The sequence below is a fragment of the Acanthisitta chloris genome, unplaced genomic scaffold (genome assembly GCF_000695815.1).
Source record: "Acanthisitta chloris isolate BGI_N310 unplaced genomic scaffold, ASM69581v1 scaffold17359, whole genome shotgun sequence".
NCBI lineage: Eukaryota > Metazoa > Chordata > Aves > Passeriformes > Acanthisittidae > Acanthisitta > Acanthisitta chloris.
In genome coordinates this window covers 1-63,530 of record NW_008691027.1, presented here as the reverse complement: position 1 = coordinate 63,530, position 63,530 = coordinate 1, and the positions used below count along the sequence as shown (strand labels likewise).

At 38.3% G+C, this 63,530-nt stretch overlaps 1 protein-coding gene across 1 annotated transcript; it reads right to left on the bottom strand.

The window, feature by feature from the left end:
* Positions 1-33,020: 33,020 nt before the first annotated feature.
* On the bottom strand, positions 33,021-49,806 carry LOC103809255 (lipid phosphate phosphatase-related protein type 4). The gene is made up of 6 exons (XM_009082082.1): positions 49,607-49,806; positions 45,269-45,398; positions 43,399-43,594; positions 38,471-38,528; positions 37,069-37,242; positions 33,021-35,099 (listed from the first exon to the last, which is right to left on the bottom strand). The coding sequence occupies exons 1-6, from the start codon at positions 49,685-49,687 to the stop codon at positions 33,762-33,764; spliced, it is 1,977 nt and encodes a 658-aa protein (XP_009080330.1). The 5' UTR covers positions 49,688-49,806; the 3' UTR covers positions 33,021-33,761.
* Positions 49,807-63,530: the final 13,724 nt, after the last annotated feature.

Genomic DNA, 63,530 nt, shown 5'->3' with positions numbered 1-63,530 from the left:
GAAAATGGTTTCCTTTCAGCCAATGAATAGCTGTGTGCTTATCAGCCCAGCAGGATACTACCCAGTAATGTGAATAATGCCTGTACACTTAGTTTTTCACATTACTCCCTATTTTTTTAAATTTAGAAAACCAGGCAGAGTGAGTCTTCTGAAATACATCTCACAGAGATTGCTTTAGAAATTAATCTAACACAGTTGTCCCAAATTTTTTAAGAACTCTGAGATGGACATCCCTGATGAAATATTCAGGAAAGAATTAGTTGTTCTATGCAGTTCTCTACTAGTCATTACTGTGTGGTAGCTCTACAGAGACATAAAATATACAATATGTGAGATTTTCTTGTAGCACTTCAGCTTCACTACTCTTTCTCTAGAGCTTATTTCACAGCAGCTTGTGCAGAACCATTATGAATAAATATCTACTCCTGTGTTTGCATAGCCAATCCATACAAGCATGAATGAGAAGAAATGATAATTCTTCCACCGTTTAATGCACTTGTGAGTGGTACTTGTTCCTATAGTAATTATTTTATCTTTTTGTCTCTCTAGGATTTTAAAGTATCAGTACAGTAGCTTGTACATTGAGCAAGATGATATACAATGCATACTGAGGAATTCTAGGCAAATGAATATTCAGCTGTCTTTGACAGGAAAGTATATTTGAGAGGAAAAGCATTTAGTATAAGCTGAAGGGGCCACAAGTAATGCAGTTACATGTATGTGTCAGTTGCCTGTTGTCCTGTTGGCACTTAAAGCTTACATTTTCCATTACAGTTACAGGATAATTATGCAGCTCCCTGACATGATTGGCCTTGGTCAGTCTCTAAACAGAGTGTGTTTTCAGGTGAAATCAAAGGCAGTCAGTGCTCTTGGATTCTGTTAATTAAGGCTGACACTGAAGGCATGGGAGAGAAATGTGTAGAAAAAATGTATAACTGCCTTCAGCTCAAATCTGTAATAGTAATTACACGTGGAAGTCCATGAAGCAGAATGATAAATTTTTCCTATTATGACTCAAGTCTCACTCTGGACTGCTAGGGACTGTTTTGTATGGGCTAACTGCAAACGGGTGTCTGGTTATTTGGGCTGGGAATGCAAAAGTAACTGGATCTGATGCTAAATGAAACCATTCCTTTGAGTAAAGCTGGTTATACAAACTGGTGTGTCAGTTGTACTGGTCTAGTCATATAGTTGAAATCAGGAGGAGTTTTGTCTTTTTGAATTATAATAGAATATTTCAATTGGAAAGGACTTGTAGTGATGATCTAGTCCAAATCCCTGACCAGTTCAGAGCATGTTATTAAAGGCATTGTACAAATTCTTAGATGCTGTAAGGCTTGGGGCATTGACCACATCTCTAGAAAGCCTGTTGCAGTGCATGACCACCCTGTTAGTAAAGACATGTTTCCTAATGTCCAGTCTAAACCTTCTCTGGCACCGCTTCCCATGTATCCTATCACTGGATAGTAGTGAGATGAGATCAGCACCTCCCTTCAGAAGCCTGTAGAGGACAGTGAGGTTGTCCCACAGCCTCCTTTTCTTCAAACTAGACAAGCCCAAAGTTCGTTGATGCTCCTCACAGGATGCTGCTGCCCTTTCACTATCTTTGTGCCCTCCCCTGGATGTATTTGAGTACCTTCACATCCTTCTGAAATGGTGGGGCCCAGAACTCTACACAGCATTCCAGGTGAGGCTGTGCCAAAGCTAAATACAGTAGGATAATCACCAGGTGAGGCTGTGCCAAAGCTAAATAATATAAATAATCGTCTGTCTTGGCAGACTGAATTATATATAGAGAAGAAAACTTCAATAAGATATTTACATCTGCAAAGGGGAGACCTTGCCATCATAGCATCTTACAGCAATGATTAAGTTATAGAGTTATCTAGTCTAATTTCAAACCATGGTTAGCCATCAGCTCAGACCAGGTTGCTCAGGGCTTTGCTCAATCCTTAAAATGTGCTTGGAGGGAGATGGCATAGACTCCTTGGGTGACCTGCTTCACAACCTGACAGCTTCACAGTCCTTCCTCACAACCAGCCTAAACCTCTCTTGTTTCAGTTTATCCCCACTGCCTCTCACTCTCCTGCTCTGCACCAGTGAGAAGGGCCTGGCTCTGCCTCCTTCATAATCTGCTCGAGGCACTGGAAGATATATTTGAGGCACAGTTTGTCTATTTCACCCGTGTCCCTGTTGAATGTTGCATAATAGTATGTGAAACAGCACTTAGATCCAAAAAGGTCCAAGACTGACTTTTAAGGCTCTTGGGTGTGCATGAAAGAAATTAAAAAGAAATAGGGAGAAAACCCAAACCATACCAAACAAAAACCCAACAACTCCCCCAATAAAACCAACCAAACAAAAAGGTAAAATTATGGTTTTATTTTTATTGGATTTGTAATTCCATTCACACTAACATTCAGCTGGATGTGAAGTGTGCATGAGAGACTGCTGGTGAAACTCACCTCATAACAGAGGTATTCATATGTTCACAATCGATGAAGTATTAGTGCTTCCCTTTCACATTGGCTGCACCTGAATATAAGGTTGACATTTTAAATTTAGGATCACAAGTATGGCAAAATAATGATTGTTGTATATTTCTTTACTTTTTAACTCTCTAGGTCTGTTTGTTCCCCAGTGAAAAAATGTACAGGGAAATAAGAAATAATCCTTATTGCAGGGCTGAAATTTTTATAGCGTTGAGGCTAAAAAATGGTATTGAAATCAGAATGGGACAAATGAATTTGTCACACACTGGTGACTGACTTCGTACATGTATTATTAATGAATTACAGCTGTTTAAATCAGCACTGAGTGTGGTAACATGAATTTTTGAGTTTATTTTATAAATTCAATATTTGTTGGAAGGCAGTGCTAATAAAGTCCCTTCAAACAAACTAAAAAATGAAGGAAGATAATTCTAGGAGTTCTAGCATCAGTAGGGACCTTGTTTAAATGAAGAGGGGAAACTGGTTCAAAGATCAGACACAGAGGTGCATAATTTTTGTTCATAGTTTTTGTTTTGTTTGTATTTGCTGGTTGGCTGTAAGGCAACCTGGACTCTGGCCCATTTGAGATTTGCTAGGTAGGAAATGAGTAACTGAAACAGATTTAATTTTAATGCTTTTACATTTGCATTTCAGATAACTGATTCTTGTGTTTGTAGGGGTTTTTTCTGGTTGATTGCACTTTCATTTTTAAATTTCATGTTCTTGTAAGCTCCTGTGATGTCTAATAAACCTGGCAATGAGAGCACATTACTGTCAGGAGCACAAATTAATTCTCAGTAAGCGAGTGTTGAATCTGTTCCTCTCGCTAAGTAATAGCAACTTCAATGCATGTAAACAATATTAAGTAACACCAAATGTTAGCTCTGTTTTGCTTTCTTTATTTGCAAGTAATAGATTAGTTTTTCGGCAAAGCACTTGTACTTTGAATGACTTCTTATTCCTCTAAAATTCTGGTAACTTCTCACCAGGACTTGAGACCAAATGACAGATATGATCAGTTCAATAAAGTGCTGTGAGGGGTTATTTGGTTCACTGGCTTCTGCTTTCTGCACATTTTTTTATATATTTTTTTCCTTTATTTTACTCAAAGCACATTTTACTTTGCTTCACTTGTTGTGGTTCCTAGTTAAAGTTGATGATCTCCTTTAACATTACTTTGTCAGGCTGGTAAGCAATGCCATGATATCCTAGAGCTTTTGTTTTGAAGTCCAGTAGGTAAATTTGCTTAACAAATGTATCCTCCACGAAAGTTAATGGAATTAAACCAGAGCACTGAAAATAATTTGTCCATTTAGTTTTTCTAGCTCACAACTTAGTACCAAGCCTTTGGCCTGAGAACTCTGAGCTTCAGGACAAATAATTTGTGTGAGAAGTTCAGTAGAGATGGTCATGCAGAGTTATACAGACAGTGTTTGTTTTGAGGGTTTTTTTACCTTCCTACCAAAACAAAGCAGAGTAATGTTACTTAAAATCCCCCTAAGTTGCAGATAAAGATTCCTGTGTTATTTGTACATAATGACCAGTGCTATCTGACCACATGCAGTGGCCCAGGAGTTTCTATTCTTTGCTTCTTTCTGAACCCCTGCAGTGGCCTTGCAAACATAATCCCACCTGCTACGTTTATTTATTGACTCTCCCCTCTAATTTGAGCACTACGTGCATTCTTCCTCATGCTGGTTCTATTTCTATTTCTGGCTTTGGGGTTCCTTAAGCAATATCTTAGACAACAGAAGCAGCTGGTTTCCTGTTAGTCTCACAATGTGAATGGAGTACTTTGTTCTCTCATCTTAAAAAGGGACATTCTCTTCTTACTACTCTCACTACCCTTTAGTTGTTAGTTTTCTAACAATGTAGCACATTTTGTCTTAGCAGAGGTGTTAAAGTTTGTCATTATCAGCTGAATTTTGTGCCTTGTTGCAAAAATAAGTAACACAATTGGCTGAATTTGATATATAGCAATACATTAACTACATGAAGTTATGTAATGGGGGAAATAAAATAGCGACATATATAAGCTCTGCTCCAATATATTTTAATATTGTCATGAGTCTCAGGCTCTAAGCTTACCCTGCAACAGAATCTGGCCAATTTGCTGACAGCCTTCTCCCAGAAGCAGAGGAGAGTGATATGTACATTGTGGCCATGTTTACTCATGAATGTTGAAATGTGTGCAGTAAGTACAGTAGTCTTGGACATCTGTGAGTTCAATGAAAAAACCTGAAGATGAACAAATTGTTTTCACACAGGAGTTGTGGCTCTAAGCTTACCCTGCAACAGAATCTGGCCAATTTGCTGACAGCCTTCTCCCAGAAGCAGAGGAGAGTGATATGTACATTGTGGCCATGTTTACTCATGAATGTTGAAATGTGTGCAGTAAGTACAGTAGTCTTGGACATCTGTGAGTTCAATGAAAAAACCTGAAGATGAACAAATTGTTTTCACACAGGAGTTGTGGATTTTCAAGGGCTTTTACTGTCTCCTTCTCCTATATCAAATGTTCATGAGTGTCACTGCACACATAGCACATGCTGATCCATCTTTGGTTATTTTCTTTGTACAGTCAAACTCAGACATTGTATATACACATAAAGAACTGGAGCAATGCAAATAGAGAAGACATGTATCAAACAGCTCCCAGCCTCTTAACCATTTCAGTGGAAGTAAAAATGGATTGGTAGAAGATGGTCTGACTTCTTAACATCTGGGCTTAGACCTGGATGCTGATTGTTTAGATGTCCTTGAATAGAGGTTTTCCTTTCAGTCTTCAGCTGGCTGCAATTATATTTCTATCATTTTTCTTTTTAATCTGTGCTGAGTTTTTTTAAAAAAATTCTTACTAAATATGAAAGCAGAGGCAAGGAAAAACATCTGCTGTAGAAAATATTCTGAATTGCGGTTTAGAGAGCTTATGAATACTGTAGGCTTAGCACTTGTACAAAACTGTGTGGGTGGCACATTGTCAAGTGCAGACAGCATGGTGGGAGATCCCAGTATGGAAATCTTTTTTTAGTGGTAGTGCAAAGATCAAAGAAAAAAGATTTGGAGGGAAAAAGCTTGATTTGGAGGGAGAGAATGGCCTGTTGGACACAAATTAAATTACTGTATGGGTTTGGACAGATATGATGCGATTAAAAATCCATGTGCTTAATCCACCAAGTCTTTATAGAGCTCATTAACCATCATATGGGAAAATTCCAGCTGAGAACTTTGGACTGATTTACATGATTAAGTATTAACCTATGGATCTCAGACAACTGGCCTTTTATTTCTAAAATCTAAATTTCTTATGCTATTCAATGATCCAGGAAGGATTTGAAAATCCAGCTATGCTTTTTCACTAGTGAAACTGTGTTTTCTGATGCTGCTGTTACCGTTTTCAGCTCTTTCATCAGTGCTTCTACCTGGCTTTACTGTTGCTATGTTTACCAGCTGGGTCTCTAGCTAGCTCTCAGGAAACATTAACAGAGAGTGAGACATGGATGGTTGGGCTGAATGAAATAAATATTTTGGGCTCTGACAGAATGTAGAAGATTGTACTTGTTACCAGAACACTCTTCTGATTTCCAATAGAAATGCCAGCTAATATGTGTGTTCCAAAGACCTGCCTGCCAAATATGTTGGATTTGGAAAATAAATTTTCCTGCCAGTTGCCATATGCTCATCTCTATGCTGTCATTATCTCCATCAGCTTTTTCTCCCAATGATTGTGCACTTTGCACAAGTGCAAAAGAAAAGTAATTTAAAAGGCTTTTTGTGTGTAAGATACTCTACAGGCAACTCACCTGCTGGAAATGAAACGATTCTGTATTCGTGACAATTTTCTCCTCTGCATATAACATTTATTCCACAAAAGTCATGATTGTGGAGATGGAGATCGTATTTTCAGATGCATTAGTTATGAATAAAAGCATGATTTTGTATATGGTTTAAACTAAGCCAAGCAATCTTTAATAAAAACAATTTCCTTACAGCATCACAGGAAATTGTTTCCAATCCTATAAATATTCACTACTTAAATACCTTCTTTATTGTAATGAAATTTGGACCACCCTTGAAAATGTTAATGAACTTATATTATGGAAAAATGCAGTCAGGAAAATTGAAACAACTTACTCATATTACTTTGAAATACAGAACTTATTTCTTATGCTTGTTTTATATTCTAAGTTTATATGTGCAGATATGAAATGAAATTCTAACCAAAAATAGTATTTTATGTGTTTTGGATAAGCAGTATAAACTATTTGGATATCCATAGATATTTTTCCATTTCTCTTAAACAATAAATCTGTTAAAGTGCTTCTTTTTCACAAAATGTTTTAGCTCCAAAAATTCTGTGTCTGTAATTGAAAATATTTAGTCAAAGAATTCTCATCTACCTTCAGGACAGACATCACCCTTATATACATTTCAAGATCCAACCAATTCTGGATTTCTTTATTTCAGTTTAATTCAAAAAAGGCAATGTAGGACATTTGCCATATCTTAAATTATTTCAGTAAATTGAGCAGACTCACTGTTTTATTGGTCTTTGCTGCAGTTTAGTCACCAAAATATTATAATGAAGACTCCTATAAGAGCTTTCACATTGGCACTTTGCTGAATTATCTTGGGCAGACTATGGCTATGCTGCTGGTAGCCCTTAAACTGAATACAAAAAATGCTAGTGCTTGAGGTATTTAAAGTGATTTAGGGGTGAGAATGTAATCTTCTCTATAACTGAGAACAGGGGTCCCCCTGCATGCCATGATTTTGCTCATGTGAGTAAATGTCCTCATGAATAACTAAATAGGCACTTAAAATTGTAATGGAAGATGTGTCTCCAGGTCAGCAACTTCCATGGCCAATGTACCTTATCAGACACACCAGCAAAGAGTCAGGATTACCGAGCAGCAAAGGGATTCCCCTAATGTAACTGCTTGCTGGGCTTTTGGATCTCCATAGACTCCTGGTGTCATTCATGGAGAGAGGTCAGATCTCCCAGGTATCATGTTTGAGGCAGGACCTCAGGGATTAAGAATTCCCCACTGTACAAACCCGCATTTTTCTGTTGACTGTAGAAAGTGTAGGTTGATCTGGTAGAGACAGGACCCCAAAGGTGAGGGAATAAATATACCTGTATACCAGGCATTCTGCAGCAGGAGACCCTGACAGACTGAGAGCCTCGGGGCCTTGTCAGCAGGTCACAGGAGACACAGCCATGTGGCAGTCCTGTGCACGTGAGATACAATCTAATTGCACTGAGCAGGCAGCTTATGCAGTACATCAGCAGTTTCTTTGGGCATTCACTGTAGCTATTTTCTAAGTAAGCGACTGCTGTATCTCTTATCTGAGACACAGGCTGAGTCCTGGAGACCTTTGACATGTACTAGGAGACAACTCTTTTTCTCATGACACTGCCTGCTAGCTTCACCATGGCTTCATTATCGTCTAGGTAACTGCTGGGACTACTGGTTTAGTTTTCAGATCCTTCCTAGTGAAAACAAAAGAGTCAGAATTATACTTGTGTTCTTTGTGTGTATTGCATACTATATACTGTGGCCTGCAACCCATCTACATACAGAAGGCCACACACAAATTAGCTCTAAACTCTCTGCTGTTCTGCTACAGCAGATATTTATGCTAGTTTAATTCATAAAGTCCATCAGCTGTCATAATTTTTTCCTCACTTGTTTTTACAAGCTTCAGACTCTTGCTTAAGCATTCACTTGAGAAACAGCACTTAAGCATTTTAGAGGGGATTGATTGTGTGAAGTAGGACAAGAAAATGTCAAGCATACCAAATGTGTTTGTTCTGCTTCAGGGATTTTTTTATGTTTCTGAGGCACAGCTCTTGGTTTCTGTGGCAATGTTGGGTTCTGGCTGTCTCCTCCGGAGTCATTTCTTACGGCTCCCTTAGGCACTATGCCATGCTAATGCCATGGTTGTGACAAGGAGGAGACTTCTGCAAGGAGTGTTTTAGTGTCTTTGTGGAAGAACAGAAGCTATTGTAGGTCAGCAGTTTGTCAGGCTCCACTGGGTATATTTTTAGTAGGTTTTTTTCAACATAGACTAGACTGGTATAGACCTTAAAGATTCCCAGACAGACTGGTGCCAAATGTTCTGCCAAAGAATGATATTTAATGAAAGTATTGCTGTTTCACACCATAACATGGTTAGTGTTTTGTAGGTGTGATGAATCCTGATCTTCAAATGGATTAAATTTGTCTCATGGACATTTTGGATCAGAATTTGTTCCTCTTGGCTTTGAATTAAAATATTATGGAGAGGATTTCATGTAAATCCTCTCTTAAGGGTGTTATAGATTAAAGTGAGGTTTGGTTAGCATAAATCTTTCAGTCTCTGCTCCCTGGCCCCTCACAGCTGCCCAGAGGTGCCTTCTTTTGAGAAGGAGCACAGGGAGATTTTATTAGTTCATCAGAACTTGTTGGGACAGCCCACTGTGAAAAGCAAATTGCCATGACTTTAGGCTATATGGTTGCTTGAGTAGGGAACCATAATCATTGTGCATTTGCTAAGTGCCCAGAAAAGTCCTGTAGTGATTAAATTTTGTCAAATAATTCTAATCTTTATTTGTCAGATCCTTTCCAACTCAGATAATCCTTTCTGGCTGTTATTGAATCGAAGTTCTTTATTTTCGAAGTTAATGCAAGTTCAGGTGTCTAAATAAATAACCTAAATGCTGTCCAATGCTTTCATAAAATTCAGTAGAACGTGCAAGCACCCAGTGCTCTTGAAAGTGAAACTGTGCTTCATTAGAACTGATAGCTAAAATGGAATGCCTTTAGTTGAACCATGAGTCCAATCTGGGTATTTAAATGGACACCAGGTGTCTGTGTGCTATTTGTGCTTTAAAATTTTGGCTTTGGCCCATTTTCAAAAACTCAGGACTGAAAATGTGGAGAGTTTTTCTCAACTGAGAGAGCAACCTATTTAATTAAACATCTGAATGTGGGATTTTATGTTAAGATTTCAGAGCTTTGGAACAAAGTTGTATCAATATTAAAATATTCATGACACTGAAATGTAAAAGAATATTATTTTCCTACCACACAGTGAGGTCAGTATGGTCCTGGAGGTCTTATGGTGAGGTACTACACTGAAATAGGAGTGCTATTGTTACACACATACACATGTACAAAAAGCAGTTGCTAATATATGTAGAAGCCCCAAATTTTATTTTTAATTAAAGAATAAAATATAGTAATTTTTTTCTTTTATTCTGAACAAAATCAGCATCTCCTTATTAAAGGCAGAGCTGGCCTACATCATGTTCCTAATGTTGTAGGTTTTGATCTCTCTGGTGTATCTAAAGTTCCCTCTCCACTTCTCATATTACTTAAAACATTCTTTGCACATATTATTAGTGAAGGTGTGATAAAAGACACCAGTAAGTGAAAGCACTGATAGATTGGTAGCTTTTTTGGGGGCAGTTTTTTCCCCAAGGGAACTGAGATTAAAACCTCTTGGCTGTAAGTGTCCCAAGTCTGTGACAATTTAGACTGAAGACAACACTCCTCCTTAGTTACAAAACTTTTCTTAGACTATCAGGGTGATCTGTGCCATTTGACCAATGCTGGGAGGCTAACTGTTACTTCTTTTGTGGAGGAAGGATCAGGTCAAACCCACTATAGCTTAGTACTAATATTGAGCAACTTAGCTGTTAATCACATTTAACTTTTCTCAGTGACCTTGATGGAGATAATCAAGGCTCTTAAGACATGTCAACCTAAGATAATATTACTCTGATCACTCCTGTGGTTATGAAGAAGAGAAGGAAAAACACATTTCAGGCTCACAACAGCAGAAGAGAAAATGTCTTTTTCCTTGGGGTTCTGGCTTTTCAAATGAATTTGAGAACAGGTGTGTACTGTAACAAATTCAGTTTTAACTGGTTCTTAATGTTAAGGGGTTTGTTTTTAAATATGTTTCCTTCTTGATGAGACATTTTAACAATAAAAAATGATTTTTAAAAATAATAATTTTAGACTGTGTCGTTATGGATGGGTGGATGGATGAATATCTGTCATTGCATATGACAGGCACCTACTCTTACAGAGCTGTCAGGCCTGTGCTTATAGTGTTGTTGTTTCCAGGAAAGACTGCAGTTGTTAGGACAGCTCTTACAGTAGAAAGCAGAAGAGAAGACATTAAAGATCTCTCTCAGCAAAGCCGGTTTCATATGACAGGGTACTAAATAACTGTATGCGTAAAGTACTGGACACAATTTTAATGTTAATTTTTTGAAAGGAATGTTGGAGTATTGAAAGCCTTAAGGATCCCATAGACATTGCATCTGATTTCCTAATGTGTTGTAATTTTTGCAGTCATTTGTGAAAAGTTTATTCAAAATCTGTGGTATCTCTTGATAGATGCTGTGTGCCAGAGAAATAACTCACCTTAGTGCCTGTTTTATTTAGAACAACAGAATAAAATTATTAGCTATTTACCCTGAGAAAATCACAAAAACATTGTAAGTGAAAGCCCACGCCCAATATATATTAAAATTGTTGTATTTGGGGTGGTTTTTTGGTAATACATAGAATAGATGAGCATCATGAATTAAGATCTATTACTTTTTATAAAAGAAGAAAGTACTTAGAATAGCTTTGTCTGAAGTTTGGAATGAATTTAGTGTGAAATTCACTGCTGAAAACAGGAAGAAATGTAGTATGCTGAAGAGAAAGAGGCAGAACTCTTCATTCTCACATTATGGTGTGGGAATATTCTCCTAGAAAGTGGGAACCTTCAATCGTGGCTGCCTCCTTGTGTTGAATGACAACCCAACTGAAAACTGTTCTTCAGGAAGTTATGGCTCTGACTCTTGTGATCAGTGTTACCATGAAAGCAAGGGACTAGGATGAAGCTGGTGGCCACGAAGATGGAGTAGATGGAGAGAGAAGTTTAAAAAAAACCCAGAAGAGAAACCTTTTTTAGCAGTTGTACGAAAATTCTGGCTTGCTTTTGTTTTTCTGCTATGTAGAAATGAGGGACAAAGCCACAGGGGGGAAAAAAGCAAATGTGATTTCAATAAATCAGTTATGAAAGCATGCAAAGTATTTTTATCATTATCTAATTACAGTTAGAAACCATTTTAATCATAATAAGAACAGTTAAAAGATGAAAAATGTGGAGTTTGGTATTCTAACAAAAAAAATTTGTCCCATGACAGATGTGATTTTAAGATACAAACCTATGATGAAGATATTAAATGTTTCATTAAATTCTTGCTATGTGTCATCAGTTCTGAAACATCTCCTAAAAAGGAAAGAGAAAAAAGAGGATGTAAATAACATTGGTACAGGGCATGTTGCCCCACATGAAATCAGGAGTCTGCACTGACAGTACCTAATGGTGGTTATGTCAGCTAGACCAAGGTAGAAGATTACTGGAAGATTAATTCTGTAACAGCATTAAATCTGCATATCTTTGCATGCTCTCTTGGTAATACTTTTATTATTTGTTTGTTTGTTTCATTTTCTTTAATACAAAGTTGCCTACAGGGTTGCTGTAAATATTTTTGGAAATTTCTGCTTTTGGCAGTCTTAGGGCTGAGTCTGAGCAGAAGATTGGTGTGTTTTGTATTTACCACCTTACATTCATTTTTTAAAATCTGTGGGTAAACCCCCTCATATTTTCTTAATTTGTCAGGCACTCTTTTAATATTGTGTTGCTGCTACAAACCCCAACTTTTTAATGTTTTGTGTTTCCCAAGTTGCCTTTGAGAGGTTTTCTGCAGGAAGACCTATGAACAAGGTCTCACCTGGAAGTAGAAAAGGAAAGTTAGCATTAATATTTTGGTGCGATCCTAAAGCGGTCTGCATTTTTAACCATTAGGAACCATGCAGAAATATAACATCTGTTTATTAGTTTTTATATCTAGTGTCTTTCTTTCAGGTGCTTTGCAATTGCACTTTGAAGTGAAAGTTATCACCAGAGTAACAAGATTCATCAGAGTTATCACAAAATGTCTGTATGAATTTGTTCATTTGTAACTGACATGAATGAAAAGGATGAACACAGAAATATGGCTTTATGCCATACTTGTCTATGGAGAGGTGTGATGAGATATGTAAGAACAGCTGCTTTATCAAGCCTTAATGTATTCACAGTAGCAGCTGCAGTTTTCTTCGAACAGAATAGCAAGAATTGAAGAGCAGCAGAACTGTATGTTTTGAAGACTAATGTTTTTATCATTTTTCCATCCATGACCAAACTGTAGATGATAATAAATTGCATAGAAAATGCCAGAAAATTGCAGGGTAGATGCTCTTGCAAAGGTTTGAGTCAGATACTAGTAAAAGGTGGCTCTGGTTTAGGATGTCACAATCATTTACCATGGCTGCATTACACCCTGTTTGCATCAGGCCCTGTGTATTACCACAAAGGTGTTGTTTGAGAACCCACTGAACCATGGACAGTCGAGCAGATGAGGTTTTTTCTTACATTATTTTATTGATATTTCTGCTTAGTCTTCTATATCTCTTTATATTTCTCCATTGAGCCATTCTAGCACTGATTCTTGTAACACTTTCGGTTTGCACTGCGAAGCTCCAGTCAGTCCTGAACTTTGTTATAAAGAACTTCAAAAATGTCAAGAAAACTGGTATGGTATATTAGATCTGTCTGGTGTATATCAGACATAGCTGACAGCAAAGGTAGAATTCCATAGGTTTTGTCTGTTTTACTAAGTTACAGACCTGAAGAATGCTGAGGAGTGGTGGTGAGTAAAAGGGTGAGTCCTAGATTCAGAGAAATGTTGAATCTTTCATATCTCTTGCAATAACCACCTGGTAAGCACAAACACTGGAGGTGCTTTATGCCAGGCTTGTATTTCAGCTAAAGTGCCTATAAAAATGTGTTGTTACAATTGTAGGAGGGTACATTCGAGTTGCTGTTTTTGTATTGTGCTGTTATTCCTAACTCAGAAATACCCGGTGATATAATGCGAGTTGCTGTTTTTGTATTGTGCTGTTGTTCCTAACTCAGAAATACTCGGTGATATAATTATTTCAGCCAGCAGGTGGATGTGCAGCCATCTGCCTGCTCTGCCATCAGCCAGGCTGCTGCCACTGTGCTGCCTAGAAAGAGACTTTTTTCAATGAGCAACCAGTCCCTTTCCTCTCAAACTGCCCAGTCTGTTTTAAAAATCTGTTATTTATCCTCAGATCATTTTGTGGACCTACAGTAGATATTTCCTGTCATCAAGAGAGCTTTTTGGGAAGAGCAAAGCTCTTCCATCTCCAATTGTACTTCTGCTTTGATCTCAAGCAGAAATCTGCTTTTATCAGGTTCAGTAAGCCTTCTTTTTCCACTACACTGCACTGCAGCATTTGAAAAAACCCAAACCACATTCAGAGAATCAAAGCTAGGTATCAGGGGATTTTCTCCTTTCTGATAAGCCACCTTGCCCATAGCCTTTTCCAGGAGTGGAATCTGTACAGCTGCTGCCGTTTGGCTGCATTGACACATTCAGCAGCTGCACTTGCATTTAGGGTAGTAAAAGTCTGAAAGCTACTTGAACATCATTTAGACTGAGCTCAGGTTTGAAGTGATGGAGATATATATAAATGAATAACAATAAAAATAGCAAACATAAATTAATGTCTAAACAATTGGGAATGTATATATTTTGTATCAATTTTTTTTTCCTCAGACCCTTTGCTTTTCTAAAAAAGGTTTTAACAAGAGAAAGCAACTAATTTCATACTGAAGTAACAAGTGAGCTGTTAATGGAATAACCAAGTCAGAGGTTTGCTTTTTTAATTCCTGATGCCATTCCAAGTGAACTTTTAAAGGCAAATGTAGCTTACTATGTTGCTGTCCTGTGTTCTATAGCATGACAATAGACTGCCTGCACAAATAAAATGCTGATTTAAAGGCAAATGTAGCTTACTATGTTTCTGTCCTGTGTTCTATAGCATGACAACAGACTGCCTGCACAAATAAAATGCTGTTTGAGTGCCTCAGAATAACCCTCAAGATTAATTCTGCTTTATGTCTTATAAATAAAATATAGAAGGGTCACTGCTATGCTCATTTACATGTCAACAAAATATCAAAAATAGAGGTGTGCATTTTCCTTCTTAATATTACCTTAACATGAAGATGACTTATTAGGTTTATTTGTGACAAATGTAATTTGTGACAATTTGCGACAAGGCCACTATTTCTTTGGTTCAGCCTGTAAGTTAGAGGACAGAAGTCATTTAGAAGAGAAGTAGTGTGATGGACCTATGGTGTCCAGCTGTCGACCAGATTTGGGAATAGCTTGGTCCAAGAAGTCTCTGTAACAACTGCTGGCAGTGTGCCCAGGTGGCCAAGAAGGCCAATGGCATCCTGGCCTGTACCAGATATAGTGGGGCTAGCAGGATGAGGGATGTGTTTGTCCTTTTGTACTGGGCACTAGTGAGGCACCTCAAGTACTGCGTCCAGTTCTTGGCCCCTCACTGCAAGAAAGACATTGAGGTGCTCCAGTGTGTCCAGAGAAGGGCAATGGAGCTGGTGAAGGGTCTAGAGCACAAGTCAGATGAGGAGCAGATGGGGGAATTGGGATTGTTTAGGCTACAGAAAAAGGAGGATCGGGGGGACCTTATTGCTCTCTACAGCTACCTGAATGGAGTTGGGTGGGTATCAGTTGCATCTCCCAGGTAACATGAGGAAATGGCCACACATTGGTCCAGGAAAGGTTTAGATTAGATATTAGGAAAAATTTCTTCACTAAAAGGTTTGTCAAGCACTTGAAGAGACTGCCCAGGGAAGTGGTTGAGTCACCAACCCTGGAGATATTTAAAAGACATGTAGATGTGGCACTTAGGGACATGGCTTAGTAGTGGCCTTGGCAGTACTAGATTAATGGTTACACTTGATTTTAGATGTGTTTTTCCAGCCTACATGATTCTATAAAGGTCTTGTCTCAGTTGCTGTGATCCCACTTGTAAGAGACTGAAATAACAAGTTTGGGAGATTCAGGTTTGTCCCTTTTTCAGAAAAAGATAAGGATTGGATATCAACTAGTTATATCTCCTCTGAGATTTCTTATATAACACAGTGGGTTGCAGTGGTATCAGGAAGCTAAAAATCAGATGATCTAATTTCAAATGCAGATCCTTGTATGCTCTTGAAAATTAATTAAGGTTGAATTTACAACTTTGTGGCAGGTCACTTGCTACTGTGCATGATTCTACAGAAATGAACATGATGAGCCAGGTGGCACTGCTTGCATTCCCCAACAAAAGTCATGGCATACTTCCCTCTCCCCACTGGGAGCCCAGTCTGATGTGCCCTACTTCTATGACCTGTTCTTAGAGAGGCTGAATCTAGGCCAGGTCCTCAAACTTTGAAATTTTTCAATAGTATTATTTACTGAAAAGCTAAGTGTTCTCTAACAGCAAGTAAAAATAAAGGCTTGCATTGCAATTAGCAACAATAACGAGGAGGGAGTCTTAGAGTATTCTTAAAAGACTTTAAGGCACTATAGTTTTTATGGCCTTAAATAAATACACATTTTTGTGGGAAAGATCTTGAAATTAATCTATCTTTTGTGTGTCTTGTATGTGTAGGTAACAGGATATACAGGTGAAAATTGCATTAGAGGAAATGCCCTGCAGTCATCTGCAATAAGCTGAAAATGCAGAAGGGAAAACAGGCAGATGAAATTTTATAATTTCATTTGATGTGGATAAACTATGAGTACCTGTAAAATAGCCATTTATACATATATACATTTGCTTTCCTGTCTAAAGGCAAATATGGGTCATTATAATTTTCTGCAGTCAAGTATTTACCCTTGAGTTTGCAAATTTGCTCATGAACCCTGGGGCATCAGCTTGAAAAGGTTTAGCTCACAATGACAACTCTGAACAAATGATTAATATTAACAATAATATTGAGCTGTGTTTGGGTTGGAAATAGGAATCTGAACCAAGAACCAAAAAGGTGTAAAATGAATAGCCATCAAAAATCACTGATTAACAGCTATATTGTGAACCTTTCTGTCAGATGGCAGGAAACAAAAATCAATAATATTTTAAAGAAATTAGTACTCAGCTGCCAGTGCCATGAATGTGATCACAGAATCATTGAGCATGAATCTGGTATAACAGCTGCTCTCATTTGCCTAGCTCTACTGACTGCATTGAAGTTACTTCAGATTATGCTGTGGAAAATTAATTTTTAGTTTAGCCATTGTTATCTGATTTGATTCTTAAGAGATCAAATATTTTATCCTGTTTGCAAGATGAAAGACTTGTGTTTTCTGGGCTGAGATAAAGCAGTTAGAGCTGGTTTGGCACACATTTGAACTAGGATTTCTATTGTATCCTTCACCTATTCTGACCTTCTGTAGCTTTACTTTTTATTTGGGAGCGTGGTGGCAATTTTTACTACCATAAAGACCCAACATTGCAGTGTGATGTAATGAGCACATAAAGAACTACATGTGCTGAGGATTTTTGCCAAAGTCCTTCATGGCAAATATACCCTGGTTTAACCCATGGATTTGGAGTGGTTAGCATAGCTTCTGATTACAGTGAGGAAGGAAAAGGAGATTATAAATGAAAGTAGAGTTAAAATGCAAGAGGGGGGACAGTTCTTTGATTTGAATTCATACTCTATTTATTGGTACCAGATAGACTGCTCCTTGAATACCTTTATTTTGGACAAATAGTGATTTCCAGACACAGGATGAGGATTTTTTTAATAAACACGTCAGTATGTTCACAATTTAACAGCAAAGTCAAACAGTAGTATGGATATACTACTAGCATTAACCTAGCTATGGCTCCCATACTTGTGTTCAGACTGTTGTGTGTTGAACAAATCTGTTGAAATCAATGCCTTTGAGTAAATATTTGCACTGAAATGTACATTTCTGCTTTTCCAAACGCCATCTAAAAGGTGACATGGAGAAGAATGGGAGGAGCAACAACTCTAATGCTTGAATAATATTCTTCAGTGCTGACTATGGAAACAAGCTATGAGAAGGGGTTTTCATCTTTACAGCAGTTATCATGCTTTCAGCCTTGGCTCTGCTTGGCTGCATCCTCTGACTAAGGTGTGTCTGTTTTAAAGCAAGCCAGTCTTTGGAATGCTATGGAATTTGTGATACTTGGTGGAACATGTTTCACTACAACTAATTCATAACAGCCTCCAGGTTACAATGAGTTCAGATTTTTGTGATTGAGTGACAAGCAGAGCTTGAGGACTCAAAGCCATTATGAGAAGTGTAGATTTGCAATAATGCAAATGCAGACACTAAATACATGGATAGCAGTAATTTGGGTTACTAATCAAACAACTCCCAATGATGAAAATAACTGAGCTAACTGGTTTCTTGAGTTCACATAGCCTTATCCAAAATCCCTTTCTAAAGCTCTTTCCTTTGACTTCACAGGACTTTGAATCATACTTTCTTTGATACTGATTTAACTACCTATATTTTGAGATTTGAGGATTTCCACATAATCTCTCAGTACTCCTCATGGTTTCTTTGTTACAGCTGGAATAGTTGGTGTTGATTTAGCACAGCCAAATTATCATGAATCACGAATCAAATCTGGATGTTTAAGAGTGGGATCGTGTTTTTAAAAGACCAAACTCCTACCCTCCTACTTGACCAATGTTAAGTGACTCAGGCAAAAGGAATAAACATTTTGTGCTTTTCGATTTTAATGTTAAATATTTCTTTTTTTCTTGTGGATTGGCTTTAGTAATTGCTAAATTCCATCTGATACAAATGACAAAGAGTTTTGTTTTCCAGCTAACAATTTCTTCATTGTTTCTAACTTAAAACCCCAAGTACTTTAGGCATGAAAGAGAATTGATTCTTTTCTTAAGCTTCAAGAAAGTTGAAAATATAAATAATGCAGCTGATTTCATTAAGTATAACCCAAGAGAAGTAGAATAGAAACATAATTACATAATAATTATTACTGCTTAGTAGATATCTATGCTACAGTAACCCCTACAAGTCTCATAAGGCTCATGGACTCATTAGACTCTACTCATGCTTGGTCAGAATCTAAGGATTTAACATCAGAATTTCTGTGCCTCTGCAGAGTCCCTGCATATGCATGGAGTTCCTCTGGTGGAAATCCAGTTGCAGGGTCAGAGTTTCATGGCTCACAAACAAATCCAAGTGCAAATATAAGGCCTGACACAGACAAATCAAATGCAAGTATCTCTGGAGAGTTGAGCAATGCTAATGAGCAATGCCAAAACACTGGCCCTGTGATGCATCTATACATTATAGTTACATGAATAGGGAATTAGCCTCTGTCAGTCATATGCTTCAGAGGTTGCTTGTTTTACTATACTTTGGTCCTCATTCTCATATTTATTGTGTCTTACTGCATAATATTGTATGTATTATATTTTTTCTATATTATAAATGGCAGAACTAGACCTTCATTTCTTGGGTGTTTGCCTTTTCAGGCAACCTAGACTTGAAGACCTACAGCTTTCTCAAACCTATGTTCCTACAAGTTCTTTTTTCTGGTTTGTTTATGTTTGGGTTTTTTTCCCTTTTCCCTCCTACATCCCAGTCTAGGGTTTTAAGCTGACAGATTTCTTTCAAGTGTCACAGGAGGAGTGAGTGGTAAAAAGCAGGGGATGAAGCAAGTCCAGAAGCTTCCATCCAGTTCAGTTAGTTTTTACCTCCTTGTATTTTAATGATTCCTTTAAGTGAAAGGAGTTATTCATTTTAGTATTTCCATTGAAAAGGAAAATTTCTTTGCAGAAAAGGTTGCGCTGTGTTTCTGCTACTGAAACTTTTGCCCTATGCCAATATCTTTCTGCACTGCCCATTAAAGATGCTGTTCTTCTCTGTGTAGTGGGTTATAGTGACTTCTTCAGCAGAATTCAGAAGTCTGAATCAAGTAAACTTAAGGATTTTCAGTGTTGGTTGATATCTGTTGTGGTTAGTTCTACATCTCTTTTTTTGGGAGAGTGAAAACCACCATTGAGTTGATGAGTAATGTCTTGAAAAAGCATGGCACTAAGTTCCTAAATGGTGAGGAAATAAGACAGCTCAGAGTGTGGGGTTCATGGTAATAATCCACTGTGTGGACAGTACTACAGGATTTAAAAACCTTTTTTACCAAGTACAGCCTACATTGTATGTGTGTGAGAGGAAAGCCTGTGAACTGCAGAAAATAAACTAAATGATCAAAGGTCTCAGGTGACCCTTTAAAATTAATAAGACTCATGCCTCTTTCTCCTTATTGATTATGTCTATAATGGTATAATGATCCTTTTATAGCTCACCACTGTGCTGCAAGGATCAAATCATTATGTTATGCCAGTGCTTTGGAGATGCAATGTGCTACAGACATTGCTGTAATTTGCCTGTTTTCATATGTGGCAGGGTGCTCTGTCAGGCAATGTGCCTTCTATGTGTTTGGACTCTTGATTTGTGTGGAGCTATCATTGCCACAGACAGTACAGATTTCCTTGGATGCTTTGGTTTCTGGGGTTCATCTAGAAGAATTCTAGGGATGCAGAAGAGCTTTACAGCCTGATCCTCAAGGGCAGACAGGTATTTAGGTAGTTGCTTTGGTGAGTATTAAGCTTTTGCTCTTTTGAAGGAGGATGTAGACATGAAGATTTCTTCAGTTCGGAAGCAATAACACAAACAGGGAAGCCTTTCTGCCATCACTGGGTAGGAATGGATATTGTGGCAGAGATTTCTGACACCACTACCACTGTGAAATTGTGGGTGAAGTGAGGAAATAAGCTTGAGATTGGTGTTAAAATTAGCAAATGTAGGATGGAGATGTCAAGTCTGGAGACATTGTACTTCTCTGTAAATAATTTAGTCCTGAAGTAATGTCTTCTTTCTGAAAATAGCTATTTGGCCATTTTATAGCAGTAGACTAACATTTTCAGGAATAGAGAAGTTTGGGATTTTTTTTACTTTGTGGTAGGTGACTCTATACTCCTTATAAACGCATGTGTCTGCTGAAATTAAAGTATCTAGACTTAATGAAATGTATCCTAAATAATTTTCCACCTTTTGACTTTCTCTAAAATGAGCTTAAAAACATAAAATGGAAGAGTTGCTAATATAAATGAAGGAACAGATGAAATTTCAGTTATGTAAAACTGACTTAAGTTTTTTGCTCTTACACTCAGGGGGAAATCAGTGCAGTGCTCTCCAAGACTGGGGACCCCTTATAGTCAGCTGGTGCTAAGTGGATATTGAGAGTCTTGTTCACACACATCCCACACACATATACCCACCCCTGTATGAGGACATTGAGATGGTTGATAAAAACCATGCTAAGAGTTGTATTTTGGTGTTGTTTTATAACCAGAGATGCTAGCAGTGTATAGCTTTTGCCATTGAAGGATTGTTTTATTTTTGATTTATTTTCTTCAGTGTAATTTGATCCTGTTCCCATTTTATTTCAGTGGCTTTAGATCAGGTCCTCTTGCTAATTTCTGTTCCATTCAGTCTCCCTGGTAACGTTTTATTTTTAGCGTCATTATGTTTCAGAGCTCTGGCATGAAGGGTTGATTTTGAACATGAACTATTATAATTTTATTTATCTCATGGGCAAAAAATGGGGAAAAAAACCCCAGCCCTAAGCTGTTTCACAAAATGCATACAAACATCTAAAAAATGTGCCCATATTACATGGTTAAAATTTTTGTATCTTCTCCCCACCCCCCATGGATTCAGTGGAAGATTTTTGGGAGATGGGTTGTTAGGCATTCATGCATTTTTAAGTCTTTTGAAAATCATTATCCTTTTGTACACTAGAGGTGCGTTATTCTGGTTTTTCAGATCTACTATCACAGCAGGCCCCAAACTCTCAGCAGCACAGTGTTTCTAAAAATAATTGGTCTGGCAGAAGAAGAGGAATATGTCTCTCATTCATCATCAGCACTAGTCACCTTCTCTACCTGCAAATTGTCTGGACAGAAGTAAGGAACTGTGGAGATTGTATCTGTTTCTATTTCTGGGTTCTATTTAATGACATGTACTAGTATAGTCATCTCAGTGCCTTGCCTAGAAATTTCTTCAGTCTCTGCAAGAGACTAGCTGAAATTCTTGGTTTGAGTCTCCAGCAATGATTGCATAATGGGATTATAGTTGGAGATTGCAGATTGGTTTTGCTTTTTCCCTTTGATATTACCTGCTTGTCCATTTGAAATTCACACAATGACTGACTTAAAGAACAAGTGTAGCAGTTGGTAAGAAATTTTGAGGTTTTTAAAAAATATTAATTTAAATACCCAATTATGATTCATTTTAATCCTGAGATTAAAACTGAGACATTGGCCAGCCACCCTGATAAAAAGCAGTGCTTGATAACGTAGGCTGAATTCAGTGGGAATGAAAATAACTGCTAAAAAAAGTAAAAAATAAAAATTAAAAAAACATGCAAACAAATAACAACCCCCAAGTTTGCTATTACTATGGTGCTTAGAGTTCAATGCTACTAATTCACTGACAAAGGGAAAAGTATAAATAAAGATTTTAAAGCTTTCGGTATTTTTCAAGGTGGTTTGGATTTGGAGTGTGATTTGCCCATTAACAGATCAAGGCCTTTCTGATTGTCTTTCACTTAAGCTGCATAGGGAAGATGATCTGTCAGAATTTATCAGCAGATGAATAATTATTTATCCTCTTATGTAGGTTCCTATTTATAGTATTTGTCAAGCAAGTTCTCTCTTAGGGACAGATTAGAATATGAGCACTACATGGTGTGATGAAAACCTTCCCATACCTGAGGCTTTGTAATTTCCTTTTATCTGAAATAATTGCCATAATAAGACATAAGGTCTAAAAAGCTCTTAGGGTTTTAACTGAAGGTCCTGTGCTGTTTAGTAGATGCCTTGGTTACAAGCAGATGCTTCTATTTTCTGGCAATCCTGAAATCAAGTCTCTTCTATAAATGAAAAAGAACCCTTCATTTTCTCTGTTGCTAGGGAAATGGCAGCAAGAGAAATAGTCCTTCCTCTTTCTTGAAGAAACAACCAATTCATGTCATAAAAATGTGCCATTCTCAGTATTTTTTAGCTCTATAGCTTCATCTGTCCAAGCAATGTCGACTTAGTCTGATATAAGATAGTCTGACAGGACTTAGATGCTAATTGGGCCAATAAGATCTCATCACTATCTCGAGAGATGTAGGAAAATAATGAGAAAGTGGCTAGTTATGGCCATGGGCCCATCCCAGCTGCCATACCCAAGAGCAGTGCTAATGGGAGTTGATGGGTTGCTTTCTGCCAAATTTGCTTTTTTTCTTCACACAGACACATTTTTCACCTCTTTCAGTGAGCAGGAGTGAAAGGCTTTCTAAAAGAAGGAATTACTGAAGCTTACATACTACAAAGGCTCTTACAAAATCCCTGTCAGTCAATTGGATTTGACAGGCAGGAAAGACAGATTGGTGCAAGAGAGGGTTAGGACATTTGCTAGGTTCCATCTAGAACATTTCTCATTTCGAGGTTTTGAATTTTTACATGAAGGGGAGGGCTAAAACGCTGCTGCTTTTGTTTGTTAGTGTGGGTTAGTAATTAGACCCTGCTTGAATCAATGGTTTAGTTAGTACTGATTATTTGATCTGCTTTGGAAGACACACTCCTGCTTTGAAAGCTACATGTGATGGTACTGCACATTATTTGCACTTTGCTTCTGTAGAATCTTTTTTTTCTTTCTTAGTAGGGAGAGAAAGATTGGAGAGCAAAGAAAATAGGTACTTTGAAGCAGTATCAGCCTGCTAGAAGTGTGTGTTAGTCAGCTTTTGTTTCTGTAGACAAAGGGGCACAATGCTGCCAGTGATTCATACTGCCAATACAGTAGGACTCAATACTGTCTCAGGGAGCTGTGGTGTACAGTGTGTGTTGGGTGATGCACTGGCCTGGCTGCTAGCACATAAGTGCCTGGTAGAGATTAGCCTCTGAGGTCACTTTTGAACATATATATATTTTGGCCATCTATACAGGTTACTATCATGATCTTTCTCACTCTATAGTGGCAAACACAGGAAGAGATTGTGTTTCCCAGAACATGTGCAATCCAAGGAAAAAAAATGTAATGGTATAATAAAAAGGAAGAAGTGAGTAAACACAACCTCTTGTATGGAGCTGTAGTTTTTGTGAAAAAAGAAGGGAGGGTACTAGACATGGTGAGGAGTGCTAGATGCCATAATACTTAAAAATACCTGGATTTCCATTTTTCTAAGAGCTTGAAAGGAGACTGGAAGAAATTGAAGACAGCAAAGATTTCCAGACCTCATTGTCCTCCCCTCTTGTCCTTGTTCTGTTTCTTGCCAGCAATTTTCAGTACTGGTTAATCACTGACCCTGCTGCCACTTCTCTGGGTTTATCATTTAAAAGGCTCTTATTGCTAACAATTTTCAGAGTTGAAAGCCTTGTACAGACTACTTATGTTGGACCAAGGACAGCCAGAGATGCACTTGGCCTCTGTGAGTCCACATGTTCAACATAGTCATACTGAGGATAGTGCAACTGGTTTCCTACTACCAGTTATCAAGCAATTCTGGCAATTTTAAGGGAATTTTTTTTGGTTTTCTTTTTTACATCTTTTAGAAATTAATGTAATCCACCCATCAGTCATGTATATGTCCATGTGTGTGCCACATTTTGACATTATGTAATGTCAGGATTGATTACCTGGGCAGAGCTGTAAGTGGTAGCAACAACTCAATGATTCCCTGTTAGTTTTCAAGCATACAAAGTTAATTAATCTTTGACAATATACATTTCTCCAAGATTTATTTGGTTCTAGTCAATTCAGTAGACTTCAGATACTGAAAAGACTGAGTGATTATGTTATCTAACATACAGAGTTACAGAAATTTTTAATATCCACTATGGCCATTAAAGTATCTTGTTCATTGTAACTGAGTCTTTACTGTCCCAAGAGCCACTACATTTTTAATTTGTTTTAAGGTGCTGTAGATGACAATTTGAAAAGAAACAGCACACAATATACAAACCTGCTGTTCTTTTGTCACACCTTCTTGATAAGCACTTATTACTCTGGTATATGTCAAGCACTCTCAAGGAGTAAAAACAAGGCCATTCTGAGCAGAGGAGTTTTATTCTTAAGACTCCTTTTAGGCACTTGGGAGCAGAAGGCATAGATTTGAACTTTATGTTCAGTGGAGAGACAATACAGACAACAGAGATGTGACATAATACATTCCCAGAAACCAACAGTGCTGAGCCAAGGGCAGTCCTTTTCTCAGCAAGGTGAAGAGTCACCACAATCAACTCGATTCTCAGCAAAATGTCTAAAAATGTGTATTTGAAAAGTATATGTTAAAAATACATAGATTGAAAGTACTTTCAACACTTTTATGCTTAACTGATAGATCTGTGATCATAATATCCAGAGGCTTCTGCTTGCATAGGTTGTTCTATGGTATTGGTACCAGAGATGTGTAAACATTTCAAATATCTGAACTTCTGGATTAATAGTGTCTTAATTGAATTGAATTTCCTGTTCTGGAAATATGAAAGGTCTTTTAATTATTGCAGGAAACAATTACTGCAGTTTACATAAGGTCAATTCATGCTTTTTAGTAGAAAGCAGCATTACTGTGTAAGCTGCTGCCACCAAGGACTGTTATGCAGTGAAAACCATGTAGGAGTGCATTTAACTGAACACTTTATTTTTGTCTCACAGAAGAGAGCAAAACTGAATAATTTTCAAACATATCATCTTTTCCCCCATTTAAGTGATAACATCAAAATTCTACCAGGAACTGGCAGCACTCAGTAAAGATTAATACAGCTGTAGAAGATTTTAGCATCTGTCAAATGTCATCTTTCTGCCCTAAATATAATACATGTAACAGATATTACATCTCTGCCTATAAGTTATTATAGTACTACTTTGTTTTGTGTAGTCCAGTCTTTCAAGGAAGTGGGAATCAGGTGAGCTCAGAATTCAATGTATCAGCTATATATCAGTGCTAAACTCTCTTTGGATAATCTAATACTTCATGTTCCCTTAATTTAAAAGCAGATATACAATCACACTTCACTCTGGAATTATGAACATGAGACACTGACTGCAGAGAAAGAACATTTCAGCCTTGAAGTGTTGTCATTATAATTTTTTGTAAAAGTAAACTTGAAAGTCCAGTTTAAGCAGTGATTTAGACAGTGGCTTACTTTCATTTGTTCAAAGAGTTCATTGATTCCACATAAAGCAGTTGCACTGTAGGTGAGACAGAGTTGTGAGTGTTTAAAAGGCTGGTACAAGACTGGCCATAATAGAAGATAAGATGGACAGTGTTGTAGTGTATGGTTCTGGCAGTTGGATTCCTTATGGACAAGAATTTGACCTTCAGTCTGTGGCAAATAGGTACAAAACCTGCAGAAGTAAAGCACCCTTTAACTGCTATAGGAGTAAAGTCTGGATAACAAATGAACAATCAAACACTATAGCTTTTTGCATTTTTCTGAGCATGCAAAGCACCCTGGACATCAGATTAAAGCTTCTGAATGGTATTTCCTGAATTTTTTAGAGTTTTTCCATCTCCTGTTTTCCACTAGTTATTATGTCCTGCTAGAAGGTATGCTAAGTCTCTACAGCTATGTTGTATTATATATAATGATGGCTCATCATTTATCTATGTCACATTTAAAATTCTTATTGAACAAAGCAAGGTAGATGCAGTTTGTGGCATACTGCTGATCCATGGTTCTTCCTCAGTGTAGTAATGATGCAGCATATCTAGCAGCTACATCTGTTTCTATGGCAGCAGATCTCTTGCTGTGTCTCTCTACAGGTCTTCCCTCACAACAGCAGACTGTTTATACACTCTAACACAGCTTAGTGGGATACAACTGCTACTGCCCTACTCATCATCCTTGCCAAAAATCCACTCAGTGAGCTTGACCTGGCAGTATGATCCTCTCACCAGTTCTGAGGAATTTCTGTTTTGCTAATTGCATGTCCAGTGTTGGATCAGCTACTCCTTTTCCTTGTAATTTTCAAAAATCTTAATCTCAAATTTTAGAAAATGTTCATGTAGCTTCTGTATCACTTCACAGATTAAAATATGCTCTCACCAGTTCCTTTGGTTCCTCCCTTGTTCTCTCCCAATGACAAGAGCCCAGGGGCTTTGTAAACTAGGCACATTTTGTATCTTAACTTCTGATGAATAACTGAAGAGGGATTAAGAAAGCACTGATTGTACTAATTATCTGCCTATTCTGCTTGATAAACATCACATGCAAATTTAGAAATTATGATTTTGTTATATCAGTGCTGCTTAATCTTCCATTTTGGAAAGCACCTGAAACTTTCTCCTGTGTCATTGTCATTTCTCCTGATTTGCTTTCTTTTCCTGGATAAATTTTCAGATTTTTTCTTTGTTAACCTGTATCCAAATTCTTCAACTTGCATCATAAAACATGTTAATGAGTGGAGGACTCCCTCATAAATCTCATTAAAATTGAAAGCATTTTAAGAAATCTCTTCCAATAGTGTGCCTTGCTTTAGCAGGTTAGACAAGTCTGCAATCTGTAACACATATACAGTGCTCACAGCACATTTGTTTCGTGTTACCAACCAGAATGTGCTATATAAAGTTTTAGCTACTCTGATCATTTAAACTGCTTGCTTCTCTTCCATTTCTCTGCATATTAGGAAAAGGTAAAAACCTCATGGTCTCTAATTATGTCATATCCATAGTAGTTCTCAGGAAACTAAAACATAGAAGTGGCCAAAGCCTACAACTATTCCTCTGCCAGGCTGGTGCGTACTCAGTGTTGGGAGATACAGGGTGTAGGGACATCTTCTGTGAAAACTGTCCTCTGATAAGAGAGAAGGTAATAGTCTCAAACTATGCAAAAATATAGAAAGTATCAGAAGAGACTGCAACTGATATCGTCCAGAGGTTTTAGCTCTTCTAGTCTAAAGCAAACAAATTTCAGGGTGACTGACCCATAGGATGAGTTATGTAATTCAGGCAAAAAAGTTCATGTGAATCTGTATGTTAAAGAACACCGAAGACTTTGATAAAGATAGGCTGTACTAATTGAAAAAACATTATTGCCAGTTTTAGGAAAAATGCAAATGCAGGTATTGTTTGCAAAGCATCAATTCTATTGTCATATACTTTACAGGTGAAAAAGAGCCAAGCTATTGCCCCCAGTTGTGTGATGTTACTCACTTAGCAGAGCTAGTCTTCTGGTCCTGGTACAGGGTAGGAATAGACATCATAATCCACAAGCTCTTGTTTGAAGCAGGAAAAGAATCAAATTCTGTTGATCACATGGCACACAGATATGTTCCAATCTCCTCTGAAGGATTTGGTGAGAGAGCAGAGCTTTTCCTTATGCATCATTTAGTAGCTGCAGACACTTGACAGATTCACAAATCCTCATGACTCTCATTTCTTTCTGAGCAACAGTGGAAAAGTAATACAGTAGGAAAAAGCTGAAGAACAGTTGGTTGGCCTTTGAGGGTAGGGAGAGTTTTGGGGGAGATGATTTTTTTCTTTTCTTTTTTTCCCTCAGACATGAGAGGTGCTTTCCAGGTCTGAGCAGACTGTTCTGGTTCTGGCTAAGTTCTCATCTTAGCTCTTTTTTTTTTTTTTTATTTTTATTTTTTATTTTTAACAGGGCTGTGCTGGTAGAGCCATTGAATGTGCAAGTTTCCTATTATCCTTCATGCCAAAACCACTAGAGAAACAGATTTCATATATGGGAGGTATAACTAAATGATGTCTTTATGCATATTGGGAATGTCTGAAGAGATGACTGCAGGCAAAGCAGGAAAACATTTAGAGAGAGAATTTCCAGCCTTGTCACAATTTGTTCCTTGATTTAAATAATCTGTTTAGCTTTCTCCTTATAGACCCTTGCTTGAATAAGTAAACTTTGTGGTGTGTGTGTGTGTTTGTATGCACGTGCATACAGCTGGAGTTCCCTTTCATTTTGAATGTGCTATATGGAGACACCTGCAAGTTTTGTCCAGTGCTTGATACATTCTGTGCTATAAAGTCTGTGTGGAGATTTTATTCATGATTTTATGAACCAGGGTTCTAATGCCATTAAAATGCTCCTGCCAAATTAGCTGTGCACTGATCTGTCACACTAAAGGTCTTCATAAATCTATACCAAACAGATTACAGTACAGTCTTGTTTTACGGGACTTCTTATATCGAGACCTCTGAAGCTCTTTTAAAATCCAGCATAAAATACATTTAAGTTTTGGTATAATCAATCATACCTTTGAAAACTCCTTTGCATGATCAGATACAGTCATCAATCTGGATTACAGTGAGCTCTCTTAATTTAGTGACAGTGTTGCTGTAGCCAGAATGGTCTAAGAGAATATGACAATAGATCAAATTTTATAAGATAACCTCTACATCAAAGGTACCCTTCAGAGGGGAACTTTGTTTTTAGCCTAATTTTAGAATTTTAAAATGTGTCTTTTAAAATGTTTGAACTAATTGTCTAGGCCCCTTTGTCATCCATGGGTAGGGGTCATTCCCAGAGAATTCAGCAGGTTTGGATTAGAGGTCAGCTGTCAGCAGCCATACCCTAGGCTGCTGTTTGACACTCTCGCACTCCTTCCCAGGGTCTCTCTGAACCATATCTGAAACATTGCTGCCAGTAGCTTTCCCAAGTTACCAATATGTGTCCCAGAGAATGGGACACCATAACCTTGGGCAGATAACACACTGCCAGAGCAGCATTTGCTGCTGGCCAAAGGAGAGGCCTCTCCCAAAACTGTCTATTCATGCTGTGGGATCAGGATGTTCTCCAGCCCCAGCCACAAGAAGAGAGCTCCTTCAGTCACCATAGAGGGAATAGTATCACAACTGTACATACACTTCCCTTTCTTTGAGACACAACATACTGTTTTTCGATTCTGTTTTGCCTGAGTGCCCCCATCTTAAATTGTCAAGTAAGTCCTGGGACAGGGATTTCCAAGTGACCCAGATCTGCACCACAGCTCAGGGTGGTATGAGCCCATCCTCACATGCCTTTGCTGGGAGCACAGCACATGTATGATGTTGTTGTACAACACAGCAGTGCAGTGCCTGGCTGGAGTCATCAGCAGCCCAGTCCCACCCCAGCCATCACAGGTTACTTGCCAGAAGGACATGCAAGTACAATGTGGCAGCTTGCACAAAGCCCAGGCACACATGGGGAAGCTTCTCAGTTTCCTGTGTTGCCATTGCAGAGGCTCTGCTGGTCCCTGTGGTCCTTATTATGCCACTGGCAATGTTGGTACATGGCTTAGCTACAGCTGTGCCTTACATCCCAGGCACTTAGGGGCCTGCTGTTGCCCTGTTTCAAGACAGACTTGGAGACTATCTTTGCTGTTTGCTTAGCACACATACCTTATGCAGCTTCTAAGTAAGATGGCATTTGTCAGCATGCTGCTACACATAATGTCTTTCATTCTTGGCAGCAAAGGGTGTATGCCACCTGATGCCCCCTGCATCCTAACTCCTTCCCCTGGGGAGAGCCTGTCCTCAGGTTTGCTCCTGACATCTGCTCTCTTCTCATTCACAAACCCAAGGCTGGCCTCACCATGTCTGGCAGCTCTAGCCTACACTAGCAGGGTAGCTTAGAGGCATTAGGGGCTTAGCAATATAGCTGGTGCTGCAGAATGATCTACCAGACGTGTTCTCACATGGCCTAAAGTTCCCAATTCACTTGCTTTCTCATTTTATAAAATGTTTTTGAATGGAGACAAGCTTGTTTGGACACCACCTTATAATTTCTTAAAACTGTGCAAGGTCTCAAGGTGTCCTACTGATGACCATTTTTCCATACCATGAGATACCTAATACCAAAAAATAATCTGGAGCGGGAATGAGACTTTGCTTCACCACAGAGATGACTAAACATCAATGAGGAATTTTATCTTTATTTCATGATGTTAGCACAATAAACTCACACAGTAGCATTGATCTGTACTTATTTAACAAAATACATTTATAGCAATTTACAAATTCTTTTCCATTTGAAAACATTGCATAACATTTTATTAAACACAATACTTTATATAGAGAATTCTCATTTAAAAACATATTTTGAGTATTTTCTTTTCTCAGTAAAGCACAGCCTAACAAAGAAATTCGTGCCTGTTAGCAAGTAAGAAAATCAGAACACTAAGAAGATGTCACCTGTCAATTTATTTGATTAATTTTAAATTAAGGTACCAGTGGAATGTAAACAAAGAGTAATTTTACAAAAGGCTCCTTATCAAATATACATGCAGAGGTCTGAGTTCCAATGTATATATTATTACATTTCTGCTCTCTAACGTAATATAATTTGATAAGCCATTATTAAAAACAGTAGCCTTTGGCACTTTGAGTAAAAAAGAATATATCAATATTTATGTATAGAACACAATTTCAATGATTACACAAGAGCTTTAAAATCTTTTCTTAAGAAATAGGAAACCTTAGGAAAAATATCACACTGCACTTGAAATAGTGCAGCAAGTTTAAGAGTAATAAAAGCAACATATATGCCAATATATATCTGACTAAAACCAAGGAATAAAGAACAAACACTCCCACCAGGAATCCTGCTGTTTCCAAAACAGCTAAATCGCCAGAGGGAACATTTTCTAATCTTTGCTTTATTGCCATTATTCTCCATTTCAATTTTCCATTATTTCCAGGTTCATCTACTTATGTTCTTTTCCCCTGCACTTACAAACTAACAAACGATTGCATCTTATTTCCCTGCATTGATAAGCCAACAGTGTTCGTGTCTTACCCATTCCTTTAAAGCTAATCCTACCTGCTTTATCATGTACCTAGACTAAACTAAATCCAAAGGGTTTTGTTCATGACAGTCCAAGTGTTTATAATTCCTAGGAATCTTGTATAAAATTTGATATTAAATACCAAGGACTAAAGATTCATCCTTTTGAAAAGAAAAAAAATCCTGACTCGTAAATACTTGAATCTGAGAACTTATTTCTAAAAAAAGTAAATTTTTTTCCTTTTTTTCTCCTGGTATCTACCACTATTTTTCCCAGCTAATGTGCCTTAAAGGATGTCTTCAACACACTGTGCCTGTAACACACACAATATGCTGCAACCCTACTGGATAGCTTCTTACATGTAACCTGCAGAATACTTTCTCCCAGTCATCATAAGGATGATGGGGTCATCTTCTATCACTAGCAGGAGGAGTTTGGTCCTTTCTTTAAGGACCAATACTCTTCCACAGCACTGGGTGATGGGCAGGTGAGGGATGCATTGCTTGGCACAATTGGCAGACAGAAAGCACCCAGCTAAGCCTGGAGCACCTGTAAAACTGGGAAAGTATATAAAGCTTTCCATTGACTCTGAATCTTTTCTTCTATACATATTATGAAATTACTTAGGTTTGGGTTTGGGATTTTGTTTTGGTTTTGAGGGTTTTTTGGGGTTGGGTTTGGGGTTTTTTTGGTCTCTGTGTGTGTGTTGTGCTGTTTATCTTCTGCAATGGGATGATTCTTCCTTCTACCTCCTACTTGGCTAGGGTAGGGTGGGCTTTCCCTTAGAGTTCTGTGGGGTAGGGTCTGTAGACAGGTTCTGACTATGTACTATGTATCTAGTTCTCTGATACCCTAAATCAGAAGAGGACTTAGACCAAAAATATTCCTCTCATGAAGCCAGAGAACAGACCTGATCTGCTACTACTTATACAGTGAGAGGACTACTAAGTCATGCCCTCCCACTCCTAGCACAGGAGCTGGGAGGTGCCTGATAGCAGTTCCCTTTCAGGCAGAAACAGGAGAGAATGAGGAGCTGCAGTGGGCGAGCACTGCCCCTGGACTCCTTCATGGTTTAAGTCAGAGCCAAATGTAGTGAGGCATTTCTTCTAGCATGCCCGGGACATGCTACGCTTATTCCTTTTAGAGCTTATCCTTTCAACAATTTTTGGCAATGTAGATGTTTAGCAGGCAAGTTCTTCCATTATATTCAAAACTCAATTTTCTAAAATAATCCATGTTCTCTCAGGTGCAGAGACCCTTCATATTCTTAAGTGGCAGTGATGGGAAAAAAATATCATGCTTAAAAAGGCTCTGGAGGGTGTCTCAAGGGAGGTGAACAGTAGAAGTGGCACAATGCAACACTCATTCGGTGATTCTGCAATACCAAGGCATTCCGTTTCCTAAAGCGAAGCATAAATCCCCTAAATGATGGTGATCGGGGTGAAACTTGTGATTGTTCTTGTGGCATACTAAGCAAGTGAGGTGAATGACTGCTTCTAAGTGTGAGCTATATTAATTCCTGTCGCTCTGGAAGTTGGTCAGGAAAGTGGCTGTTTATTTTTATTTATTCGTGGCTCACCCTTCACATTTGCACATCTTGCAGTTATTGGCATCCCGCATTATACGGTTAAAAACTTATAGAAAAATGGAAGGGTCACTGAAGGACAGAATAGGAAGTTTAAAAATGTAAAATTTTAATTACTGGTAGTACTTTATAAGACCCCTTAAAAAACATAATTTCAAACAATTCTACAAGTTAGCCCACTAAGAAGCAGCCTCTTCATTAGTAGCACCTGTTCTTAAACAAAAGTTGAGCAGTAGCAGCAAAACTATTCAAAATAGATAGTCATTCCATTCTAATGGAATGTCACCCACACGTTTTTTGTTGCAGTAGACATCTTAAAGAACTACACAAAACCTTTGCAATCTTTGAATGTGACAGATCCACTATAACAAAGCTGTAAATATTTCCTACGCTAAATGAATGCAGCCAGCATCATCATAGTATTAGCAATATTACTTTTAAAGTAACTGCACATCAATATGTCATGTTTGCAGAGTCTAATAAGTATGCAATTTTTCAAAACATGTAAAGTTATCATCAGCACCATCCTGTATTAAAGATTTGGTGCAAATTCTGCAAAGGTGAATATATACCACTGATACAGCCTTTGCTGTGAAAAAGTCAATTTTGGACACAAATATAAAATAAAAAGTTGGCACATTCAGGAAATACAGTGTCTGTGTTCAAGACCATAGTTTTGATTGACATCATCACCCTCGGATAAATATTTTGAGTCTGAAGAAACAAGTTACATGAAAATGTTTCACATTAGTTCTGGCATTGTGCTTTTCCCCCCACCACATGCTTTCCACAGGCTCATGCACATTGCAGATCAGCAGTGCTGGTCAGTAATTTGGCACGTAAAGGTAAATATCAGCTCAAAACAGAGAGAAGAACCTGCGTCAAGATGTGTTTCCTTTGTGGTGGTATGGACCAGCTGATATGTCTCCTTTCATTCCTTGTACGCTCGTGTGGGGGATGTGCCTTTATAGAAGATGTTTCTGGTGTTCTCTGGACTGCTCCCTCTCTCAGGGATTAAAATGATGTTACCTTTTCTTCGAAGTGTTGAGTCCCGGCTAGAAGAAATGGACAGAGTCTCTGAGCCAATCTCACTTCCCTCCACTGGTGTGACTCTTATTGTAGTGATTCCATGATGGTGATGCTCACTGTTATCTATGTTGCTTCTTTTCCTGTCACCTGACCCATAACTGTCTTTTAAGGAGTCACAGCTCTCAGAGTCTCTGTTAAGATCATTTAGCTCATACGTCTGACGAAGGGTAACTTTTTCAGGACCTTTCCATTTCCATGACCCACTTCCTTCACCTTCTGATGGCATCTGAATTACAGGTCTGTTATTTTCTGGATGGGCCTCAACTCTAACAATACTACTTGGCTCATGGTCTGTCAAGGTTTTATATCTGATAGCTCCTGTACAGGTGACTGTGCTTCCCTCTGAACTCTTTGGACTGCCCTGAAGCACTCCTTGCTGCTTAGACATGGCTATTACTTGCATGATTCTTGGCTGGCTATTGCTTCTACATGCAACACTCTTCTCAGCAGCTTTCAGCCATTTAGCTCTAGCTGAACTAGTTTTGGGTGATGTGTTCACGTTCTCCTGAGTCTCTTCAGGAATATGTACTAGCTGGGATGAGCCAGGACGCGACTGAATAGAGACCCTTGGCCCACCAGTAAGACCTGAGTTGTTACAACCTGGTACACTGCCGGGTTGGATTTTCAGGTATTGGCTAGTTGGGCCATGATGATCACCATTTACACCCACTCTGGAGGGTTCTGAGCTTGACCTCATTTCAATAGCCCTTGGTGGTGACTGGCCTGATTCAGTCTCTATTACTTGCAGTGACAACTTTCGATTTTCATTCTTGTTCTTCCACTGGGAAAGCAGCTGTTTGGAACGGGCAGAATCCATTGACGCATGTATTGTTGCATTTCGTCTTGCTGGATCTTCCAAGGACGGTGTATTGACTCTTGGCAAAGTGTTGCTGAAAGTAACCATGTTTTCCTTTCCCATTGGGCTTCGTGGTGTTATTATTTCTACATCAGCATTTGCTCTCTTGAGATTGGTCAGAGACCCTGAATCTCTGTGGTTTCTATTCAGAATACTTTCTGTACGGTGAGAGACAATGCCATCACTGCTGCTACCATTTTTACCTGGCAGGATTCTGTTGGCATCTTGGCTGAGGTCTGTCAAAGACCTTAGAGGTTCTCTGTGATAATTTGGGTGAAACACATTCTCATCACTTGGTAAGAAGTTCCCCACAGCATACAGGCCCTGATAATTGAACAGAAGCATCAACAATCAGTTATGGAAAAAAGACAGTTTTTACAGTATTTTAATTACATTCTTCTGCCTTTAAATAGATATTGAGTGACATAATTACTCCACCTAAACTGACAGGGCATTCTGTCCTGAATCTGGTACACCTAGGTATGTTTGAAGTAGCCTCACTAGAATAACTGGGGCATATCATTCACGGCAATAAATAGTTGAGGAAAAGATTTAGCCTCCATCAGGTTTTTTTCATTTTATAAAGCAGCAGATACAGCTACAGAAATAATGTTTTGTTAGGAAAATAACAAAACAGATGTTTGCAGTCTCTCAGGCAAAGCTATTTTACAACTATACTACTGTCTACTCTGATTTACTGCATCTTGTTACAGCTTGAGTTGTTCTCTGCTGTAACAGATTCTGCCCTTTCTACTCCATAATAACCATGTAATACAATATCTACATCATAGAACAATTTATCAACTTTAAATCAATTGCTTTCCAAGCTGCTCAGAACTGTAATAAGATTTAGTTATACAGCATTTTCTTAATCAGCAAACTCACTGCAAAATGCTGTCATTTAAAAAAGACTCCACTGAGGATATTCTATGAAAGGATCAAATATCTGACTCAGTCATTTGAGCTACTTGCTCTTTACACTCCTTTCGGAAATATTTGTAGTTTCACATCATTTCCCCTCCCTTCCTCTTATTGGTGTGTAGTTTTCAGGGCAGATTTACTGACTCCTGGGTATCTAGGACAATGTGCTCCCTGATGTATGTTGTCATGCAACAGTATATGAAGACCTAACAAAGAGCATACTTGTTTGCGGATTTCAAACATGAGAACAACAACTCCATTTATGAGAGTCTAGAACAGCTTAATCATTTGAAATAATATTCTCAATGAAGTACCTTTCTGCTCACAGTGCAATCATAAGAACTGACTTTAGTAGCTCATGGGGTTTCTATTACTACCCTGGCTGCTGTTTCTTCTGGCCCTGTGAAGGCCATTTTTCCCCTAGTCACCTTTGCAGACATTCTGCATGTGCCTTAGGTTATGTTATCACATTAAAAAGGGGGACAGGAAATTAATTTATTTTAGTCTGATACTAAAATTTATCACTGACTTCTTGGGGATCAAAACCATCCCACTGGCTGTTAATACTCTGCTGTTCACCTGCTCACACTCAAGCAAAAATGGTGTCAGCAGAAGGTCTGATTGCTCACAGCCACCTGGGCTGACGCTGTGCTGAGCAGCTAGGGCAGCAGCACTCCTGTTGGATACATACTGAGAGCAGCAAGCAAAAGCAAATGCTTGATGACCTTCCTACTCACAGATACAAACAGGCCTATCCTACCTACTTCCTTTCAGGACCCTTCCAAGGTGCTCCATCTGTTTCGACCCAGTACAGAGGAAAAGCATAGGAATAACGTGGTTTACCCATTCCTCTTTCTCCTGCATTATTTCCCTACGAGCTCCAAAGAATCGCAAGGGCATCATATTGCCTTTGATTTCTTGCAGGTTAAGCAATTTACTCAGCTGAGTTGCTGGTACTAATTCAATAAGTTTTTCAGATCATAAAGCTAACATAAGTAATACAAACTTAGGTCAGCAACAAATACCAATTAATCCAGTATTTTTTCTTGTGTTATGCTCTTAAGTGTGGAGTAGAAAAGATGAGTATTTTTAAGTATTTAATGAAGCACATGAGGTTAGAGCTGTTTCTCTATACAATGCCAGATGATTATATTCCACTTTGTGCACTGTCACTTTACATTGAAATACATATTTGCTTTTTCCTGTTTGCTTTTAAAGTGATTGTCCCTAACACATCATCTTCAACACATTTGACTACATTTATAACTATGCCATGTGCAATGATGAAAAGTTTTCATAAAAAATAATAGTACTCTTATTATAGCCTTATCAGTTTTATTTGCTAAAACTTAACTATGACTATTATATTTACCAAATAGAGGGCAATTCCTCCTCCTATCAGAAAGCCACAGTAAACATCAACTGGATGGTTCTTATACTGGGTGATACGAGTCAGACCGCATATAATTCCACAGATGATAAAAGCAAAGACCAAGAGTGGTTTCAGAAGTTTTGAGGAGTCTGTTAATGTAGAATTGAAGTACATCTTGAAAAAAGAAAGAAATGAAGAAGCAGTTGAAGAAACTTAAATTTACCTAAGAGTAAATTACACAGTAACAGTACAAATAATCAGTTTAATTTTATTTTACAGCCCTGTTAAAATTTTCTCACTTACTGTAGAAAGATCTGAAAGCACAATGAACGGGGTTCCAAAAACACAGTCAGTGTTGCTTACTGACATCAGTTAGGATAAGGATTTTATGCCTAAATGCTGTTCACAGTCAGAGCCTAAATGTTCTGTAAATGTGACCAAGGAGCCACTGCTTCTGAAATACAGAAGCCAGATGTTGTGCCAGATGAAAGCAATAAACTGTTCTAACAAAAGCTACCACCAGATGCTTTAGAGAGCCATTTCTCAACTGAGGGCCATGATGTCAAGGAGGTCACAAAAATTAAGTGGAAGTGGTTCATGAGTACTAGTCCAAATTTTGGCCTTTCCCTGGGCAGAATAAATACTGGCAAGCTGCCAGTACATTCACAATTCCATTATCTAATGTGATTAACTAGTTGCTACTCTTGTTGTTTTCCTCTGATTTTTACAGCATGAATGATGGAATTACTTTTTAAACTTCAAGTAACTCGTCACTTGTACAAGCATTGTAGGCTATACTGAAGAAATGTTACTGGTCAGATATGGAAAATCATCTGTTATCGCTGCAGCATGTCCTACAACTCTCTGTTAGTGACTGATGGGCTTTATTAACTTGCTTTGCAGTAGCATCTTGGAGGCCTCTGGGAGTGATTGTGCCATTTCATCCATGCTACAATTCTATGGAGGTCAAATCAAACTATATCACATGAATGTATGGCCCTTAATGCCTCAAGTTTCAAAGCAGTGAATCAAGGGAAGAGAGCAATAAAAAAAAAGCAGCATACATAAAGGTTAATTTGAATGGTAAGTTAAAATATCACTCTGTAAGACAGACAAATGCAGCATTTTATATGTGAATAATATGAGGCATCAAATATACTTTAACATTATACTTTCTGTTGCTTTTTGACAAAGGATGTGAAGCGGTTGAATCTTTTCCTAATTCTTTAACAGCTACAATAAAACCAGCTCTATTAGTAGTTTTATTTTGCTTTGGAATTGGGAGAATAAAAACTTACATCCATCCAAGATATCCAGGCAACACATCATTTCACAATATACAGCAAATTACTTTCTGACTTCTGTCTTGCATAAATGGAACTGAAGAGAGTTGGTTACTCACCGAAATGTACACTGCTGCAAAGGCTGCCAGGGTGGCATGTTGAGAAGGGAATGACTTTCTGCCAAGGAAGGACATTTAAATTATGCTTCTCAGTTCAATTGCACTGATAGTGCTCATTGAAAAAATACTGAGTGGTACAGTCATTTTCATCTTACACTTCTTAAGCAATATGTAATCTATCAGTAACATTTAATTTCTAAATTTCTTTTCTATAATCTGCAGAAAGGACCAATGTTAATGGAACGCCTTTATTCTGAAGTAAATATTTAGTGTGAAATTCTTTTTCTGCACTAAGTATGTATACTAAGAGAACAGTGGGAACAAAGCAAAAACCGAATGCTTGATTGAGAGAAATACCTAGATATTTATTTCTAAAAATAAATTTCCAGGATAGTACCTAAATATAAAACTTATTAAGTGTGTGAACTTTGATCTTACAATTATTCTCACTGAATTCACTTTGACTCTTTTCCAAGTAAGGACTCACGCACACTGATAATCAGGCCCTAATTTCAGCAACTGCATTCATCTTCGTGCCCCTGCTTTGTTGCTTTAACAATTGGGGGATGACAGGGCAACATTCTTCTTAGAGAGAGGCAAACTACATCTTTATTTGCTATGTCTCTATGTTTACTTTTTAAAATTTCAGCACTTTATAACATGACATAAGCTAATGGAGCACAAGAACACGGAGAGGGCGTTTTAAGAATTACTGGGCCTTTCCTGATGCTCAGAACTAGAGGATAAATGAAGATATGTCCAAACTATGTGAGAGAGTAGGCAATATCCAGTCTATTCTTGAAATTGCTGAGGGCCTTCTGCTCCCACTGAACACCTGGAGACTTGAATGATGTGGACTGGGTCTTAAGTCAGAAACTTCAGATATGAAAATGAGAAGTGACAGCTTAGCTTCTACTTCTCTGACAAGAAAAGGAGGTTTTGTAGAAGATACACAGAAACATCACATGAGGATCTCTAACATTTTAACATTATTCATCTTACAGACCCACTTCAAACCTCTAAAAACAGTGAAAGAAAAGCGACGGGAAAATGAAGGAGATTTTTCACAATAGAGTGAAAACCAGCTAGTGGTGGATTCAGTAACACCTGTTCCATGGTCGTCATCCAGATCATAGCTTGTAGAAGCTCTAAAAAACTTCTATGACTCTGAGTTCTAGAAGAAAGATGCAGTGAAGATGTGCAGCAGTTTATATCTGTACATTTATCTCCCTAAAATGGTATGGACGTGTAATATAACATGCTGGCTGTCTCGATGAAGAAGGGTATTTCTATCTTGCAGTGACAGCAGCAACTCTCACCTGAGAAAGCTCAGCTCAAGATAAATACTTGAACAATCATTCAGCTTCACATATTGGTCCTGCCAGCCTAACGGGGCTTCTTGTACAGCCATTTTCCTAGCAACACCTGGGTTAGCTAGTTTAAAATAGCAAAGACTGAAACATAGTCCTTTCACTTTAGACAGATACTTCTTTTTTTCTGAAAAGCAGCAGAATCTATTTTATAAATTTCTTTCCCAATCATTTTGCCTTGTGTGTTCTAAACAATTACTTAGCAGTTAAAGGTGTGCGTGTAGTTCAGTGTGAATGCCACACTCCTGACCTGAATTTGAGCCCACGGCTTCAGCAGGTTCATGACTCTGGCCAAGATGAAATCTGCATGGTTCCTTGTTCATCTCTAAAGTCAGACCTAAATTATTCTTCTTCCTCTTCCTTTTTTTTTTTTTTTTCCCTCCCTGAACAAACCTTTCTCAAAGAGTATCCCTGGGGAACAAGTTCAGGATTGAGGACAGAAGAATAAAGACATGAAAAAGAGTAAATGTTTATAATAGAGCTAATCAACTCCTTTACCCTCTGCAGGTTTTAGTGGCAGCATAAATTTACTTACAGTCTCTGTGGAGCTAATGTGCAGATTTGTTTCTGTGAATTTTAGTACCACTCAGAACTTAACCTTAATTTGATGGCATTTTTATGGTATATAAGGTGTGTCACTATGCTACAGTCAATTTTCTCTTTATTCTATTTTCTATTCATATACTTGCAGGGCAAGCATGGACTAAATGCACTCTCTGTACTCTCTAATGGTGTCACTGCTTTTGTTCCTCTATTTGTTATCTTTTAATCTAAAATGAAAATAATTCAAACTAAAGATACATAGCCGTTTTCTATGGCTCTGTATTGAAAAGGTGAACAAAGATCTCAAAGAAAACATGTCCCAAACTTGGATGACAGTGTTTTACTCTAAATGCTCACGCACCAGGATGTGCCGAGGGTGAACAACAATGAGAAAGAGTCATGCAGAGAGAGAGTGTCATACTGAGACAGAACATCAGAAATGACAGAGGATAGAGACCTCACTGGAGATCTGAACAGAAATGACTGAAAAGGCTCTTTGAAGATAGACAGAGGAAAGATGGACAATAGGAACCACTGGATACTTGGGATGTTGCAGAAAAATTATTTCATGTAATCAGCTGGATGATTATGTGTTCTTCTCTATACTTTTCATAGGGGAGTCTAGAGGCAAATTTCTGGAGCCAAAATTTCTGAGAAGTAGAAATAAAAAATGAAGGCTGTTAGCAATCTCAGAACAAGTCCCTCACAAACTGAAATTACTGAAGTCAAATTAGCCTCCTGGACTGTAGAAGTTATACTATAATTCCTATAGTAGATGACTGAAGAAAGTAGCAAGTGCTACTGAAGAACCAGTAGCAAGTGCTAATCACTTTTTTAAAGTTGAGACAGCCATAACGAAACAACAATTTAATACAGGGAAAATGCAATAACATGGAATTAATGGGAAACTGAGGGTGGTGACAGAATATTCTAGATTACCAAATGTATCCTCTGTGATGGGAATAACTATCAGACATCAATATATGGTCATCTTCCTAAGAAAACAAAACCACCCAAACCTGATTGCTTAGTCTTAAAATGTTACTACTAATTTTACTGGGTTTTTTGGAAGTGATGGTATTTAAATTTAGGAGTGATTGGTGGGTTTGGAATGGCTACAGGCAGTCAATTCAGAGCACTAGGCATCACATTTAAGATGACGATGAAATGAATGAGATGTCATCATGAAAATTTTTCTACCTGCTCATGGGTAAAGCTACACCAATTTCCCTGGGACACCATGCAGCTGCACGACACTGCTAGCAAGCACCAGGCTTCAATGGTAGTAGCCCAGTAACAGCAAATGGTTATGGGAAAAGAAACAGTGAGGTGAAGGTCGATATAGTAATTCTGATTATGCCTTTCACCAAAATTTTTGTCACCAAATTATTTGGGACAAATAGAGCTACAATTCTTCATTCCAGCTCTGGATCAAACCTACATATATAAACTGAAAAGATATGGCAAATTTCTGATCATCAGTCATATCCCACTAGACATATTTAAGGCCAAATACATTAAATAACTGAGGGTTTTTAAACATCACTGGAATTGCTTTGTCCCAGTGAAAGGAGACAGATGAGGAGACTCATTGGAAGATATTTAAAAAGTGAATGATTTCATGATTCCTAAGTGTCTCAACCACTGAAATAAAAGGAAAAGCAAACAAATGAGGTAGAGGTGCCTTAATATATAGCTACAGATATTTTAATAATAACCATGTGACAAAAATGAAAGGCCATGAGGCATAAAATCAAACCAGAAGCTTAGCATCTGGGGCTGCATGCAGAGCAAGAAAGGTGGGCAAAGCTTTAGTGAAGTGAATATGACAGAAGAAACACAGCTTCATATCTACTAATCAGGTACACAGACAATTATGCATCTGTGCCAGAGATACAAATTGTAGTCATTTCAAGCATTCCATAATTTTGCTGTAACTTTTTTGGAGAACAGAAGATTTTAAAAAAGCACCAAAGTTTTGAAGCAGTGCAAAACATTCAAACATTCAGTGACTAACATGTAGTAAAGGTTAACCTGGTGCGGAAAAGGTAAGAAAGACTACTATTGTATTCAGTGAAAACCTTCATGATTTCTCAGTAGTGTAGTGCTTATATTTAGGACATTTTGTACTAACAAAGTCCTTTAACTAACAAGTAGCAGATGTACTGGAACACTACAACTTATTGACTTACACCTTCAGATCCCTTGTTTAGACCTATGACCTTTCATCAGTAACTGAATTATCACAATTTCATCACATTGAGCTTCTTCAACATAACATTTATAGTGTGGTTTCTACCTCAGCTTGGCTGATATGCCTGTTCAAAACCTACTATTATAAACAATATTAATTTTTCTCCTGTGCATCTTTTAGGGAGTCTAAAGGCTAAATGATCAAGATGGATAAAACACCAGTTAGAAACACCATGAAAGAAAAGACGTGTTTGGGAACACAGATTTGCACTGTTGTGGTATTTCCTCTAATAAAGGGATTTTTTTCAATGCTGTTAATATAACAAACTTAATTAACCAACGAAACAGAAAACAAACAAACTCCTCCAATAAATCCGACAACCAAGCCTCAGAAGCTAAGATCAAAATGTTGGAACAATAATGTATGTTGTACAGAGGTCTCATATAAAGTACTTGGGAGACTTCTTCCCCTGCCTGTTACGCGGAATTTGCCCACATCTCACTGGGAAAAGCAGTAGAAGCTATACCTATTAATAATTGTATAGGAAAATGTCTCCTTTGAAGGAGGGAAGATAACTAGCTACTAATTAATGACTGTGCTTCATAGTCTGACAAAGTCTTCCAAAGCTCACTGTTAGGCTAATATCTTTATATAGAAAATTGAACATCACTAAAAATACATTTATGCACTCACCTTTGTTATAAAAGAACCGACAAACCCATTCAGACTTTAACTAGGAAAAAATAAATCTTGACACTGGGGCAGAAAATAAAAAATAAAATGAATACCAAAAAATGTACATAGTGAAGGACAGAACCAACCTTCCAGCATTGATAATATTCAGGTCAGCTCCTGAGCAAATATCTTCCACAACATATGAATTCTCTGAGCAGGATACATTTAAGGATGTATAGTTAGGCTTGCAAACAGTCAGGAAATATGGTGCCTGATATCCTGTTGATAGCTGTATGATATCAGTAACAAGAGCAGTTGCACAAAGACCAAACACATGAACACCTAGGAAAGAAATCAACAGAGCTTGTTAAATTTATTATATGCATTAATTGGATTAATTACTTGTGCAAAATACATTCAACATAACTCTGGTGGCTTGTGTAATGGACTTGAGAGAATTAAACTGAAGAAAAAGATGTACTTTTTTATGAAATCCTATTGAAAAGTTCAATCCTTTCATATAAAAAAATTAAGATAATTTATGCTTGTTTTCTTCCCGTTGATACTTAACATTTTGGCTTGATGTTCTCCGACATCTTTCATAAAAGTGAACTAGACTGGAGCTGCTTCAATTTGGAAAGAAGTTTCCTGAACTGACTAAAGGACAGCCAACTATTTGAGGAGAGCATGTGTGCTCATCCAGTCTTTGGACTTTCCCACTGGAATACAGGCTTTTAATAACATGGATAGCTGCCCACTAGATCACTGCTCTGAAGGCCTGTTCTCTTTTTACCACCACAGAGTCACCAGCTGGTGACAGCTCTGGCTACCTTCACACCTCTTGAGTACTGTGTCCTTGCCATGAATCCAAATACTTAAGTCTATTTCATAACGGATCAATGATTCTGTCAGATTTAATAATGTCAGATTCACAATGCAATTGAAGTAAATGCAATTGCTTTACTGAACATTTCCAACTGCTTTTCTCCTAAAGATTTATCTAAAATTCCCTACTTGTATTCATATAGATAAATTTATTTTTCATCTTAAAATTCAAAGAATGTTAAAGTTGTTAAAATAAGAAAGAAACTGCAAATCAAGTGCATGAATCAGGAATAAAATTCATGTGTCTTTGAGCTTGTCTTTTTTGGTGATGGAATACCAAACAGGAGGAGAAGTGGAGAGCATGGACTATCTTTACAGTCCTCCTTGCTCATGTTGTAATCTACCAACCCTCTGCTTACTTCCTCACTGCTGCTGTTAAGAGGATGCTGGTCATGTGCTGTATAACTTTGCTTGTCATTACCTCCCTGGTTGCCAGTCTACAGCAACCCTGTAGCTGTCACACCAGGTTTTCAGTCTGCTGTCCTGCTGGTTGTCTCTGCCTAGCCTGCTCTCTCTTAATGAAAAATTTCTGAAACAGAGTAAACCTTCCCTTTACCCACTCACTGGTAGAGGAAACTAATTGCAAGAAGAGAATCAAAGTCCAGTTGCCTTTTCAAGTTCAGTTTTTCATAAATGACAATTAAAACAACGCAATTCAACATTTTCCTCTATCATTAAATTGCCAGATTTTTTTGAGAGGCAGATAAACACATTCCAGAAAGAGAATGTCAAACCTACTGAGAGTTTCTGGCAAGTTTTTGCTGTCATGCTGAATACTCTGACAAGGTGGGTTGAATCCTTATGATGCACTGAAGACAGGCAGAGGAAACCATACACTGAAACAATTAAAAGGCAGGCAGCTCAAGGTGGGTAGGGAAGGAAAAACAAATTAATCTTTTAGAAATACTGACAATCATACAGGAGAGGAAAAGGAAAACAGAGAGATGCTGCTTTACTGAGTATGGGGCTGCTCTGTCGTAGTCTGACCGTTTTGTCTCAGATTTTCTAGCAGATCCATGGCAGTGACAGCCCTGCATTGTTCTGAAAGGTTGTTTCAGAGAAGGAAACCTGCATGGTGAAAATTGAATGTATGTGGAAAGCTCTTCTTTGTGACTAATATTTGAAACCCACCAACAAATCTGACAGCTCTTCTAAGAAAAGAATTGAAGTTGCATCCTCCTGCATTAATATTGGCCTCTGTTCCAATCCCATTTCTTCTTTTGGACAGGCAACAGTAGAGAATTCCTTCTCCTATCATTATCTGCAATGACAAAGGAGCCATTAAATTAAACATAGCACTTAGAAGACCCTGATTGAATTTAAAGGGCTGAAATTTGACTGTACAACAACCAATGTCATCCACTGACATGTACTTGCTTTTAAAAGATTTTTATCAATATGTGAACATAAAGTAATGCAACTTAGCCTGAGTGAGGACAGGCAAGAAAGTGGCCCTGAAATTAAATGCAAATGGCATAAAGTATATACTGCTCATTGGTATCCAGGACTAGGTCTATAGCTGAAATTTGATGCTTCTACGATGTCAAAAGTAATAATTATAATATCTTGCCTCTAAAATAATCCAGAACCACTGCAATATCTTAGTGCTTCTGAGATGGTTTTAGCATTCAGTCTTGGCTGCAAGCCTAGCAATCTCTAGCAGCTTCTAATTATGTGACAGCCTGCTCTTCTGTATTTGTTTAATTTGGCTTGAGTTTTAACCAGATCCACAGCAGCAGAAAAAGTTCTGCCCTTATGGTCCCTCTGAACACATCAAGCAAAACAGATCACGACCAAAGCCCTAGACAAGAATTTATAAAGAGAAAAATTCAAACAAAAAATGGTGTCCATCCACAGCTGCAACGAAAACTAATACACTCAATGCGCAAAGCTTACGATGCAATGAGATGTCAAAGCATCTGAGTTATGCTGAATCTGCCTGTAGTGAAGTTGTCCTCCTCACCCTAGGAGGAGGTAAAATGGACAAGCATAGTCTAACTCTATTTTAGCTAAAGTTTTATAGGAATTGTTATTACCTGAGAACTATGGTCACTATTACCTGTCTCCATTTGATTAGCTGAAACTTCCCAGAGACATCAGTAATATTTCAAACTTAAAAAACAGAGAAACTAATAGTTCTTAGCCAAGCTCTAGGGAATGTCTGGTACAGGGAAAACACCAGACAGACGGACTGATTAGCTTGTGTGATAGAAGAAAAAAATTGGGAAACAAGGCCTATGTCAAGGAAAATTCAGAGGCTGGTATTTCCAAAGAAACAAGCTAGCACAGTAGAGGAGGCAGTAGGACTGAAACTGCCAGCAGTGAATTTCACTCTTTGTGAATTGATTTCTCAGATGAAAATTTCTCATTTCCTGGTGATCTCTGTTAGAAAGGACATTGGTACCTTTAAGCAGGTTCTTAGTGGCTGATAAGGGTTTGAATCTACACTGATATGGTTAAAGTGTTAGTGGTCCTAACACTTTTGACTGAGTAACTGGAAAGAAAAATTTGCCAGAGGATCTTCCGTACTTCAAATGGAAGTAATGTTGTAATTCAGGTATATCTGTATTTCAGACATACAATATCCATATTGGTAATGTCTTCAAGTCCAGTTGCTCCATGCAGAAGTCACCTGTGGTTTGTGAATACATATACAAAATTTCATCTATGCCACAAGCTATAAGACATACGTCAATAATACAGGCACTAATGTTCTGTAACCCTTCAGACCTGTTTAAAAGCATTTGTTCCTCACTAATAATGAGCAAAAAAACCCAAAGGAAAAAAACTCCAAACCATAAAGCCACACAGATCCATCTCTAAAGAAGGCTTAGGAAAAAGAATTATAAAATGTCAGGGGATTTTAGTAAAAAAAAACCAAAAAACTATAGATTGAATAGATTTATATGTTTTCCAGTCTTGGGAAAAATTATATCAACAAAAATAATAAAGAAAACAATTCCTATTCTAATATTTATATAAGGCTTTAAGGAAGTACACAACACACATCTTTTCTATTTTTTTCCTTATTTACATTCTCTGCTAATATTTGAAATGTGGCCTAATCACACCTGTGTTTTATTGAGTTTTGATGACCTCCTGCCTCATACTGCTAAGTACCTAAGTGCAGACCAAGGCCAGGATCTGCTACATGACTTGAGATCCTCAGTTCCTCACATAGCTCATGCTTTCTTTTCTATAACACACATCTTTTCTATTTTTTTCCTTATTTACATTCTCTGCTAATATTTGAAATGTGGCCTAATCACACCTGTGTTTTATTGAGTTTTGATGACCTCCTGCCTCATACTGCTAAGTACCTAAGTGCAGACCAAGGCCAGGATCTGCTACATGACTTGAGATCCTCAGTTCCTCACATAGCTCATGCTTTCTTTTCTATATTTTACAGATGTTATAAAGTGTGTAATTAATTGAAATGTTAATGAAAACTAACTTACAGAATGCTAAACTCTACAAGACAATGGCACAATTGTAATGTTTTTTTTACACTGAGCTTTTTTGGCCTATTTTTCTAAAGAAAAAGAGAAGAATTGGACAAAAAAGTCCCCTGGCTTTTTACTTCAGAAGTGGTATCAAATAAAAAGAAACTATTGCCTTCAGTGCCTTTATTGAAGGAAGTTGTGTATTCTGCACATTCACTGCTCAGTCTCCAACTAATACACACATCACATTCATGCCCACACCAAGACAAATGAACTGCACCTTGCTAAGGCCTGCAGCTTTTAGCCAGTTGTACTTTGAAGCTTTGGGATTTACTTTGTTTACCAGACTTATTTTTTATAGGCATGCTCAAGTGTGGGTTTGAGCTCCTCACATGGCATGCTTTTGACTGATTTTCTGTCCTGCTGGTAAAATGATTCAAGCAAGAGTAACATTTTCTATTGCAAAATTTTATGCAATACTGAAATAATTTAGCTGTAATCAAAGCTATTAATAAATACTACATGATGAAATGGGCATCTTTTATCTCAGTTTAAGGTGTTTGATATTACCTAGGCTTGACATAAACCCTCTGAAGTAAAACTCAGCTTCTAGTCCCCTACTGTAGCCAAAGTTAGCCTATATAGATTCCTTCTATAGCTATTTCAGGAAAGTCCACTTTGGTTTTAGCAGAAAAACTGTCTAACCTTAAGAAACCCAGCCAAGCTGCAATAGCAACATTTTGTTTCTGTCACACTATCTGGTGTTTGCAGCAAGAACTTGTACCAGGATCTCTGAGAGTCTCAGCTCCCAGTTCCTAAATGAGTACAATTTTTAGCTTGCTGGTTGTGCAGGATCCTTCAAAAATGGTTTCTAAAGCAACCAAAATGAAATGCAGTAAGAAGAATTCAATTAAGAAAACCACTAAACAAATAAACAAAAGTCATTCTGGAAAGAAAAGAAACAACAGCACTTGGTGGTTTTTATATGGGCATCGTATTTTTACGCTTTTTAACTGTAAATTGGCTAGTATTATAAAAGGAATGAACTGCTTGAATTTAAGAAGATTCAGAGGAGCTGGCAGCAGAGACACATTTGCAGCTGGTCTTCAAGAAGTGTCTAACTGAGATGTGTAGTCATTGCTGTTGGGGGAGAGAAGAGATCCTTTTAAAATGCTGATTCAGCTTTTTAGGTGCATGGAATCACCCACTCAAGGTGAATTTCTCTCTCCATTTGCCAGACAGGAGTGGTGTGAGAATAAGGCTCCATTCTGAACTGCTAAAATCAGACAAAATTAATTCCCTCTTCCATACACACTTATATATATAAAGTATTTAGATTTCATTTTAATTTAACACATCGATTCCAGCTGGGAGAATACTCACCTGTATAAGACAATTAATACTTTTTGGTTTGTTTTTTTTTCTGTAAAATAGTGACCAAACTGCTCATACTCTGACAGACTATTTCTGTTCTGCTGAAATCATCTCCTCTGGGTGAATGATTAAACCAGCCCCCTCTTGTCTGCTCTTAATGACTAACTTGCAATTTAGAGGTGTTCCAGTGCTATTTGGGAAAATGTAATTGAGTTCACTGACAAGACTGATGTACCTTCTCACTGAATAAAGCTAGTTCTAACAAGTGGCAAGTTCAGGGCTGTGAAAGGCTTCAATTTCCAACAAGATCTTGAATTTTTGATGTATGTCAGAGTATGGAGATGTCATGTCTGTAAAAGTTCAAATATTTGTACAGTGTAGCAGAATGACTAAAGCTGCTCTCACCTGACTGTAGATGCTGTTTCTTAACATTAATGCCCACAATTAGGATAGTGAGGGTATGTACTACAGAGAATGTTTTAAGGAGTATCTCCTTTTGTTACAGGAGAACGAAACATGAATTTCAAATCATAAGGTAATTTGCTTGGGTGACACTCTGCAGCCTAACTGAAACCAAAGGAGCTCTTTTCTTTTTCTTAACTGAAATTCTGTTCAACATCTTTATTAACTGATAGTGGAACCTCAAACTTACCGTAATTGATGGCCCAGCAAAAACCAGACTAAGCAACATCAAGAAGGGAACAGACTCTTGTGTGGGTTCAATATATGGCATACTCAGACTCTTGTCATAGCAATTAAATCCAGAGTGAACTGGCTTGAAGACATCAGTGAGTTCAAGAAAATAGAGGCTAACAACAGAAGATGCCAATATGGGCAACTAGAAGAGAAGAAAGCAACAAATTACCGTTTGGAAATGGAATAGCAATGCTTTTGCAAAGACAACATAGTCTGTTAATAAATCTCTGTGATGTTTGCTATTTACATCTCACTGCTCCTTGTCATATCCATTTTACTATCTTTAAATAATTACCTCTCTAGAGATATGATAATGTTCAGTTGATATCAATAACCCTGTTGTCTACCAAGCTAGTCAAAGCACCCAGTCCAATCTTCAGCACACATAATTTAGCCTTTTCATCTATGAATCATTAATAGTCAAACTTTGATTTTAATTTTTTTTAAAAAGAAAGTACCAGGACTGCAGTCTCCCATGTGGGGCCTCAGCGTTCTGCTGTTCATCAATCACCCTTTATGGTCCTTTAGCAACTCTCTGTCATGTCTATGACTGTCTTTATATCAAAGCCAGTTTGCATTAAGTTTCAAAGTAATAGTTAATGAAAATCAGTATCCAGTGCTTCCCTAGAATCTAAATACATGATAATATAGTGTTCTGCCTTTGCACATCTATTTTGAAATTCTATCAAAAAAAGCAATTAACTTTGGCAACACTCAGTCTGTTTAGAACCATGATGACTGTGGTTCACAATTCTTTCATCCTCTAGCTATTTAGTGATTTTATCCTTCGCAATTACTTCCAGTAATTTATTAAGAGCGAAGTTGGCCCTTCCAGGGATAAATTCACCCCAGCTTGCCACCAGCTCCTGAAAGCACAGATTCAACCAGTAAGTCTCTGCAGTAGGAAATAATTCAAGAGAAGAAGTCGCAAAAAGGCATTTTATAGCCATTGGTTTACAAGTGAACAGAGAGGGCAGCTCTGCCTCCAGTGTGGGCATTGGGGCAGAGCTGACCAGCAGCACGTGATTATTCCCTGTATCCTCTTGGTAAATGCTCAAAACCACTTTTTGTTTGTTATTTTCCAGAGATTCCCCAAACATGGCCACATTAGAACAATTTCCTGCTCCTGCACTGAGATGCAATGACTCTACTGCAAAGAAGGTACCTATAGTTAATAACTGGTTAATATGGTGTGAACTGCCTATCTGCTTCCTTTCCTTTTGGCTTTTGTTTGCTTTTAACTGGCTATCACATTAACTTTTCCTCACTGTTAGCTGCAACAGAAAAGTAAAAGCTTGCAATTACTAAATAGATTCACTTAGATAAAATCACAACAATCTGATAAGGCTGTATCACATCTCTTGAGGAAAAAACCAACACCTCCTCTTTTACATCTGAGATTATGAGAAATAGTGATTGTCCTAACATAATTTCAGGCATACTTAGATTATCTTATTCTTGGAATGTTCGGTTCTCATTTACAAAAATGTGATTGATTTAAATGAATGTCATTCATCCCATTCTACATAACAATCAAAATGCAGATGTAAAATGGTATCAATATTTGTTTGGAAAAAATGATAAAGAAAATCTGCTATACATGGCAGAGGGACAATGGTTTCTTGCATTAACTGCCAATTTTCAGATTTTTAAGCACTGGCCTTTTAAAATGTAGGCTTTTTGTGCATAAAATGTAATTCTGAGTGATTAAAGAAAGAGGGTTCTAGCTAAATTTAATTGAAATGTCTTTTAATATAATTTAATTTTTGTTTAAAAAGAAAGTTTATCTTTGATGTGCTGAAGGACAGATTTGAAGGTGAGTTGTGTCTTCAAAATGTTCCAAGCAAAATCTGAAGAAGGTGGAGAATAGAAGAATTTTTCTTATCTGGTTGTCTGTGTTCAAGTTGATTTCATTGTAATGTCATGTAGTATAGAGGCTGTGACTGTGTAGAAAGGGAGGGAATGTGTATTGGCATCCCTAAGTGCTGTGAGCATTACAAAAATAACAACAGGCATCTAGGAAGTTTGCTTCACTAAGTAGTGTGTGTATGTGCACTTACAGTCATATTATACATAGCATATAACATACACAATATGTAATACATATTATGTGAAGACATAACATATAGCTATCATATAATCTGACATAAATATGTATGGAATAATTATATACAATGGCAGTAAATTGAGTCCTGCTTCCTGCCCATCACAGGAAGCAGCCCAGTTCTTTAGCTGGATGCATTATCTAATACTGCTCCTCCTTTCCTGCTGGATGCAGCCCCTGATTAACCTTAATGCAAGCATGCATGATTAGTTAACAGGCACTAGACTGCTTCAGCCATTATACAGATGTGCAGGATTTAAGAGGAGTTCCCTAAACTCATCATACTCTGGGAATTATTTAGATTGTTGTAGAACTGGGTGCCCTTCTTTCAACACCTGCCTGCATGGAGACCGTGGACCTGACTGGGACAAGGGGCCTCCAGGACTGAAGGCTGCACAGTGCGAGCTGTCCTGGTGTGCAGGGAGCTTGCACTGAGTCTCTGCTGCTCTTGCTGGGACACTGAAATTCTGCACAGCATTTGAACTCACACATATTGCAACTTCCCTTCTGCACAGCATTTAACACTTGAAACATATGCAATATCTTTTATTATTAACTATTTGAACATCATACCTAATGACTTAGCCAGGGTCTATGTCCCATGGGGCACAGCATCTTTTAACAGGACACAGACCTATTCCAATGAGCTGAATGGACAAAACAGGCAGAGTGCCTATTGACCTTCTTTTCAGAAATTATGCCCTTTTATCATGATGTCCCCAAAGATTCACTTGCGAGAATGGAAACACAGAGCAGGCACACATGTGGACCAACTTGCATGCAGAGTTTCATCTTCAATGTGTATTTTTCCATTTCTCTAGATCAGGAAAAGCAAAGTCTCTCCTTGAACAATAAGCTATGCATTACCCACAAGTCCAACTCCACTTTGGTCATGGTATTCTTAGGCAGGCAACTGTTTCAAACAGTGTGCTGGTTTGAGCTGAAGTAGAGTTAACTTTCTTCACAGAGGCTGGTATGGGGCTATGTTTGGGTTTTGTGCAGAACACAGAGTTGATAATGCAGAGATGTTTTTGTTATTGCTGAGCAGAGCTTACACAGAGCCAAGGCCTTTGCTGCTTTCCGTACTGCCACGCTGGCAAGGAAGTTGGGGATGCATGGGAGACTGGGAGGAGACACAGCTGGGACAGGTGACCCAAACTGACCAAAGGGATATTCCATACCATAGGACATCATGCTCAGTATGTAAGGTGGGAGGAAGAAGGAGGAAGGGGGAACATCTGGAGTGATGGTGTTTGTCTTCCCAAGGAACCGTTACGTGTGATGGGCCCTGCTCTCCTGGAGATGGCTAAACACCTCCTGTCTGTGGGAAGCAGTGAATTAATTCCTTGTTTTGCTTTGCTTGTGTGTGCAGCTTTTGCTTTCTCTATTAAACTGTCTTTATCTCAACCCATGAGTTTTCATAGCTTTTACCCTTCTGATTCGTTCCCCCATCCCATGGGTGGGGGAGTGAGTGAGAGGCTGTGTGGTTCTTGGCTGCTGGCTGGGGTTAAACCACGACAAACAGAAATAGTCAACTATCAAAAATAGGCAATACATGAAGGGATATTTTATTGTGAGACCCTGTAACAAAAGACAGGGAAAACTTTTTTTTTAAAAAAACTATTGTGTGTAAGCTATAATTTTATTATTAACTACAAAATCAAGGAATTGTAAGAACCGCATTTTACTGTCTTATGACTTCACTACAGGACTGCCATATTATTTCTAACTGTAATTACCCATTCTGCTAAAGAAAAAAAGTAATTTGAAGGGACTATGAATCTCCAACATAATTGCTAACAATACTAATGAATAGGTTTGTAGTCAATTTGCTATATACAGTATGTCAGATCCCACAGGACATTTTTTTTCTTCCTATCTTTTTAAAATTACAAATATAAAATGGATCTTCTAAAAGTCTAACATTTCTTTAAAAAAAAAAAGCAAATGTTTCTAAAATCTTCCAAACAGTGTAACTGGCTATTTAATATATGAATATTTATGGAGTGTTCTGCTTAAGGCAGCAGTAGTTCTGTAATTATAGACTTCAGCTCCCAACACCTTGAAAATGTCAAATGTAATTAGATGGTGGAATGTGTATTGTTTTAATTACAAAATGGAATAGGAATTTTCCTGTTCCTAATCAGAATAATAAAACCCCCAATGTCAATTCACATATCTTGACTAGTAAGTCTTTATAGTCTCACTTCCTTGGCTGGCTAATGGAGAAAGATCCTTGTTTGGCTTGTAATTTAGACGTCTAAATGTAGAGTTTGACCCAACTGATCAAACTGTTTGGCTTAGAATCTTAAAGTCAAGACTATAATCATCATAGCTGCTGAAAATGTTTGATTTGTGGTTTATTCATTTTCGAAGATTAGACTTATTTTCTTTTTCCTCTTGCTATTTTCTTAAATTGTAAGTTAAAAGCTTTTATTAAGCCATAGGACTTATTAATAATAATAATGTAATATTTTAAAAGCTTTTGCTATATTGAGCTAGGATTTGTCCAAGCATCAGAAAAGATGTTCTCTGTTCCCAAGAGTTCAAAAAGGATGCAAATACCTAGAAATCATTTAAGAAGAAAACCTCCTGTATGTTACACAGTGCAGGACATACCAAAACAGTATTTAGCAACAATAACTTCTCCAGCTGATGGGATGTGTAACAGATCTTTCTTCTGGCCAAGGGTCCACAAGACATGTAGCACATATTGCAGAGAGGTCAAAAAAGAGATTGGTGTGAGAGAAGTTCAGAGGTGGGAAATAACACTTCTCCAGGTTGCCCATCACTCTTCTGTGGGACATGCTGTGATTGCTCTGGGGGTCGTTTCGGGGTGCTTCTGAATTACATTAAGGATTAAGATTATCCAGGATGCACAATACCAGCACAGTTTGTTACTGGCCAAATGATATAGCCACCCCTTAACCACAGGAACCAAACTTGGGCACCCCCAGGTAGATGGAAATGCAGTTCTGCATTTCTTTCTCTGACCATTGGGTGAGTTGTTTATATTCTTGGGGTTTCTGGCACCAGTATATACCCAATCTCTTATCCTACACCTGCAACTCCACTACACTGCACTTTCTCTAATGCAGGAATATGGGTGTGGTATGAGAGCAGAAATCTTGCAAATGGGTCAGTGGAAGGTCAAGCCTTAGCAGGAAATTCTTATTGGAGTGGATGGAACCTGGGAATCGATGGTTTCTATAAATTCCCTTTTTTTTTAAACTGTACACTTCTAGTTATATATCAAACTCTTATATTTGTCAACAGTTAACCAAGCAAATACTCTCAACTCATCTTCAGGAGAAAACATCTTAAAATTCATGGGCTTTGTGAGAGTTCAGTCACAGAATGTCACATACTCAAATGTCTGAACCTGTTTTATGGGTTTGCTTATGTGACCTTTGCTTTGCTAAAATGCACCATACGGGTGTTACCTCTTAGCATGAACTCGTATCCAGATCCTGGAGTGGTGCTGTACTGGGCTGTGTTGGTGGCTACCAGTAGACATGCTTCAAATATGGGTTACAAAAGTGGTTAGTCTGGGCTACATTTCAGTCAGAGTAATGAGGGGAGGGGGGGATTAAATGCCTCTCTTGTAATTATAGTTCAATACAGAAGTCACTGCTCAGAATGACTTCAGTGACTTTCCTTGAGACTGGATGCAAATAGAAAGGTTGTGGAATTGATTAATTTTACCTGCCTGTATAAAAGGTAGGGAGAAAAGGGAGAAGCAGCATGTATGTAGCTTTAGAGAAAGTCAAGGCATGAATAGCTAGATGCAGACTAAAAGCATGACTAGCCCAATTGCCAAAAAGGGTTAAGGGATGCCTGACACCTTACCTGGATCTTTTTTTGTATTACAAAAAAAAAATAATTTTGTAAATAATTTTTAGACTTGGATGGCCAGGAAACTCAGATCCTTAGGTTGTTCTGCACCCCTTCCACAGCAAGCAAGGGGTTCCTGAGCATGAGAGCTGCCTCCCAATGTTTCTCTTGTTTTCTGGGAATCAGGGAATATTTGAAAGCAGTCAAGCAAATAAACAGGTCTGCCTTAGAGGTAGCTAATGAATCCTGTTGGTTTCCCCTCATGGAAAAAATACCAGCCAAGTATTTGTGAGAAGGATGGTCTATTTAATAACTATGTTGTTTGCGTGGCAAGGCTGTGGCATTGTAGAAGATTCTATTAAAATTATCAGAAATGTCAGTCCTTGTGCCAAATAATTCATGATCTAAATGACAAGGCACAACAGATGGATGAGACAAGAAAGAGGGCTGTGGTGGGTTGGAGGAGACAAGGTATTCCTTTTCTTAGCCAGCTACTAACAGCGCCTGCAGCTTTCAACTGCCCTGGATGTTGTCCTGTTGTACTTTGCTGTGAGATTCACAAAGGACAGGAGGAGAGAGTGGAAAGAGGACAGGTCTCTCTTATCCTGACAGGAATGAATACTGAGGTCATAGCTATGATTGCATACCTTCCAGAATAGGTCAGTATGAAGAAACGTATCAGCTAAATTCTGCCATTTCTCTTGTTTTTGAGAACCCATGACTCCTGCTTAGCTATGCCAGAGCTGACCTTCACCCTCAGTGGGACTGCTGCGCAGGGCTGGGATTAAGCATGAGCACAAGCCCAAATGCATTGCAAACTGGGCTGTCATGAGTGCTTTTCAGAGAGAGTGCTAAGCACAGGATGGCTATAGAGCAGGGGACTTGCTTGACATAAAAGTCAGATTTTTAGGTTTATTTTTATGTTCTTAAATTCTTAAATGCCTCAGGCTTGTATGAGAAGGCATTCAGGCTTTTCAGAAGTCTAAGATTGCATCTGTATGAAGGTTTTTTTTCTTTTCTCTCTGAGCTTGAGTTTCTGTTGCTTCTTGCCCCTTTTTTGGATACAAGTTTAATCTGCTCCAAAGCTGTAAGGAACTGGTCTTTTCTCTAAAGGATTTTTACCTCACCATGGTCTAAGTTTTGTGGAAATTATGTGCAGAGACATGATATGATGGTCTTTCTTCTCCTAGACTCAACACTATTTGATTTAATTTCAACCCAAAGTTTAATTTCAAATCCCAGATGTCATTGAAATCTATTACCTTTACCATTTTGGAAAATTAAGTTATCCATATTTCCAGCATTGATTTTACAAGTTAACTTAATTGTTTGGTGGACTGCCAATTACAGTCTAGCTTTGGAAATACAACAGATATCTTCATGCAACTTCTCAAACATCTTGATTTCTTGCCAGATCTTAATAGAAAGCTCTCAGTATGTGTAAGACCAAAAATAGAGCTGATATATCAGTGATAAAATTCCTATTTATTTCAGAAATCTCAGTCATGCCGAGTACATGCTAATCCTAACAGTGCTTTTTCTTTTTTTTTTTGATAAATGTATGTGAAGCAGCAATTACACATGGAGAAACCAACAAAATACAATTGTTTAACAAAAATATTTTCAGGCAGGAGTAATCTACTCTACAGCTAGAAGTTTCCTGATAAAACCCATCTCTAAGCAACTAAGCTGCCAGTCCCTACTCAATACTGCAATTTTTTGTACTCTAAAACATGCTGTTTTCCACATACACAAAAAACTTTTGATGCTATGGGTGCAAGCCCTTCTCCAGTGCTCCCATGCTGTTCTGCCACATCTAAACTCCCTACAAACAGAACTGTTAAGGAAGAGGATTATCAGTCAAGATACAATGCGCGTAACAGCTCAGCTCCTGTGAATAAGGTTCCACAATACACTAGTTTTTATTAATTTTGGCTGCAGAGTAACAGATTTTTAGAAGAAAACCAGCCAGGAAGGGTTATAAATTTTTGGAAGAGGTAACTGTGCAGAAAAATGCATCTCCTTTAATTTCTAATATAGTCAAGTCTTCTTTTACTACTGAAAGTATTAGGTCAAGAGGATGCTGATGGACTGAAAGGAGAGCAGGACCTTCTTTCACTAAGAATTACTCCCAAATCTATACTTGCCTAGCACATAGCCAAAACCAGAAGGGATATCTAGCATGTGGTATTTACATTTGTTTTCCCAAGACAGCCTTGGCACAGGCCTGACACCTCCCTTTTCATTCCCCTTTCCTGGTCATCTGCTCAAAGCTGGTAGCATGCAGGATCTTCTATAAACATAGAAGTGACATAGAGGATGTAACGTTGATGACTTAGCCAACAAATTATATAGCTGCTTTGAATGCATAGCAGCCCCCTCAGGCCTCAGATAGCCCCTTGATATTTTGGGGATGTTGGTCTCTAATGCACTGTTCTAAACAAATCTGACATCCATCCTCTGTGAGGCAGCCACATGACAAGGTCAGCTCAATGAGCAGACAGTTAAGTGTATTTCTCCTCCTGCCCCTCCCCTCTCACACATGGTTGACTCTTTTGAGAGAAAAAGCAATGTATTTGGGAAGCATTATGCTACTTGGACAGTATGGGGATAATTTCATCTTCTGTAGTTGGGGGTTTTTGTTGGGTGTCCCCCCACTTAATATAAGTATAAAAGAAAACCAATCTAGAGAAGTATGACTACACTGTGCCTCCAAGGCACAGCAGTAGAGTTTAGTTATTACATTAGATCCAAACATCCAGTTCTTAGGAAGAAAGATTCAATCCTATAGCCTACTCTCCCTCTTCTCTTACTGTATTCACTGCACTCCCTTAGCTTTTTGCACCTCTTGCAGTCACACCTATACAGGACTTGCAGGTGACTATAATTTAAATGTGATGGGACATGCATAGCTGAACAGCTGTAAGACATTCCAGATGTGACTGAGAACTGCCACTGAGATATCGATTGATGTTTCAAACTCAGGTCTGTCAGTGTACGTCAGAAACAAAAGGAAATAAAGCACCTGTTGCTCAGACACAGCAGCCATTCCCTATATGCACTTATTTCAATGGGAGCTGATGACCTCCTGAGTTTTGTAGCCTGGAGTCCTACAAAGGTAACAGGCATTTGTGCTTTCTGCTGGGAAGAATTCCTGCTCCTTTGGGGAGCAAGAAAAATAAATGGCCTTCCAATACTGAAAGAAGTGTTTCCAAACAAACCATGATGAAGGCCTGGCTGAGCTCTGGAAAATGTAGAAAACGAGCTGCCTGTATCTGTATGCATGCATCATACAAAGAGTCTAGAAGATAACGTAAGGAAAACAAATTAACTGTACAAGGAACATTGAAATATCTCCAATATTAGTTCCTGGAAGTTGAGCAACCAACAGATAAAAGCAGTGCCACAGGAATGCAATTTAGCTGGAGAATAAGTGCATCAAGTCACTTAGATTGACAACACATTGACCTTTTGCATTTGCAGATGAAGCCACTGAATTCAAGTGTCACTAAAGTCCAAGGCAAAATTTATAGATACTTCTGTGAAAACGGGATTTAAACCGGGAGGTTTTTAAGTGGGATAGCATGACCAAAGAGAAACGTGTCTGTCTGTCCTGATCCAAAGTGTTCTGCCAGGAATGGAAACAATGGAACTCTGAAAGTTTTCCAGATTCGTATTAAAACGCAAGACATCTGCATTTCTTCTATAAGTAAATATAACCACGATATACTCTGAATATGCTGAAAACAAAGTCAGTTAACAAAAAATAAAACCTTTTCAAGATCTTCCAGAGGCATACAGACTTTTTACCATGAAAAGGCATTCCCACTAGGCCAGACGGACTATGAATTTTCATGCTAAGTTTTTTCTTTCTCAGCTATGCAAATGAAGTTCAGATAACTCATACAGCCCACGGAACCCTAAAATGCCATAAGCATAATTGGAAATAAAACAGGCCTAACTGCCTGGCAGTGCTGATTACCACGTCCTTCAGGTAAGTATGCACAAAGCAATCTAAAACTGTTCAGCTCTCAGGAGTGTGTGCTAATCAGACATTCTGCTAAGCAGAGGTATTGCCAGTCCTTTAAAATAACCTCTAAAACATTCTCATGAGACGTAGGATAAATCATCGAGTTATTTTATTTTGTGAATCACAAAACTTGTAAATCTGTAACTGAAAATATATTAAGGTTAACCTCATAATGTTTATTTGTTTGCTTCTGATGCTTTTAGGGACTGACCTATCCACATTTTGCAGACTCTCTTCATTTTCCTTCCTTTACAGTTCTATGTCTTCCAAAGCTTTAGCCTGATTCTCCTTCTGCTTTTCCTGTGTAAATGAAGATTAGCTCTAGTGATCTTAAGAAAGGCATATTGGTTTTGTTTAAACTCTTCTGTTGGCAAAACCTGCTAGTTTGAATTATCCATGAGTTCATCAAGTATCCTGACTTGGAAGAGACTCACAAGGATCATCGAAGTCAAACTCCTGGCCCTGCACAGGACACAGCCCCAAGAATCACACCATGTGCCTGAGAGCATTGTCCAAACACTCCTTGAACTCTGTCAGGCTTGGTGCTGTGACCACTTCCCTGGGGTGTGGGAAGCCTGGTCCAGTGTCCAACCACCCTCTGGGTGAAGTGCCTTTTTCTAACATACAACCTAAACCTTCCCTGACACAGCTTCATACCATTGCCTCAGGTCCTGTCACTGGTCACCAGAGAGAAGAGATTGGTGCCTGTCCCTCTGCTTCCCCTTGTGAAGAAGCTGTAGACTGCTATGAGGTCTCCCCTCAGTCTCCCATTCTCCAGGGAAGTTGGCCTGCATACATTCTATGGAATCATATTTTATCCAACCCTGAAAATTGCTACCTCTAAACATATTTGTTTACAGGATTTAGTCTCATTCATAACGCATTCTTAAGGATTTTAAGAGCTGAAACCCTTCAGTGCAAACTGCACTTGCTGCAATTTCTGAAGTTCTGCATGCCTGATTTATATTAGTTGTTATATATATTATTTCACTCTTTAAAGTATATTTCATTTTTGTAACATTAACACATCCCTTTCCTACCACTCTGGATTCTGACATCCTCCTCAATCCAACATCTTTTTCCAAGTCTATCCTTTTGTCTAGCATTCAAGAGGAAAAAAACAGCACTTTTTTGTAATGTATTTTCTAAACTACCTGCTTTTCCTTTAGCCTAGAGCTCTCCTATGTCATGACCAAGACCTCCTAGGTCTTGATGGAAAGTGGATGTCAGCAAACCCTAATTTTCTTCTTTTAAGGTGCAAACTTAATGGGCTATGAGTTTTTTTGCTGCAATTCAGGGTGGAAAGGGACTACCTGCTACGAATGGGGCAGGGAAAATAAAAGTGAATGAGTGACAAAAGAAAACAAAGAATCATAAAAGAATTGACAGCATTCAGAGGCAAGAGGTTGAAAGCCTGTTCCTCATCATCCATTCGTGAAAGTAAAAGCTTTAGAATTCAGACAGCCTTATTTAAATTGGGTAAGTTTTGGGTAAGTTAGCTGTTGTTAGATTGCATTAAGAACTTACCTCCTGCTTACAACCAAAATCTGTATTACATAGCAACATCAGTCAACCACACTGGGTTGACTGGGCCTCTATCCCTTCTAATTGCAAACTTCTAATTGCAACTAAATTATCTCTGATTAAATCCCTCTTTATGGGATACAACTTAATCTTTGGTTCTCTTTGAGCCAATCACAACAGAAGAATCTAAGTCATCCCATCCTTTCCCTGATGCTGCTGGAGTGCTGGCATTTGCTGTACTACAAAGCTCTACAAAGGCATTCTTGTTAATCTGATTAGAATTAGTGTACATGTGTAAATGCAGAGTGGGTGTACACAAGTAACACAAGCTACATGTTCCTTTCTAAATACCATATGAATTGTTACCCTTTCACTCAAGCGATCTGAGTACTCAATTAAAAAGTGGGAAATGGTCCTCCTGCTGTGTAATAGGAGAGGGCTGGTAACTCACCAGAGTCTCCCCATCAATGTTTAGGTGCAGGTGTATTGCAGGTTTTTTCTCTTGATGTTGCTTTGACTTGTAATGAAAACCTACATGTTCCTCAGTTCAAGAGAGACCCTAAGTCTGCAGTTCAATAATCAGAACTTGCTCTGGTGGGGAAAGGCTCATGCAGGCTCTAAACTCTGTTCCTGTGACTCAATAATGCAGAAGTCCTAAAACTTCATTAGGAGACCATTTAGGTAAGTGAGGACTCTGACTCCCTCTCAGAGCAACCGGATGTTGAAGATATTTCCACCTGTTTTGAGATCCAGCTGGAAATAACTTGCTGAAGGTCCTAAGAGTCCACACCAGAGTGGAGAACTCGCCTGCCTCACGTGGGAACTGTACACAGAGCTCAGTGTAAGGTCTTCATTGCTCACAGAGTCCTTTGCCTTATTTCCCGTAACAGCTGCAGGGAGCTTCAAGAGGAAGTACAAGTATGCAATCAATATTATATAAGGCAACTCTTAAGAGCAGCAGAGCTGCTGTTGCTCTGTATTTAATCCCATCATGCTGCAGGCCAAAGCACAGCCCGCCAAACAGCACAGGTTCTATTGTGTCTTGCAGGATCTCTACATCATCCTCTGCATTAGAGTTATGCCCAAGCTGAGGTAAAGCAACCTTCCTTCCTGTTTGGATTCCCAAAGCAGCAAAGACAGCAGAGAGTAAAGAAGCCCCTACCTTTTTATAGGGGCTTTTCTAAACTTGACCTCTCGCTCCCATGCAAAGTCAATGTAAGATACATGGCACAGCAAGTGCCTTCTATCAAAAGGCTTTTCTTGAGCAGGCCTAATTACATTGATAGGATGAGCCTGATGCTTCCATATAACCAGTCTCTGCAAAGCTTTCCAGTTGGTGCAGCTTACTTTGGGTTTGCTGCTGACCATGGCCAGGTGTTTAGGGAGCACAGTGGACAAAACACTTCACTGTTACCTAAAACTCCTGCTTAGTCCTGCCCCTTCTACCTCCTAGAGAGCCTCCAAAGCCCTTCAAGTGCACCTGAGAGAAAATAAGTTTTGATTTATGCTTCACCTAATGTTTATATCTTAATATTTTATACATTAAGTATTGTATATATTTTTATGCTTTTGAATGCCAGTTATAGTTAACTTGCACAATATTTTATCATTGAGTTCTTCACATTATTTTCACAACCCCTCTCTTAGGCAAGTTACATGGTGCCTCAAAGTGCCTCAGTCTCTCTTCCCTGTGTGTGGAGCCACCTGAAACACTTTGCTCAATCCATAAAACATTTTTCCCTTCCTCTTACTGCTGTGCCATTAAATAAAACCACACCACACCAGTTTCATTGAGCTTAAACTCTTGACTACTCATGATCTTAGAGGAGTACTTAAGCGATTGTACTTCCCAGGGAGGCTAAATCCCTCCAAGTGACACACCAAGCAGCTAGTGTCTCTGCAACTCCACCTGCTACCAGCTGAGCAGCCATGGCAGGTTTTGCTCTTTAAGATGTGCCGAGAACCTCATTCTGTTTTCAAAACAGACATTTTTAGCTATTAGAGGAAACACATAATCCAGGGGTCAGCAAAACCATACCATTGATTATCCTTTCGAGAACATTTCTATTTTTATAATGTTGCCTTACGAATACGATTTTTATTCCACGGAGGCAACGCAAGCGGCATCTGCCTGGAAACCAGCCCTTCTTGAAACATGTCTTCCTCCCGAGAGGTTCCTGTGCACATACCACGGCTTAGTTTAGCAACCCTTTCATTTTCTGCGTAATTCTTAGAAATAATCCCCCCTTGAAAAGACTGCAAAGAAGCGGTTAATGTACGCCTGCTCCTTATAAGCGGCTTCGATGCCGCTTTCGGCGCGGCAGAGCATCACGCAAGGGTTTCGCAGCGGGGCGAGCTCGGTGTCCGCACGGAACGGCCCCGCGGTGC

Bases quoted from the DNA above. Each gene is read 5' to 3' on its own strand.
- LOC103809255 (XM_009082082.1), bottom strand. From the start codon at position 49,687: ATGCCATATATTGAACCCACACAAGAGTCTGTTCCCTTCTTGATGTTG. The intron at 43,595-45,268 runs GTGGGTTTCAAA...TTTCTTTCCTAG, and splicing joins AAGAGCTGTCAGATTTGTTG to GTGTTCATGTGTTTGGTCTT. The intron at 35,100-37,068 runs GTAAATATAATA...TTCAATTATCAG, and splicing joins GAGGAATTGCCCTCTATTTG to GGCCTGTATGCTGTGGGGAA.